The 72,089-nt window shown below is 45.5% G+C and overlaps 1 pseudogene; it reads right to left on the reverse strand.

Annotated features, from left to right (window-relative positions):
- Window positions 1–25,558: 25,558 nt before the first annotated feature.
- Window positions 25,559–38,805, reverse strand: LOC146175143 (uncharacterized; annotated as a pseudogene).
- Between the last annotated feature and the right edge of the window lie 33,284 nt (window positions 38,806–72,089).

Below are 72,089 nucleotides of genomic sequence, written 5' to 3' on the forward strand. Positions count from 1 at the left end.
CTCAGGTGCGTTTTACATATATAATTGAAAACAACTAGCATTCTAGGTAAGGTAGGATTGAAAGAGATGGAAATTCGCAAAATGACGTAATTTACTACAGCATTACTGCATATGGCTTCCTTAAAATATGTGCTGGATTACTTTAATGTATAGAAATTTTCTATCATAACTATGAATATATGCCAGTTGTAAAAAAGCCTGCATTTTTTCTCATTTTCCTCCTACCACAGTGGTAGAGCAAAACACGTTACCAAAACAAAAATCTTTCACTCGCATTTCGAGTTCTATGTCTGCATTTCGTGTTACCTTGTGTGCGCTTTTTCAGTCCCCTCGAGACACACTGCGCGTTCGATTCGCACAGAAGGATGCTCTGGGGTCCTCCATAATTGTTTTTGGTATCAGCTACTCCCAGTCACATTTGTTACGTGGAAACGGTTTAGCCGAAAATTGCCCTCCTAGAGAAATATTTCTGATGGAATACATTGAGTTGGCCGAATGCGTTTAAAAGTTCCCGTTTCCTTTCATTTCAACATAGGGTAACTACACAGAAGGGTCGTCTGTAAATACCTTTGCCTTCTAAGTTCTAAAAAGGGATCCCTCTATAAGTAAAGTATGCTCAGTTAGATCTTCTTGCTTTATTGAGCGAACTCGTCTTTTTGAACCAAGCTCTTTCGTGTGCTGCTTGTATAGCGCTCACCGCTAATCTTTTTTTTTCTACAATTTGTAGGTCATCTCTCATAACCTTTAAAGCGAAATGAATTATCACACCCAAAGTTTTGCAGCAGTTATGGCGGGTGGAGCCAGGCTGCTCTCCTTCCCACGTGTGGCGGGCGGAGCAGCTCTGCATCTCCTTCGCAAATGTGGCGTGTGTTGCTGGCGGCTTACGCTTCCGCTTCCAATTCTTCTGCTGCCTCTCCTCTTATCGCTCACCTGCGTCTTCTTCACACAGCTGGCAAACTTCATACCGGTACATACCTTCACGTATATGCATTTCCTGATACAATGCCACACAAACTTCCAGACCCTTGCCTACCGCTTCCCTCCTCAGTCCCCGCTGCGCAACTGCGCTCGGCACGTTCGTTTCATCTAGAAGCGGCTTTGGTGTCCTTAGGGTCTGCAGACAGCCTTGGATCAGTTAAACCAGATGGCATTGTGCTTAACCATGTTTAATCGAGCTTCTGCTCTGTAATCTATGGTGTCTATATTAGAAAACTGTCCATAGCTACACAACGTAACCAAACATAACAAAGCATGAGCCGTCCATAAGCATGCTCAACCGAGCTACGCCGCAGCAGTTTTTTAATTTCATGTAGACTATTGCTGAAAGGAAGAAAAAGATAAGAAAAAGCGCACGCAAGACATCAAATAAAACAAAATATAAATAAAGTGTGTCTATGTGGTAGACTTTGTGACTGTCATGCTTGGAAAAGGGTTGTGTTGTACTGGAACGATTGTGCTACTAATTGCTTGGCATAGAAGAAATGTGGGAGATGTACTTTGGTGCAGAATTTGGTGCCTGGATGATGTTTGTCTTCGACTGGGATTAATGCGCTACTATCTGCTTGGCAAAGAAGATGTGTTTGAAGAAGATGGTGTAGCTAAGTAGTGAAGAGGAAGTGTGTGTTCAGTTCCATATTACAGTTGGTAGTGTGCTCCTGTTTTGGGCTTTCTTCTCATGTGATTGTGTTTGTGGCTCCACTTTTCTGGGTACTTTGCCTTTTACCAAGGCTTTTACTAGACGGGATTTTAGTTATTTAGTACATTATTCTATAGCGCTATAATTTCGCACATAAAAAACTATTCCGACACAGTTAAGAATTATATGAAGGGAATACGTTCCAAGTCTTTACAGCTAGCTTACAACGGTTGTCCTGCGTGTTTCTATAATCACCAAGCTGCAGTATTATGCACCTTTTTGAAGTGTCATGCAGTCAGCGAGATCCACTGAGAATGTTTTTCGGCAGGCTACTTTGCTGAAATCCCGCAGCTTTTTGTCAATATTGAGCGGAGACCAAGCGCCATACGCCAAGAAGGTAAGAAATGTGATCACGTATTCAGAGTTTAGGCTGGGCGACGCTAAGTGGGGCATGTCTCATTTTTCTTCATGCCTCCTTTTACCGCGCCTGATACTAATCACAGGATCACACGGGGAGAAGGAATCGAAATTGCAAGAAACAGCATCTATCATCCAAGAATATCTAAAGCAGAGGTGCTTGGAGTGCTCATCAAGAAAATCAGAACTGATCAGATTCTGGCGAGGGAAGGGCAACCGCTCTGCTCCCACAGATCTAGGCCACAAGCTCGAGATCCGGCTGCAAGGGGAGACAGTACCCGAAAAGACAACCGGGAGTATCCTGGGGATGTGGCTCCAATCGAATCAAAGGTGTCAACACACACTTCATTTGCTCAAGACCTCGACCCAGCAGGTCGCCCGAATGATAGCACGGGTGACCAGCAAAAAGATGGGGATGAAGGTGCCCGACACACTCAAACTTGTCCGAAGCCTCGTTATTAGCAGAGTAGCGTATGCTCTACCCTATTTCAATATGACCAAAGGAGAGGAAGACAGAGCGGACGCCATCATCAAAATGGCGATCAAGACCGCACTCAAGCTCCCCTGAACACACCGAACCACAAGCTAGCAGCTCTGGGTCTGCACAATACAATACAAGAATTAGCACAAGCCCAAATCAAGTCACAGCTAAACAGACTTCTACAAACGAGGACGGGAAGACGGGTGTTGGAAAGACTGGGAGATAGCACACACCTACAGGCTTATAACAAGACAAGAGAGGTATCGCGGGAAGTCAGAAATTGGTACAGAGTTCGGCCTATACCAAGAAACATGGACCCCCCCCCCCCTACACCCAGGAAGGAGGCAGGCAAGGGCAGATTATTATGAAAAACCATTCGGCCAACAAGGCACGTCAAGGTTCACCGACGCAGCCTTATACGAAACCAACGCAAAGAGGGCGATAGCCACGGTCACAGACTGCAAAGGCCGGGATGTAGTTAGCGCCTCGATCCAAAACTGTACAGTCACGGAGGCAGAGGAAGTGGCTATCGCACTGGCCATTAGGCAAGGAAGAGAAACGGGAGAGAGAGTCTGACGATACTGTCGGACTGTCAATCCGCGTGCAGAAATTTTCAACGGGGTAAATTGTCTAGGGTAGCGCACCAAATGCTTACTTCCACAAGCGAGCTAACAAAACAATACACTCAAACACTACTGTGGATTCCGGGGCATGCAGGGATCACGGGGAATTTGTACGCAGACAGGGTAGCTCGAGGACATGCAACCTACCGTGCGCCCAACAGTCTCGCAACAGAGGACCTTATTCCGCTTGACCCTGACTACACCACTATACTGCAACACTACAGAGGCTTGCAGAAAGTATATCCGGAGCTGCATAAAAAGCTTAGCAACGAGGAGGCCATAGATCTGAGGCGGCTACAGACGGGCACCTTCATTAATTTACACATATTACACATGATGCATCTCACGACATTCAGAGACGAGTGCCCGTGGTGCGGGAAGACTCCTACCCTGTAACACATAACATGGGAATGCAGCTCACATCAACTTCAAAAAATTGAAAACCCAAATGAAAGACAGTGGGAGGCTTTGCTGGCCAGCTCTGACCCGGAGGCTCAGCTCTACCTGATCACAAGAGCTCGTAAACTGGCGAAAGCCAGTGGTGCCCTGGACTGGGGGCGCTAACCGCTCGTCAGCCTCGGTTGAAGAGGCGAAGAAAAAGATCCCCGCGCAGTTAATAAAGTTCACTCACTCACTCATACTAATGCTGCCCGGTTTACTATCGAGAGATTGTGCCCTCGCCATAACTATAAAGAGACTGCTGTTGACTAAACACTTCGATAGCGCGTGTGCGCTGCAGCATAGGACAGTAAAATTTAAAACTGTGTACAGGGGAGGGCAATTTTTTCTAGTATCAGCAAAACACGCACTTCTATTGAGACCAGTATTAGCGCCAAAGACAATGAAACCAAATAATTTTCAAGCGTGAGGAACAGTCAGCCATTGGCGTGATCTAGGATGTTATAAGATTACAAGCACTATAGCACTTCAAATTGTAGCAGTATTATATACGGGGCCCATAGCAAGCGAGAAGTTTGCTTTGCAAGAAGTATGATCCAGAAAGTTCGCGTTGCTGAAATGCACCGTCAAAGTAAGTAGCAATGAATAAGAAAAGAAAAATATCATGTAGTCTGGTGGAAGTCACACCTTCGGCAAGGTCTGTCATAGTCTTCTTTAGTTTTGAAATCCCCACACCGAAATATGTGCGCTGGCACTTGCCGGGTAATACTGTGGTACTACTTACTTCCAGCCAATAGTAATACAATTCGATGTCGTTATAACAATGTCGGATGATTGGCATCTGGTATCTTTAAAAACATGAACATTAGGCGTAATTGCTGGTACAATGTCAAATAAGCCTATGTATCCGACAAAGGCTGACTGATCGAGGTAACTTATACAAGCGAGATATGATCCGGGGCTCATGCGGAATTTTATCAATGCGGGAGAGCTGCACCTGAACGGCCGCTGGCTAGGTTCCTCAAAACACGCGAGTATTTGACTCATGCGTAGCAGAAGTATTTTGCGTTAAGCATGCAAAGTTCCTTAAGGCCCAAGTTGTATGCAGTTTGGTTCTCATTGGAAATGTTAACCGTCAGCGCAGAAATCAAGGCAAGGAATTCCGGTAGCAAATAGAAGTTTGTCTTGGACTAGCAAAACAAACCCAGTGAACTTTCACTTCGATAGCAATGCTAGTCACTGCGGCATGCAGGTCAAATCAAAAGTAAATTGTAGTGACGTTATTTCCTATTGAAGCCGCTTCGAGGTTGCACGGATTTTAATGCCTGTGTACCAAACTACGTGTGCGCCTGGTAGCCTGTCGCGTACATACGAATATGATTTGGGAACGGGCACTCGAGAAATGTTATCAAGCCGCGCCCTTTATGAGTGAATGGACATCGGACAGTGCGTTGTAAAACGCGTGAGGCCCAATTTTCACCGGCAGATCCTGTATCCTGCCTCATCGCTTCTTTACCCACTGTGCGCTGAGGCTATGTCTGTGCAAGAGTTCAAAGCTTTTGATAAGGTATGGTGTGGTCAACGCTATACAGTGGCTTGACCGCTGGGCGTATAGACAACGTCATACGACGATTATGGGGCTACGTATCGCAAACGCTAACGCTCCATCCATGCTCACGCTGAAGCCTACCGAACCGGAACAGCAGTGCTGACTTCAACGAATTCCGCAACTGACAATACGCTACAGTATTTACACCATGTAGAAACAGACGAGTAAATGAATACTCTATTCACTACATTATAGACATACGTGAACACTGCACTTTCATTAGGCAGTACCAAATACAGCATTCCTGTGCCGAGTTTGCTTTTTCTCCGAGTAATCTGAAAGACTATATGCGGCACCTGATACGCCAGCAAGAAGTGATCCAGTCTCTCCCGCAGCAATCTGCTGTTAACTCCCTTGCTGTCGTGGAGGAGGTTCTTCCGAAGACTCTTTTTGACCGTTTGAACTGCCCTTTCGGCTGCCCCGCTGAGCTCCGGATGGTATAGCGGCTGTACGTGCGTCGCATGTCACATGCTTCGAGGAAGTCCTGGAATTGCTGCGATGAAAACTGAGGGCTATTATCAGAAACCAGTTGTTCATTGAATCCGTAAGCAGCAAATAGACTTCGCAGGCACTCCATGGTCTTTGCGGCGGTAGTTGAGGACATAGGGAATACTTCGAGCCACTTTGAAAATGAGTCGACCACAGGAGAAATTTCGTTTTTTCAAACTCAAAAAAAAAAAAAAAATCCACATGTACTCGCTGCCAGCAGCGGGTGGGAAACGGCCATGGCTCGAGTGGAGCATGGGTATCAGTATTTTGCATTGCTTGGCAAATGCTGCAGCTTTTTAGTTTTTTTTTCGATGTGCAATTCTAACCCTGGCCACCATAGCAGGCTGCGTGCGAGAATCTTCATGCGTGACTCCCCAGGGTGTTCCTCATGCAACAGTCCTAACACAGTCCTGCAATTTTGTGGGCACAATAACTCTGTTCCCCTCCGTGACGCAACCTGCTTCGAGAGATAACTCCAAGCGTTTGCTATAGTACGGCACAAGTTCGGCGTGTTGCACTTGTGCTGGCCATCTTTCCGGAGTATATCGGTACACCTTGCTGAGCGTGCAGTCATACTTGCTCGCTTTAGCAATGTCGTTGGCCGTCAGTGGCGTAGTTTGGAAAACGACTAGGGTATATGTCTCATCTACATTGGTGCCCCCTGCAACAGGCAGCCTGGAGAGCGAATCTACGACTTGAATTTGAGATCCTTGCCGATATCTCAAGTCGTAACAATAAGAATTCAAGATTAAAGCCTATCTTTGAATTTTCAGCCACCGCCAGAGATGGAACAGGCTTCTGCGACTAAGATGCCTAGCAATGGTTGAGGATCCGTGAACAACTTGAATTTTCGCCCATATAGGTAGCGAGGAAACTTTTTTGACGCCGAAGATTACCTCCAGCGCTTCTCGCTCGACGTAGGCGTAGACTCGTTCCGTTTGCGATAACGTCCTGGAGGCAAAAGCAACAGATTTTTTCCATGCCATTTGAAAGTATGTGAAAAATAACTGCGCCGATCCCATACTGTGACGCATCATAACCCTATAGGAAAGGATTGCTTTGGATCGTAGTACCATAGTACCGGACTGGTCGTGAGCAAGTTTATTTTCCTGAAACGCTTGAACACACTTGTCTGTCCATTACCAACGTTTTCTTTTCTTCAGAAGCTCATACAGAGGGACAGAAACTGTTGCCAAGTTTGACAGATACTTTGAGTAAAAGGTTATCATTCAAGGAGTGATTTCAGCTCAGTACTATTGGTGGGCTCAGGTGCTTCAGATATTGCCATTACTTTCAACTTTAGTGGCTTGATTCCTTTCGTTGAAGTTTTGTGACCCAGGTAGCGGACTTCACTGCAAAAGAACTTGCATGTTTCCATGCGCAGTGTAACATTTTGATCCTGTAATCGTCTCAATACTTCTAGCTTTTGGCGACATTCATTGATACTCGAACTGCCAATGATGACATCAATTTAACATCCTACTTGGGGAATATCTTTGGGAATGCCGTCAATGAGCGACTTGAATATGCCAGGAACACTTGCGAAGCCGTAAGGCAGTCGCTGAAATTGGCAGATACCTTGGTGTGTGTTTATAGTTAAAACGGCCTTCGAGTCTTCGTCAAGTTTCACTTGCTGGTTGAGGCAGCCAGGTCTAGCAAGCAGAATACCCTTGAGCCTGCCAACGTTGCGAACACATTTTCTGGCACAGGGATAGGGTAATGCTCAGTCAACAGTACGAGGTTTACTGTAACCTTGTAGTGATCACAGAGCTGTACCTTTACTCCTCCATTCTTTGGTACTACTACCAAAGGTGTCGCCCAATCGCTTGAAGTGACCCGTTTTAATACGTCGGTCTGTTTCAAGAAGTCAAGTTCCTCGAACACAGCTTGTCTCCAAGCAAAAGGTACTGGACGGCACCATTTGCAGCGAAAACACGACTTCGAATTTCTTCTTTAGCTCAAGTACGGCATCATCTTGATTCAAAGCTTTAACTTCTTGCCAGTTCATTTTACGCTTACTGAGCCAAATGCGACGCAGTAGACACGGCAACTCTTTTCCACCATCTTCTACCACCAGCACCGGCATAACCTCAGTTTAATTACCGTGCTCGACTTGCACGTTTGCCGATCCTACGACCGGCACCAGTTCCCCTGTGCATGTCCTTAAAGGAACGGCAGCTTCCTCCACTGTCAAGTGTGGAAACTCGCGCCGGAAAACCGATTTTGGCATGACGGTGACTGGCGTCCCTGAGTCAATTTGCATTCTTACGGCCTGGCCTTCCACCTTAACAGCGACATAGAATGCAGAAGTACTCGTTGTCATACTGTATAATTGCTGCTTATCCTCCGACTCATCTGCGGGACTATCAATTGCGTTCAGTGTCTTCGTTCTGACCGCCTGCGGTCTGCACATTAATTTCAAGTGACCCTGCTCGTCGCAGTATGGCACGTGTACTTGCGATACCGGCACCTTTCGATTGCATGCCTTTTCCCGCACCGGAAGTATTCTATGAGTTCCCCCTTTTTTCTACTCTATTTCATCACTCGGTGACCTTGGTCCAGCTGATCACCTTCTAGCCTCGGTTGCGTTTGCAATATACCTTGGTGCTGTTCTAACTTTATTTGCAGAGTCTGGATGGAGGCTAGTTCACGATTTTGAGCCATTTTATACGACTCTTCGAATGTCAGCTTTTCAGGTGCAAACAGCTCGCGCTGAGTGTCAACGCAACGCAGCCCGACGACTAGCCTGTCTCTAAGCGCTTTTTCCAGGAATTCGCCGAACTCACAGCTTCTGGCCAAGTTTTTTAGCTGAACCATAAATTCAGCTACCGCCTCCTGATCGAGTTGTACTCTACGGTTAAATCTGCACCTTTCCGCGATAACGGCCTTTCGGGGACTGTAGTGGCTCTTTAGAAGGATAGTGACCTCGTCATACGTTTTGCTGGCTGGAGAGTGAGGTATCTAAAAGTTCTTCCATACTTCATACACTCGAGGACCTACGACTGTCAGAAACAGAGCTAGTTTCTTGCCTACAGCCACGTCGTTTGCCTGCACGTAAAGCTCAAATCGTTCCAGGTAGGACATGAAGCTTCCGCTTCCTTGGTCCAGAAATCAAATTTTCTCACCTTCGACATTGCAGCGCCGGTCAGGAAATCGCAATCTTCAGTAGCAATAGTCGAAACAAGTGAACATCCGCATAGATCCCATCCTCGTCTACAGTAAATGTAGTCGCGGCGGCAGCCGAGCTGGCCGTACTCGAAGAAACAGCAGAGACCAGGTACAGGTTAAGGAATGCCGTTAATTCGTCTTTGACCCGCTTATATAGCCAGCGTGGTTGCTTATCCGCTCCTGCTATCAGTTCGCAAGTGGCGCCTCATGAACAAGCGCTATCACAGTTCTAGCAATGCGAATGCATGCATTTCGAGGAATTAAGTGGTATGTCACATGATTCAATGGTCGTTCTCACCGATATGACATCAGATTCTGGAAACGTGGCAGTGTCCATCTTTATTTTAAAAAGCAGCCGATTTATCTAAGAAATCGTGTTCTTTTCTTAGGCATAGGAGCCACTGGAGCATTCAGATAAGCATAAAAAAGATGAAACTTTCCGTCTATATTGTTAGCATGTTAGCTGTTAGGTTTAAAACTACTACAACAAAGAAGAGTTTACTGCTAAGCGTGGGACTTCTCTTGAGAGCGCTCAGCATTTGTCATTGCATTGAATAGGGTCGTTCCTTCACAACTGACCCAGGCTGTGGACTCGACCTTTTTCAATTTTATTGGGGTAAACAATTTTGCCAGGTCAAGTCATCATGAATGACGGTTTCACAGCTTAATTTTCGCGAAAACAATTATTCATGCCATCGCCGTCTTCTCAAGTTCGCAAGCAATAGCGAATACTCGTAGCAGATAAAAAACTCTAAAAAAGTAAAAATTTGAACGCATACCTATGAAACTTTTTTCACAGAACTATTTCATGTCGTGCTCTCCTGCATGAAACTTGCTTCATTTATGATTAAATAAAATATACGAAAATAATACTCAGAAATGAACATCTGAAAATTTTGGTCTCAATGCACCTTCATGCAGTAGTCATTTAAAATTTTTTTTATGTTCCTAACAAGTCAATGAATATAATTAAATTATTGCAGAAGTCAACAAACCGTGCGTGAGGAAAGGAACTGATTATAAGAAAAAATGCGCTCATTATTAGAAAATTGCACCCAAGCGCAGCATGCGCCTGCGCTTGTGTGCGAAGTTTCTGAGAAAGCTGAGAAAGCTATATGGCTTTCCTTCTAGACATAAGGCTGTGCATGGATGGACGTTAATGAGTGAATAGTCGAAAACCACTAGGGCGCAAACAAGACAACACAAGAAAGAAAAGCACATCTCATGCGCGCACTACCTACAGTTTATAAAAGAAATAGGGTTCTATTCAAACCCTAGACCGCGCATGTGCGGAAACCTTAGTCCATCTCAAACCTGACGGTATCAGGAACCAGCAGATGACATGACTAGACATATATGACTAAACACTTAAAACAAAGGTAATTGAAAATAGACGAAACAAAATTTATTATTCGCATTCAGTCAGTCGTAGCAAAAGCAGTGTCATGTATTCAAATAAAAAACACTGGATACCTTTAAGTATCTTGGGAACATTTATTTGCAGCATTACAATTATTATTTTTGTTCGTTTTAAATTATGCAACTAAAACATTTGTAACTACCAACAAGGCGGGCCATTTTTTGTGTTGCATATATTTTGTTTAAACAAGGCCGGGTGCCCGTCTATGTCCTCTTCTCCCCCGTGTCTTTTTTAGCGCAATTCCTTTGTTTAAGTATATATATGTACGACCGACTCGCCCAACAACTTGCTCTCTTAAATTACGTTTGTTCTGGAGTGGGCCCTTTCTTTTCCGTTTCTCCGTCAAGCTGTAAAGTACCTACTTTGATAAGCTCCATTGTGTCTGCGACCTGCCGTGCCCAATTTTTTGGCTATTAAAAAAAAAGAATTGCGCCTGTTCCTGTACCCTTCTCCTCCGTGTCTTTTTTAGCGCAATTTCTTTAAGTATGTACGACCGACTAGCCCAACAACGTGCTCTCTTAAATTACGTTTATTCTGGATTGTGCCTTTCTTTTGTGTTTCTCCGTCAAGCTGTAAAGTACCTACTTTGATAAGCTCCATAGTGTCTGCGACCTGCCGTGCCCAATTTTTTGGCTATTAAAAAAAAATACTTTCGCCTGTTTATGTCCTCTTCTCCCTGTCTTTTTTAGCGCAATTTTTTTGTTTAAGTATGCACGACCGACTCGCCCAACAACGTGCTCTCTTAAATTACGTTTCTTCTGGAGTGGGCCTTTCTTTTCTGTTTCTCCGTCAAGCTGTAAATTACCTACTTTGATAAGCTACATTGTGTCTGCGACCTGCCGTGCCCAATTTTTCGGCTATTAAAAAAAAGACTTTCGCCTGTTTATGTCCTCTTCTCCTCTGTGTCGTTTTTAGCGCAATTTCTTTGTTTAAGTATGCACGACCGACTCGCCCAACAACGTGCTCTCTTAAATTACGTTTCTTCTGGAGTGGGCCTTTCTATTGTGTTTCTCCGTCAAGCTGTAAAGTACCTACTTTGATAAGCTCCATAGTGTCTGCGACCTGCGATGCCCAATTTTTTGACTATTAAAAAAAAATACTTTCGCCTGTTCATGTCATCTTCTCCTCTGTGTCGTTTTTAGCGCAATTTCTTTAAGTATGCACGACCGACTCGCCCAACAACGTGCTCTCTTAAATTACGTTTCTTCTGGAGTGGGCCTTTCTATTGTGTTTCTCCGTCAAGCTGTAAAGTACCTACTTTGATAAGCTCCATAGTGTCTGCGACCTGCCATGCCCAATTTTTTGACTATTAAAAAAAAATACTTTCGCCTGTTCATGTCATCTTCTCCTCTGTGTCGTTTTTAGCGCAATTTCTTTAAGTATGCACGACCGACTCCCCCAACAACGTGCTCTCTTAAATTACGTTTCTTCTGGAGTGGGCCTTTCTTTTCTGTTTCTCCGTCAAGCTGTAAATTACCTACTTTGATAAGCTACATTGTGTCTGCGACCTGCCGTGCCCAATTTTTCGGCTATTAAAAAAAAAGACTTTCGCCTGTTTATGTCCTCTTCTCCTCTGTGTCGTTTTTAGCGCAATTTCTTTGTTTAAGTATGCACGACCGACTCGCCCAACAACGTGCTCTCTTAAATTACGTTTCTTCTGGAGTGGGCCTTTCTATTGTGTTTCTCCGTCAAGCTGTAAAGTACCTACTTTGATAAGCTCCATAGTGTCTGCGACCTGCCATGCCCAATTTTTTGACTATTAAAAAAAAATACTTTCGCCTGTTCATGTCATCTTCTCCTCTGTGTCGTTTTTAGCGCAATTTCTTTAAGTATGCACGACCGACTCGCCCAACAACGTGCTCTCTTAAATTACGTTTCTTCTGGAGTGGGCCTTTCTATTGTGTTTCTCCGTCAAGCTGTAAAGTACCTACTTTGATAAGCTCCATAGTGTCTGCGACCTGCCATGCCCAATTTTTTGACTATTAAAAAAAAATACTTTCGCCTGTTCATGTCATCTTCTCCTCTGTGTCGTTTTTAGCGCAATTTCTTTAAGTATGCACGACCGACTCCCCCAACAACGTGCTCTCTTAAATTACGTTTCTTCTGGAGTGGGCCTTTCTTTTCTGTTTCTCCGTCAAGCTGTAAAGTACCTACTTTGATAAGCTCCATTGTGTCTGCGACCTGCCGTGCCCAATTTTTCGGCTATTAAAAAAAAAGACTTTCGCCTGTTTATGTCCTCTTCTCCTCTGTGTCGTTTTTAGCGCAATTTCTTTGTTTAAGTATGCACGACCGACTCGCCCAACAACGTGCTCTCTTAAATTACGTTTCTTCTGGAGTGGGCCTTTCTATTGTGTTTCTCCGTCAAGCTGTAAAGTACCTACTTTGATAAGCTCCATAGCGTCTGCGACCTGCCATGCCCAATTTTTTGACTATTAAAAAAAAATACTTTCGCCTGTTCATGTCATCTTCTCCTCTGTGTCGTTTTTAGCGCAATTTCTTTAAGTATGCACGACCGACTCGCCCAACAACGTGCTCTCTTAAATTACGTTTCTTCTGGAGTGGGCCTTTCTTTTCTGTTTCTCCGTCAAGCTGTAAATTACCTACTTTGATAAGCTACATTGTGTCTGCGACCTGCCGTGCCCAATTTTTCGGCTATTAAAAAAAAAGACTTTCGCCTGTTTATGTCCTCTTCTCCTCTGTGTCGTTTTTAGCGCAATTTCTTTGTTTAAGTATGCACGACCGACTCGCCCAACAACGTGCTCTCTTAAATTACGTTTCTTCTGGAGTGGGCCTTTCTTTTGTGTTTTTCCGTCAAGCTGTAAAGTACCTACTTTGATAAGCTCCATAGTGTCTGCGACCTGCCATGCCCAATTTTTTGACTATTAAAAAAAATACTTTCGCCTGTTCATGTCATCTTCTCCTCTGTGTCGTTTTTAGCGCAATTTCTTTAAGTATGCACGACCGACTCGCCCAACAACGTGCTCTCTTAAATTACGTTTCTTCTGGAGTGGGCCTTTCTTTTGTGTTTTTCCGTCAAGCTGTAAGGTACCTACTTTGATAAGCTCCATAGTGTCTGCGACCTGCCATGCCCAATTTTTTGACTATTAAAAAAAAATACTTTCGCCTGTTCATGTCATCTTCTTCTCTGTGTCGTTTTTAGCGCAATTTCTTTGTTTAAGTATGCACGACCGACTCGCCCAACAACGTGCTCTCTTAAATTACGTTTCTTCTGGAGTGGCCCTTTCTTTTGTGTTTCTCCGTCAAGCTGTAAAGTACCTACTTTGATAAGCTCCATTGTATCTGCGACCTGCTGTGCCCAATTTTGTTTGGCTATAAAAAAAAGAATTGCGCCTGTTCATGTCCTCGTCTCCCCCGTGTCTTTTTTAGCGCAATTTCTTTGTTTAAGTATGTATGACCGACTCGCCCAACAATGTTCTCTCTTATCTTAAATTACGTTTCTTCTGGATTGGGCCCTTTCTTTTGTGTTTCTCCGTCAAGCTGTAAAGTACCTACTTTGATAAGCTCCATTGTGTCTGCGACCTGCCCTGCCCAATTTATTGGCTATTAAAAAAAAAATTCTTTCGCCTGTTTATGTCCTCTTCTCCGTGTCTTTTTTAGCGCAATTTCTTTGTTTAAGTATGTACGACCGACTCGCCCAACAACGTGCTCTCTTAAATTACGTTTCTTCTGGAGTGGGCCTTTCTTTTCTGTTTCTCCGTCAAGCTGTAAAGTACCTACTTTGATAAGCTCGATTGTGTCTGCGACCTGCCGTGCCCAATTTTTTGGCTATTAAAAAAAATACTTTCGCCTGTTTATGTCCTCTTCTCCGTGTCTTTTTTACCGCAATTTCTTTGTTTGTACGACCGACTCGCCCAAAAACGTGCTCTCTTAAATTACGTTTCTTCTGGATTGGGCCCTTTCTTTTGTGTTTCTCCGTCAAGCTGTAAAGTACCTACTTTGATAAGCTCCATAGTGTCTGCGACCTGCCATGCCCAATTTTTTGACTATTAAAAAAAAATACTTTCGCCTGTTCATGTCATCTTCTCCTCTGTGTCGTTTTTAGCGCAATTTCTTTGTTTAAGTATGCACGACCGACTCGCCCAACAACGTGCTCTCTTAAATTACGTTTCTTCTGGAGTGGGCCTTTCTTTTCTGTTTCTCCGTCAAGCTGCAAATTACCTACTTTGATAAGCTACATTGTGTCTGCGACCTGCCGTGCCCAATTTTTTGGCTATTAAAAAAAAAAGACTTTCGCCTGTTTATGTCCTCTTCTCCGTGTCTTTTTTAGCGCAATTTCTTTGTTTACATATGCATGTACGACCGACTCACTCAACAATGTGCTCTCTTAAATTACGTTTCTTCTGGAGTGGGCCCTTTCTTTTCTGTTTCTCCGTCAAGCTGTAAAGTACCTACTTTGATAATATCCATTGTGTCTGCTACCTGCTGTGCCCAATTTAGTGGCTATTAAAAAAAAGAATTGCGCCTGTTCATGTCCTCTTCTCCTCCGTGTCTTTTTTAGCGCAATTTCTTTGTTTAAGTATGTACGACCGACTCGCCCAACAATGTGCTCTCTTAAATTACGTTTCTTCTGGAGTGGGCCCTTTCTTTTGTGTTTCGCCGTCAAGCTGTAAAGTACCTACTTTGATAAGCTCCATTGTATCTGCGACCTGCCGTGCCCAATTTTGTTTGGCTATAAAAAAAAGAATTGCGCCTGTTCATGTCCTCGTCTCCCCCGTGTCTTTTTTAGCGCAATTTCTTTGTTTAAGTATGTATGACCGACTCGCCCAACAACGTTCTCTCTTATCTTAAATTAGGTTTCTTCTGGAGTGGGCCCTTTCTTTTCTGTTTCTCCGTCAAGCTGTAAAGTACCTACTTTGATAAGCTCCATTGTGTCTGCGACCTGCGGTGCCCAATTTTTTGGCTATTAAAAAAAAAAGAATTGCGCCTGTTCCTGTCCTCTTCTCCTCCGTGTCTTTTTTAGCGCAATTTCTTTGTTTAAGTATGTACGACCGACTCGCCCAACAACGTTCTCTCTTATCTTAAATTACGTTTCTCATGGATTGGGCCCTTTCTTTTGTGTTTCTCCGTCAAGCTGTAAAGTACCTACTTTGATAAGCTCCATAGTGTCTGCGACCTGCCATGCCCAATGTTTTGGCTATTAAAAAAATACTTTCGCCTGTTTATGTCCTCTTCTCCGTGTATTTTTTAGCGCAATTTCTTTGTTTAAGTATGTACGACCGACTCGCCCAACAACGTGCTCTCTTAAGTTACGTTTCTCCTGGATTGGGACCTTTCTTTTGTGTTTCTCCGTCAAGCTGTAAAGTACCTACTTTGATAAGCTCCATAGTGTCTGCGACCTGCCCTGCCCAATTTTTTGGCTATTAAAAAAAAGAATTGCTCTTGTTCATGTCATCTTCTCCTCTGTGTCGTTTTTAGCGCAATTTCTTTGTTTACGTATGCATGTACGACCGACTCACCCAACAACGTGCTCTCTTAAATTACGTTTCTTCTGGAGTGGGCCCTTTCTTTTCTGTTTCTCTGTCAAGCTGTAAAGTACCTACTTTGATAAGCTTCATTGTGTCTGCGACCTGCCCTGCCCAATTTATTGGCTATTAAAAAAAAAATTCTTTCGCCTGTTTATGTCCTCTTCTCCGTGTCTTTTTTAGCGCAATTTCTTTGTTTAAGTATGTACGACCGACTCGCCCAACAACGTGCTCTCTTAAATTACGTTTCTTCTGGAGTGGGCCTTTCTTTTCTGTTTCTCCGTCAAGCTGTAAAGTACCTACTTTGATAAGCTCCATTGTGTCTGCGACCTGCCGTGCCCAATTTTTTGGCTATTAAAAAAAATACTTTCGCCTGTTTATGTCCTCTTCTCCGTGTCTTTTTTACCGCAATTTCTTTGTTTGTACGACCGACTCGCCCAAAAACGTGCTCTCTTAAATTACGTTTCTTCTGGATTGGGCCCTTTCTTTTGTGTTTCTCCGTCAAGCTGTAAAGTACCTACTTTGATAAGCTCCATAGTGTCTGCGACCTGCCATGCCCAATTTTTTGACTATTAAAAAAAAATACTTTCGCCTGTTCATGTCATCTTCTCCTCTATGTCGTTTTTAGCGCAATTTCTTTGTTTAAGTATGCACGACCGACTCGCCCAACAACGTGCTCTCTTAAATTACGTTTCTTCTGGAGTGGGCCTTTCTTTTCTGTTTCTCCGTCAAGCTGCAAATTACCTACTTTGATAAGCTACATTGTGTCTGCGACCTGCCGTGCCCAATTTTTTGGCTATTAAAAAAAAAAGACTTTCGCCTGTTTATGTCCTCTTCTCCGTGTCTTTTTTAGCGCAATTTCTTTGTTTACATATGCATGTACGACCGACTCACTCAACAACGTGCTCTCTTAAATTACGTTTCTTCTGGAGTGGGCCCTTTCTTTTCTGTTTCTCTGTCAAGCTGTAAAGTACCTACTTTGATAATATCCATTGTGTCTGCTACCTGCTGTGCCCAATTTAGTGGCTATTAAAAAAAAGAATTGCGCCTGTTCATGTCCTCTTCTCCTCCGTGTCTTTTTTAGCGCAATTTCTTTGTTTAAGTATGTACGACCGACTCGCCCAACAATGTGCTCTCTTAAATTACGTTTCTTCTGGAGTGGGCCCTTTCTTTTGTGTTTCGCCGTCAAGCTGTAAAGTACCTACTTTGATAAGCTCCATTGTATCTGCGACCTGCCGTGCCCAATTTTGTTTGGCTATAAAAAAAAGAATTGCGCCTGTTCATGTCCTCGTCTCCCCCGTGTCTTTTTTAGCGCAATTTCTTTGTTTAAGTATGTATGACCGACTCGCCCAACAACGTTCTCTCTTATCTTAAATTACGTTTCTTCTGGAGTGGGCCCTTTCTTTTCTGTTTCTCCGTCAAGCTGTAAAGTACCTACTTTGATAAGCTCCATTGTGTCTGCGACCTGCGGTGCCCAATTTTTTGGCTATTAAAAAAAAAAGAATTGCGCCTGTTCCTGTCCTCTTCTCCCCCGTGTCTTTTTTAGCGCAATTCCTTTGTTTAAGTATATATATGTACGACCGACTCGCCCAACAACTTGCTCTCTTAAATTACGTTTGTTCTGGAGTGGGCCCTTTCTTTTCCGTTTCTCCGTCAAGCTGTAAAGTACCTACTTTGATAAGCTCCATTGTGTCTGCGACCTGCCGTGCCCAATTTTTTGGCTATTAAAAAAAAAGAATTGCGCCTGTTCCTGTACCCTTCTCCTCCGTGTCTTTTTTAGCGCAATTTCTTTAGGTATGTACGACCGACTAGCCCAACAACGTGCTCTCTTAAATTACGTTTATTCTGGATTGTGCCTTTCTTTTGTGTTTCTCCGTCAAGCTGTAAAGTACCTACTTTGATAAGCTCCATAGTGTCTGCGACCTGCCGTGCCCAATTTTTTGGCTATTAAAAAAAAATACTTTCGCCTGTTTATGTCCTCTTCTCCCTGTCTTTTTTAGCGCAATTTCTTTGTTTAAGTATGCACGACCGACTCGCCCAACAACGTGCTCTCTTAAATTACGTTTCTTCTGGAGTGGGCCTTTCTTTTCTGTTTCTCCGTCAAGCTGTAAATTACCTACTTTGATAAGCTACATTGTGTCTGCGACCTGCCGTGCCCAATTTTTCGGCTATTAAAAAAAAAGACTTTCGCCTGTTTATGTCCTCTTCTCCTCTGTGTCGTTTTTAGCGCAATTTCTTTGTTTAAGTATGCACGACCGACTCGCCCAACAACGTGCTCTCTTAAATTACGTTTCTTCTGGAGTGGGCCTTTCTATTGTGTTTCTCCGTCAAGCTGTAAAGTACCTACTTTGATAAGCTCCATAGTGTCTGCGACCTGCGATGCCCAATTTTTTGACTATTAAAAAAAAATACTTTCGCCTGTTCATGTCATCTTCTCCTCTGTGTCGTTTTTAGCGCAATTTCTTTAAGTATGCACGACCGACTCGCCCAACAACGTGCTCTCTTAAATTACGTTTCTTCTGGAGTGGGCCTTTCTATTGTGTTTCTCCGTCAAGCTGTAAAGTACCTACTTTGATAAGCTCCATAGTGTCTGCGACCTGCCATGCCCAATTTTTTGACTATTAAAAAAAAATACTTTCGCCTGTTCATGTCATCTTCTCCTCTGTGTCGTTTTTAGCGCAATTTCTTTAAGTATGCACGACCGACTCCCCCAACAACGTGCTCTCTTAAATTACGTTTCTTCTGGAGTGGGCCTTTCTTTTCTGTTTCTCCGTCAAGCTGTAAATTACCTACTTTGATAAGCTACATTGTGTCTGCGACCTGCCGTGCCCAATTTTTCGGCTATTAAAAAAAAAGACTTTCGCCTGTTTATGTCCTCTTCTCCTCTGTGTCGTTTTTAGCGCAATTTCTTTGTTTAAGTATGCACGACCGACTCGCCCAACAACGTGCTCTCTTAAATTACGTTTCTTCTGGAGTGGGCCTTTCTATTGTGTTTCTCCGTCAAGCTGTAAAGTACCTACTTTGATAAGCTCCATAGTGTCTGCGACCTGCCATGCCCAATTTTTTGACTATTAAAAAAAAATACTTTCGCCTGTTCATGTCATCTTCTCCTCTGTGTCGTTTTTAGCGCAATTTCTTTAAGTATGCACGACCGACTCGCCCAACAACGTGCTCTCTTAAATTACGTTTCTTCTGCAGTGGGCCTTTCTATTGTGTTTCTCCGTCAAGCTGTAAAGTACCTACTTTGATAAGCTCCATAGTGTCTGCGACCTGCCATGCCCAATTTTTTGACTATTAAAAAAAAATACTTTCGCCTGTTCATGTCATCTTCTCCTCTGTGTCGTTTTTAGCGCAATTTCTTTAAGTATGCACGACCGACTCCCCCAACAACGTGCTCTCTTAAATTACGTTTCTTCTGGAGTGGGCCTTTCTTTTCTGTTTCTCCGTCAAGCTGTAAAGTACCTACTTTGATAAGCTCCATTGTGTCTGCGACCTGCCGTGCCCAATTTTTCGGCTATTAAAAAAAAAGACTTTCGCCTGTTTATGTCCTCTTCTCCTCTGTGTCGTTTTTAGCGCAATTTCTTTGTTTAAGTATGCACGACCGACTCGCCCAACAACGTGCTCTCTTAAATTACGTTTCTTCTGGAGTGGGCCTTTCTATTGTGTTTCTCTGTCAAGCTGTAAAGTACCTACTTTGATAAGCTCCATAGCGTCTGCGACCTGCCATGCCCAATTTTTTGACTATTAAAAAAAAATACTTTCGCCTGTTCATGTCATCTTCTCCTCTGTGTCGTTTTTAGCGCAATTTCTTTAAGTATGCACGACCGACTCGCCCAACAACGTGCTCTCTTAAATTACGTTTCTTCTGGAGTGGGCCTTTCTTTTCTGTTTCTCCGTCAAGCTGTAAATTACCTACTTTGATAAGCTACATTGTGTCTGCGACCTGCCGTGCCCAATTTTTCGGCTATTAAAAAAAAAGACTTTCGCCTGTTTATGTCCTCTTCTCCTCTGTGTCGTTTTTAGCGCAATTTCTTTGTTTAAGTATGCACGACCGACTCGCCCAACAACGTGCTCTCTTAAATTACGTTTCTTCTGGAGTGGGCCTTTCTTTTGTGTTTTTCCGTCAAGCTGTAAAGTACCTACTTTGATAAGCTCCATAGTGTCTGCGACCTGCCATGCCCAATTTTTTGACTATTAAAAAAAATACTTTCGCCTGTTCATGTCATCTTCTCCTCTGTGTCGTTTTTAGCGCAATTTCTTTAAGTATGCACGACCGACTCGCCCAACAACGTGCTCTCTTAAATTACGTTTCTTCTGGAGTGGGCCTTTCTTTTGTGTTTTTCCGTCAAGCTGTAAGGTACCTACTTTGATAAGCTCCATAGTGTCTGCGACCTGCCATGCCCAATTTTTTGACTATTAAAAAAAAATACTTTCGCCTGTTCATGTCATCTTCTTCTCTGTGTCGTTTTTAGCGCAATTTCTTTGTTTAAGTATGCACGACCGACTCGCCCAACAACGTGCTCTCTTAAATTACGTTTCTTCTGGAGTGGCCCTTTCTTTTGTGTTTCTCCGTCAAGCTGTAAAGTACCTACTTTGATAAGCTCCATTGTATCTGCGACCTGCTGTGCCCAATTTTGTTTGGCTATAAAAAAAAGAATTGCGCCTGTTCATGTCCTCGTCTCCCCCGTGTCTTTTTTAGCGCAATTTCTTTGTTTAAGTATGTATGACCGACTCGCCCAACAATGTTCTCTCTTATCTTAAATTACGTTTCTTCTGGATTGGGCCCTTTCTTTTGTGTTTCTCCGTCAAGCTGTAAAGTACCTACTTTGATAAGCTCCATTGTGTCTGCGACCTGCCCTGCCCAATTTATTGGCTATTAAAAAAAAATTCTTTCGCCTGTTTATGTCCTCTTCTCCGTGTCTTTTTTAGCGCAATTTCTTTGTTTAAGTATGTACGACCGACTCGCCCAACAACGTGCTCTCTTAAATTACGTTTCTTCTGGAGTGGGCCTTTCTTTTCTGTTTCTCCGTCAAGCTGTAAAGTACCTACTTTGATAAGCTCGATTGTGTCTGCGACCTGCCGTGCCCAATTTTTTGGCTATTAAAAAAAATACTTTCGCCTGTTTATGTCCTCTTCTCCGTGTCTTTTTTACCGCAATTTCTTTGTTTGTACGACCGACTCGCCCAAAAACGTGCTCTCTTAAATTACGTTTCTTCTGGATTGGGCCCTTTCTTTTGTGTTTCTCCGTCAAGCTGTAAAGTACCTACTTTGATAAGCTCCATAGTGTCTGCGACCTGCCATGCCCAATTTTTTGACTATTAAAAAAAAATACTTTCGCCTGTTCATGTCATCTTCTCCTCTGTGTCGTTTTTAGCGCAATTTCTTTGTTTAAGTATGCACGACCGACTCGCCCAACAACGTGCTCTCTTAAATTACGTTTCTTCTGGAGTGGGCCTTTCTTTTCTGTTTCTCCGTCAAGCTGCAAATTACCTACTTTGATAAGCTACATTGTGTCTGCGACCTGCCGTGCCCAATTTTTTGGCTATTAAAAAAAAAAGACTTTCGCCTGTTTATGTCCTCTTCTCCGTGTCTTTTTTAGCGCAATTTCTTTGTTTACATATGCATGTACGACCGACTCACTCAACAATGTGCTCTCTTAAATTACGTTTCTTCTGGAGTGGGCCCTTTCTTTTCTGTTTCTCCGTCAAGCTGTAAAGTACCTACTTTGATAATATCCATTGTGTCTGCTACCTGCTGTGCCCAATTTAGTGGCTATTAAAAAAAAGAATTGCGCCTGTTCATGTCCTCTTCTCCTCCGTGTCTTTTTTAGCGCAATTTCTTTGTTTAAGTATGTACGACCGACTCGCCCAACAATGTGCTCTCTTAAATTACGTTTCTTCTGGAGTGGGCCCTTTCTTTTGTGTTTCGCCGTCAAGCTGTAAAGTACCTACTTTGATAAGCTCCATTGTATCTGCGACCTGCCGTGCCCAATTTTGTTTGGCTATAAAAAAAAGAATTGCGCCTGTTCATGTCCTCGTCTCCCCCGTGTCTTTTTTAGCGCAATTTCTTTGTTTAAGTATGTATGACCGACTCGCCCAACAATGTTCTCTCTTATCTTAAATTAGGTTTCTTCTGGAGTGGGCCCTTTCTTTTCTGTTTCTCCGTCAAGCTGTAAAGTACCTACTTTGATAAGCTCCATTGTGTCTGCGACCTGCGGTGCCCAATTTTTTGGCTATTAAAAAAAAAAGAATTGCGCCTGTTCCTGTCCTCTTCTCCTCCGTGTCTTTTTTAGCGCAATTTCTTTGTTTAAGTATGTACGACCGACTCGCCCAACAACGTTCTCTCTTATCTTAAATTACGTTTCTCATGGATTGGGCCCTTTCTTTTGTGTTTCTCCGTCAAGCTGTAAAGTACCTACTTTGATAAGCTCCATAGTGTCTGCGACCTGCCATGCCCAATGTTTTGGCTATTAAAAAAATACTTTCGCCTGTTTATGTCCTCTTCTCCGTGTATTTTTTAGCGCAATTTCTTTGTTTAAGTATGTACGACCGACTCGCCCAACAACGTGCTCTCTTAAGTTACGTTTCTCCTGGATTGGGACCTTTCTTTTGTGTTTCTCCGTCAAGCTGTAAAGTACCTACTTTGATAAGCTCCATAGTGTCTGCGACCTGCCCTGCCCAATTTTTTGGCTATTAAAAAAAAGAATTGCTCTTGTTCATGTCATCTTCTCCTCTGTGTCGTTTTTAGCGCAATTTCTTTGTTTACGTATGCATGTACGACCGACTCACCCAACAACGTGCTCTCTTAAATTACGTTTCTTCTGGAGTGGGCCCTTTCTTTTCTGTTTCTCTGTCAAGCTGTAAAGTACCTACTTTGATAAGCTTCATTGTGTCTGCGACCTGCCCTGCCCAATTTATTGGCTATTAAAAAAAAAATTCTTTCGCCTGTTTATGTCCTCTTCTCCGTGTCTTTTTTAGCGCAATTTCTTTGTTTAAGTATGTACGACCGACTCGCCCAACAACGTGCTCTCTTAAATTACGTTTCTTCTGGAGTGGGCCTTTCTTTTCTGTTTCTCCGTCAAGCTGTAAAGTACCTACTTTGATAAGCTCCATTGTGTCTGCGACCTGCCGTGCCCAATTTTTTGGCTATTAAAAAAAATACTTTCGCCTGTTTATGTCCTCTTCTCCGTGTCTTTTTTACCGCAATTTCTTTGTTTGTACGACCGACTCGCCCAAAAACGTGCTCTCTTAAATTACGTTTCTTCTGGATTGGGCCCTTTCTTTTGTGTTTCTCCGTCAAGCTGTAAAGTACCTACTTTGATAAGCTCCATAGTGTCTGCGACCTGCCATGCCCAATTTTTTGACTATTAAAAAAAAATACTTTCGCCTGTTCATGTCATCTTCTCCTCTATGTCGTTTTTAGCGCAATTTCTTTGTTTAAGTATGCACGACCGACTCGCCCAACAACGTGCTCTCTTAAATTACGTTTCTTCTGGAGTGGGCCTTTCTTTTCTGTTTCTCCGTCAAGCTGCAAATTACCTACTTTGATAAGCTACATTGTGTCTGCGACCTGCCGTGCCCAATTTTTTGGCTATTAAAAAAAAAAGACTTTCGCCTGTTTATGTCCTCTTCTCCGTGTCTTTTTTAGCGCAATTTCTTTGTTTACATATGCATGTACGACCGACTCACTCAACAACGTGCTCTCTTAAATTACGTTTCTTCTGGAGTGGGCCCTTTCTTTTCTGTTTCTCTGTCAAGCTGTAAAGTACCTACTTTGATAATATCCATTGTGTCTGCTACCTGCTGTGCCCAATTTAGTGGCTATTAAAAAAAAGAATTGCGCCTGTTCATGTCCTCTTCTCCTCCGTGTCTTTTTTAGCGCAATTTCTTTGTTTAAGTATGTACGACCGACTCGCCCAACAATGTGCTCTCTTAAATTACGTTTCTTCTGGAGTGGGCCCTTTCTTTTGTGTTTCGCCGTCAAGCTGTAAAGTACCTACTTTGATAAGCTCCATTGTATCTGCGACCTGCCGTGCCCAATTTTGTTTGGCTATAAAAAAAAGAATTGCGCCTGTTCATGTCCTCGTCTCCCCCGTGTCTTTTTTAGCGCAATTTCTTTGTTTAAGTATGTATGACCGACTCGCCCAACAACGTTCTCTCTTATCTTAAATTACGTTTCTTCTGGAGTGGGCCCTTTCTTTTCTGTTTCTCCGTCAAGCTGTAAAGTACCTACTTTGATAAGCTCCATTGTGTCTGCGACCTGCGGTGCCCAATTTTTTGGCTATTAAAAAAAAAAGAATTGCGCCTGTTCCTGTCCTCTTCTCCTCCGTGTCTTTTTTAGCGCAATTTCTTTGTTTAAGTATGTACGACCGACTCGCCCAACAACGTTCTCTCTTATCTTAAATTACGTTTCTCATGGATTGGGCCCTTTCTTTTGTGTTTCTCCGTCAAGCTGTAAAGTACCTACTTTGATAAGCTCCATAGTGTCTGCGACCTGCCATGCCCAATGTTTTGGCTATTAAAAAAATACTTTCGCCTGTTTATGTCCTCTTCTCCGTGTATTTTTTAGCGCAATTTCTTTGTTTAAGTATGTACGACCGACTCGCCCAACAACGTGCTCTCTTAAGTTACGTTTCTCCTGGATTGGGACCTTTCTTTTGTGTTTCTCCGTCAAGCTGTAAAGTACCTACTTTGATAAGCTCCATAGTGTCTGCGACCTGCCCTGCCCAATTTTTTGGCTATTAAAAAAAAGAATTGCTCTTGTTCATGTCATCTTCTCCTCTGTGTCGTTTTTAGCGCAATTTCTTTGTTTACGTATGCATGTACGACCGACTCACCCAACAACGTGCTCTCTTAAATTACGTTTCTTCTGGAGTGGGCCCTTTCTTTTCTGTTTCTCTGTCAAGCTGTAAAGTACCTACTTTGATAAGCTTCATTGTGTCTGCTACCTGCCGTGCCCAATTTTGTGGCTATTAAAAAAAAGAATTGCGCCTGTTCATGTCCTCTTCTCCTCTGTGTCTTTTTTAGCGCAATTTCTTTGTTTAAGTATGTACGACCGACTCGCCCAAAACGTGCTCTCTTAAATTACGTTTCTTCTGGAGTGGGCCCTTTCTTTTGTGTTTCTCCGTCAAGCTGTAAAGTACCTACTTTGATAAGCTCCATTGTATCTGCGACCTGCCGTGCCCAATTTTGTTTGGCAATAAAAAAAAAATTGCGCCTGTTCATGTCCTCGTCTCCCCCGTGTCTTTTTTAGCGCAATTTCTTTAAGTATGTACGACCGACTCGCCCAACAACGTTCTCTCTTATCTTAAATTACGTTTCTTCTGGAGTGGGCCCTTTCTTTTCTGTTTCTCCGTCAAGCTGTTAAGTACCTACTTTGATAAGCTCCATTGTATCTGCGACCTGCCGTGCCCAATTTCGTTTGGCTATAAAAAAAATAATTGCGCCTGTTCATGTCCTCGTCTCCTCCGTGTCTTTTTTAGCGCTATTTCTTTGTTTAAGTATGTACCACCGACTCGCCCAACAACGTGCTCTCTTAAATTACGTTTCTTGTGGAGTGGGCCCTTTCTTTTGTGTTTCTCCGTCAAGCTGCAAAGTACCTACTTTGATAAGCTCCATTGTGTCTGCGACCTGCCGTGCCCAATATTTTGGAAGGGAAAATGTTTGGGCGTGTTGGTTCATCCTCAATGCAGCGAAGCGCTCAAAACCACAAAGGACGAGGAGGGAACAGGACAATAGCGCACTTTCAACAAATGTTTATTGCGGTTGCGGAGCATATATATATAAACTCTTCAGAATCACAAAGAAAGAAGGAAAAACATCTGCACGTGCCGCCTAAGCTAAGAAATCCAGCTCAGTATTTGATAGAGCCACCGACGGTTTGCTGACGCAATCCCCTGAACGTGCTATCTGCGATGCTTCCACAATCTCCCTAGTTAGGCTGGTACGGTGGCGATACAAAGCAATAGTTTTGTCGAACAAAGGCTGGCAAGGTGTCTCGCTGTCACACTTTTTGCAATGGGCAGCCAGCTGTCCGTCATTGGCAATATTGCGGACATTTTTAGAGTGCTCTTGCAGCCGAACGTTCAGACATCTTCCAGTTTGGCCGATGTAGTGTCTACCACACGAAAGCGGGATCTTATACACAACATCCTTCTGGCAAGATACCCCTATGTTTGACATTGCATGCTGGTTTTTGCGTTCGTGTGGGACAACTTAACCTACAAAGGCTCATCAGCTTCTTTGGTGCCGAAAACAAAACTTTTACTCCGGATCGCTGCCCAACTTTCTTCAGATTGTGCAAAAAACCATGCACGTACGGAATGACAGCTACCTTCTCTTTATCCTGTCTTTCTTTTCCATTTTCTGCTGTCTGCACGTTACGCAGGCTCGCCTCTGATTTCCGTTTGCGATTCAGGGCCTCCGCTACAGAAACTATCACGTGCCTGGGGTAACCTGCCGCCTCCAATCGAGCCACCTGTGAGCTAAGACTCTCATCAACGGTGTGATGGCATGACTTTCTAATAGCACTCGACAAGAAGGAGAGCACGATATTCCTCTTGACCAGCTTGGAATGCGACGAACTATACGGTAGGGGAGGCTTGTTGGCCCTTGGCTCATACACCCAACACGCGTGATCTTTAAAAAACAATCGTAAATCCAAAAACCTAATGCTGTTCTGCTCAGGCAATTCGGTAGTGAATGTGAGTGGTTTAAAACATGCATGAAAAGATGCTAAAATCCGCGAGACAATAGGGTCTCCGAGATCAATAAATTATTCCGAATGACTGCTGTCAAACGTGTCAATAAAAACAGTAGTATCCAACAAAATTAAAAAATCATCAGCATAACGAAACACTTTTAAAATCTTAAGATCATCAAGCCGCTCAAAAAGAGCCTTGCCACAACGAGCCAAAAATCATTCACTTAAAATCGATGCGATACAAGAACCGATGCATACGCCCTGCTTTTGCAGGTAAATGCTTTTGTCAAAGGTAACAAAAGTAGACGTCAGGTAACAAGATAAAAGCTCTAAAACACCACTTACACTTACACCACAGTCGTTCTGAAAGTCTACCGCGCCGCACTCCTCAATTACTGCCTCCACGCAGGACAACAGACCATCGTGTGGCAATGAATAAAACAAATCTTTTATATCCACTGAAAAAGCTGTTAGAGAGTTGTTGTCGCATGACCTAAGGTAATCTATTATTACAGCAGAGTCCCTCGCCGCAAACGGGTCGTCCACGTCGAGCCTTTTAAGACTCACTTGCAAGATGAACGATGAACCAACACGCCCAAACATTTTCCCTTCTGAAGTGCATTTCTAGTACCTTGGGCCTTTCTACTCTTCGTTCTCTGGATTCATGTTCCCTGGTTTCACTTGCTGCCAACGCTGAGGTCCAAGCTCGTGCTTTTTCCTTCTGTATCCGATCCAGGATCCTCCCTCCCGCCGTTAGAGCCCTGCTTGTTGGCTTTCCTCCGTCGTTTAATCATGTTGGACGGCTGTGCAAGATTTTCCGGGCTGAATGGCGGAGGCAGGCTCGGTTCTATCGTGACTACTTGTTCTCATGTATCTTCAGCGACGGTAACCTCGGACGAGCTCGATGGAAATGGCGCCAGGTGTCAAGGTTGCTCAACCTGGCCACGGAAACCTTCTGGCTCCGTGTATTGGAGGGCCTCCGCCTTCTGGTGCCTCGCAAGGTATCGGCATGTGGTCAAGGCATTCACACGTTAGGGGACGTCGTCGTCCCGGATGACGTCTCAAGGACTCTGCCGCTCGGCCACAAGTTCGCCGTACCACCAAGGCAAGACGCCGCAGGACTTCTCACCAGTGTCCGGGAAGTGGCAAGGAGGGCGACGTTGGACGAGAGTGCAACCTGTGTATCCCAAGGGTTGAAGGTGGTTGCAAGGTGCAGACAGGAGCGACCTGACATGCGGCTGGAGCACGCGGCTACGTCTCTCAAGGAACTTGGTCTCTGTGTTCTGCCTGCTGACAAGGAAGGCGGATTTGCTGTGCTCAGGCAAGAGCTGTTCAGTAGTAAAGCGTCGGAAGCAGTGCTATCTGTATTTAAGCCACACCGGAATGTTTCTTTGAGAAGAGTGAAGTCGCGTGCTAAGAAGCTGTGCGAACAGCTCAACCTGTTAAGCGTCGTTAAGAAGATTGAGAGCAGCGATTATGACTCTCTTCAAATGTTTTTCTCAGCTAAGACTCATAAAGTGGAATGCCCTTTTCGCGTGATCGTGTCCGAATCGGGTACGTGGCAGAAGTGTGTTGCTGACTTCTTGCAAGTGAGTCTTAAAAGGCTCGACGTGGACGACCCGTTTGCGGCGAGGGACTCTGCTGTAATAATAGATTACCTTAGGTCATGCGACAACAACTCTCTAACAGCTTTTTCAGTGGATATAAAAGATTTGTTTTATTCATTGCCATACGATGGTCTGTTGTCCTGCGTCGAGGCAGTAATTGACGAGTACGGCGCGGTAGACTTTCAGAACGACTGTGGTGTAAGTGTGAGTGGTTTTTTAGAGCTTTTATCTTGTTACCTGACGTCTAATTTTGTTACCTTTGACAAAAGCATTTACCTGCAAAAGCAGGGTGTTTGCATCGGTTCTTGTATCGCACCGATTTTAAGTAAATTATTTTTGGTTCGTTGTGACAAGGCACTTTTTGAGCGGTTGATGATCTTAAGATTTTAAAAGTGCCTCGTTATGTTGATGATTTTTTAATTTTGTTGAATACTTCTGTTTTTATTGACCCGTTTGACAGCAGTCATTCGGAAGAGTTTATTGCTCTCGGAGACCCTATTGTCTCGCTGATTTTAGCATCTTTTCATGCATGTTTTAAACCACTCACATTCACCACCGAATTGCCTGAGCAAAACAGCATTAGGTTTTTGGATTTACGATTGTTTTTTAAAGATCACGCGTGTTGGGTGTATGAGCCAAGGGCCAACAAGCCTCCCCTACCGTATAGTTTGTCGCATTCCAAGCTGGTCAAGAGGAATACCATGCTCTCCTTCTTGTCGAGTGCTATTAGAAAGTCATGCCATCACACTGTTGATGAGAGTCTTAGCTCACAGGTGGCTCGATTGGAGGCGGCAGGTTACCCCAGGCACGTGATAGTTTCTGTAGCGGAGGCCCTGAATCGCAAACGGAAATCAGAGGCGAGCCTGCGTAACGTGCAGACAGCAGAAAATAGAAAAGAAAGACAGGATAAAGAGAAGGTAGCTGTCATTCCGTACGTGCATAGTTTTTCGCACAATCTGAAGAAAGTTGGGCCGCGATCCGGAGTAAAAGTTTTGTTTTCGGCGCCAAAGAAGCTGATGAGCCTTTGTAGGTTAAGTTGTCCCACACGAACGCAAAAATCAGCATGCAATTTTAAACATAGGGATCCCTTGGTATCTTGCCAGAAGGATGTTGTGTATAAGATCCCGCTTTCGTGTGGTAGACACTACATCGGCCAAACTGGAAGATGTCTGAACGTTTGGCTGCAAGAGCACTCTAAAAAGGTCCGCAATATTGTCATAGACGGACAGCTAGCTGCCCATTGCAAAAAGTGTGACAGCGAGACACCTTGCCAGCCTTTGTTCGACAAAACGTTTGCTTTGTATCGCCACCGTACCAGCCTAACTAGGGAGATTGTGGAAGCATCGCAGATAGCACGTTCAGGGGATTGCGTCAGCAAACCGTCGGTGGCTCTATCAAATACTGAGCTGGATTTCTTAGCTTAGGCGGCACGTGCAGATGTTTTTCCTTCTTTCTTTGTGATTCTGAAGTGTATATATATATGCTCCGCAACCGCAATAAACATTTGTTGAAAGTGCGCTATTGTCCTGTTCCCTCCTCGTCCTTTGTGATTTTGAGCGCTTCGCTGTATTCCCAATTTTTTGCCTAATAAAAAAAAAGAATTGCGCCTGTTCATGTCCTCTTCTCCTCCGTGTTTTTTTAGCGCAATTTCTTTGTTTAAGTATGTAATACCTACTCGCCCAACAACGTGCTCTCTTAGATTACGTTTCTTCTGGAGTGGGCCCTTTCTTTTCTGTTTCTACGTCAAGCTGTAAAGTATCTACTTTGATAAGCTCCACTGTGTCTGCGACCTGCCGTGCCCAATTTTTTTAATATTAAAAAAAAGAATTGCGCCTGTTCATGTCCTCTTCACCTCCGTGTCTTTTTTAGCGCAATTTCTTTGTTTACGTATGTACGACCGACTCGCCCAACAACGTGCTCTCTTAAATTACGTTGAATTGAATGCGTAGCAGGGGGCGGCAGAAAGTTAGGCCGGCGGATGAGGTTAATAAGTTTGCAGGGGTCCCGTGGATGCAGCTAGAACAGGACATAATTATTTGGAGGAATATGGGAGAAGTCTTCGCCCTGCAGCGGGTGTAGTCAGGCTGAGGATGAAGATGATGAGGATGAGTATCATATCCCCAGCTGCCCTTTATGTTTACTTTTCGTCTCTCCAGTTTGTACATGCGAATGAAAGAAGCCTACCGTCACACAGTTTTCCAACATGTCTTTGAGGTTGTCAGAATGCGTGTCATGTGTCACGAACGAGCTGGCGAACGGCAAGCAGAAAAAACCTTATATGCCTTTCATCGCCCTGTTTTCACTGTATATACCACGTAATATTATAACGTTTGTAGATCTGCAGTTAATTTATGAAGCTTAAAACTATAAAAAAATAAGTTGTGATTTAACTCTGGGTAACCCTATTTAAATTGAGATAGCAACGGCGCAAGCTTCTTTGCCTGCTACATTATTCCCCTATCACGCCCTATCAGTGTAACGTGCTACATTTTTGGGGACACTTAAGCTCATCCTTTAGGTGTATGATGCGAGAGCGTAAGCTACCAGCCTCATAAATGAGAAGGGTTCAACGCTGCTGAACCGAATATGGAGCGCAAACATTAGCTGCCGGTGACCGAGCGTTCTTCTTCTGCGTGGCTGTTCAAGGTAAAATGTGGATCTTCTCTGGAATACGTGATGGGGCGAAACCTTGCGTAGCATTGCTATCGCAATAAAACGTGACACAACCAAGAGACTACAAAGTGCGGACCTTAAATCAAGACAAGACAAGACATGTTCAAGTAAGACAATTTTGGAAGGATCATCTCGCCTCAAGAATAGGGATAAATATACTGCGTATTCTCTTTACGCGAAAGAGGTACTGTGTCACCATTTACACTGAAATTTCATTTTGTGTATTTCTTGATATTTTCGTTCTCTTTATTTACTCAAAATGCAGTACAGGCCACAGCCTGCAGCGTAGACTAAGGGGTGTAACAATATACTTAAACATATTAAACGTAACAAAATTTATACACCAACGAAATACGCTGCAGCGAAATGAAATAAGAGCGGAAAAACGTCCAGGAAATAAAGATCATAAGATCAAAAGTAAATGCGCGACTATACAATGCAAAAACAGAAATGTAAACTGATAAGTAAAGTAAATCAGCGCTACTTCTGAACGGAATCAGCCGTAAGCCATACCGCTGTGCAGTTCTGACAAATACTATCGCAGTGAGTAATGGTTAGACAACTTGTCTCGAAATGTGTCATAATGAGTTATAAAAAAGACTGCGTAGACATCATTTTACAGCTACAATATCTCCGCGAGCGTTATGAACATGGTAAAAAGGTGCAAATTCGCAGGGAAAACAGAAAAAGAGGACCAGCCGCCCAATACTTAGCCACTTCACGCTTCACCGTCCACTGCTGCGGGTGATCGAGCGTTCTTACTTTCTTTTTCTTCTTGCTCAGCCAACACGTAAAGCCCCGCTTTCACCAAGTCGTATGAACGTGCCTTAGTGGCCTATAGCGGTAGAGTGAAAGCCAGGGTAATAGCAGGCTGATTCTGACATAACCGTCCCACGTGAAACGAGATCCCATGGTAGCAGCTCCCGCCAGCCTTCATAAGCCCCGCTTTAACCAAGCTGTGGGTAAGACGTGGCTACCGGCAGCACTACGCTTAAGGCTCGAACCTAGAGTAGTATTGCTTTCGCAATAAAACACGTTCCTAAATCACTGCTAATCAAACGTCTTAAAAATGACGCCCATTTTAATTCAAAAACCCCGAAGTTGTGCTGATACAATCGTTTTTTCTTCTCGGTTTCAGAAGCCTTCGTTATCTCTCTGGCTGATTTGTTCACATGCACCTGAACTATCGTGGTTCTTTCCAAGAGGGTTGGGTTCCGTAAGTAATTTCAGTCGCGACACTGTATGCCGCAAAGGCAATGAAAAATATACGGAAAAAATGACCTTTTTATGCTCTCTACATGGGGACTCTATGAGCGGTGTATGGTGTATGTATACTTGTGCGCAGCAATAAAGGTTTGTTGAGTTTAGCGCATTTTAGTGTCTCGTCTCTTGCTTGTGTTCGATTTTGCGCTGCGTCATTGTAGGCACCATATAGCAACTCGACCTGAAAGTGGTTCTCATTTTGTGCCATTCCGTGGCAAGCGCTAGCAGCATGTGTCCTGTTAGTTTTTTCTCATCTACATTGTGCAGTATTTGAGAAAGGACATGAAAGGTTGTAGAGAGTTCGCCCCTCAAAGCCCCTCCAGGGGTCCTCGCGATTGCGAACCAAGAGTTCTTTTGAGGCGTGTACATAAATTCACTGTGCGAGCGTAACCTTCAGTACCAGCAACGGATTAATACATGAAAAACTCAATTTAGGCCCCCTTGCGATTTTGTTTACTCCAATCGCATCTTACAGACCTATCAAGGTTTGTATAAGGTTCAGACCACGCGATTTACTCTAACAGCTTCCCGCCATAGAAACGTCATATTTTTAATCGTACTTAAACATATGAATTGTTCATTATGAGCTTTTTGTACAGCTTTAAATTGCTGTTTCAGAGGTTCACGCCTTTTTGGGGATCATTAACATCTTTTACCAGTCGGAATGTCGCTCTCGTGCTTACATCCGAATATTTAGCGCCGAAATTATCCATTCGGTGCCTAAAGTCTACAATTAAAGCCTAAATGTGGCGCTTAACAATGCCGCCTTTTCTAAGCAGCATCTTCTGGTAAATGTTTTGTGGTCTCGCTGTGTTTGGTGACGTAGTCTCGTGTGCAGCAGACCGCCGGCCGCAGAGTTGCGTTGAGGCCGAAGCAATGAAACAATATATTCAAGAATTTCAGATGGAAGGAGTTATTTAGGATAGTTCCAGTTTCGATGTTTTACTACAACGACATCTCTACTTACCATGCGCTTCTGATTATTCGGCTTCAGAGAGCCCAATAAGAAACGTACAGAGGGACGTGTAGAAGAACATACTGTCTCGATCCTTGTGCCTGATCCAGCGATTATTGGTTCTCTTTTTATATATGGCATGTATGGATTTATTACAACGCTTGTATTTCATAAAGTATTTCGGAACGAAAATTTTAATAAACACGAACGTCTGAAACTACGTCATTCTAGCGGGATCGCTTTGGGTGTCCAAATGTAGTTTGTAACAAATATTGGCGAAGTTGGGAGCATAAGCTCGCCTTGTGGAATTCTGGGCAGTTTGCGAACTGCCGCTTAAAATCCCTGGATCTTGACCTGATGCTCCGGCTTCCACCTCGCTTACCCAGACAGAAAGAAACTGCTGTGCCGCCTGTGGACGGTGTAGCATTCACAAACTCTGATTTTTTTTGTAATAGGTATGACAGAAAGCTCTAAATGAGCAAACTACGGGTGCGACGAGACTATAGGCCAAAGTTTTTGTCAGTGCCCCATATATAGTGCGGAAAGAGAGTGTCTCTGCCGTACGCTGGAGCGTCTAGATGGACGCCCAGTGACTGAAATCAAGATTCTAGGTCACTGGCCGCGGCATTCATCGGGGGCGAAGGTCCCAGGCAGCGCTCTGCTTCATGAAAAGCACAGGTCTCATCTATAGGCTGTGATTCTCAGTTATGATACGTTATATTGTCACATCCTAGCCAAAGGACGGGACGATGACAGCAACCGCAGGTCAGCAGGGCGGCAGTAGGAACCAGTTCGACGGTGGGGATACCCAGAACACCGAAAAGATCGCCCGCATCACCGTCTTCTTCTTTCACGAAACGCTCGCACTTCCTCTTCTTCGGCTACATTGCCTCCCTCCGAAAACAAGCATCGTCCCGATGCTAAACACAAAATGAATTAACCGCCGCGCAGAAGCATACACAGTCTCGGAACATTTGCTAGTGGAAGGAAGGGTTATCGGTGATCACGGGTAATACGGCTTAAGCCGCACTACGTGCACAATGTCAGGACTCGAGGAACGGCGTGACGACAGTTGCGTTACCCAGGGCAGCACCTCGTAATTAAGTTCGCCGACACTACAGACAACTCTGTACGGCCCGAAATACCGCTTCATGAGTTTTTCTGAAAGCCCTCGACGGCGAACCGGTGTCCAAACCCACACCTTGTCTCCGGGACGGAAATTGACGTCACTGCTCCGGAGGTTGCAGTGACGAGCATCGGTACGCGGTTGCTGTCGTATGTGGAGTCTGGCCAGTTGCCGAGCCTCCTCCACGCGTTCGCATCATCAGCTACGTCACCTGGCGGTACGTGAGGCAGCATAGCGTCAAGCATGGTGGTGACTTGCCTTCCATGCACCAGCTGAAGGGGGACATACGGGTGGTCTCCTGGACTACGGTATAATAGGCGAACGTAACATAGGGCAGTACCTCATCCCAGTTCCGATGGTCGACGTCCACGTACATGGCGATCATATCGGCTATAGTTTTGTTGAGCCTCTTCGTCAGTCCATTAGTTTGCGGATAATAAGCTGTGGTTCTGCGGTGGCTGGTGCAGCTTAGGCGCAAGATCTCCTGAATGAGTTGCGCCACAAACGCGGCGCCACGGTTAGTAATCAGCACCGCTGGGGCACCGCACCGGACGGAGGACAATGCTCTGGATGAAAAATTTGGCTGCCTCAGCAGCCGTTCCCGACGGAAGTGCGCGGGACTCCGCGTAGCGCGTTAGTCAGTCGCAATGATAATGTACTTGTTGCCTGATTGAGACGTCGGATATGGGCCCAAAAATCCATTCCAATCGTATGAAACGGAGCACTCGGTGGCTCGATTGGCTGAAGAAGACCCGCGGGTCGCGTAGGAGGTGTTTTTTGTCTTTGGCACTCGCGAGAGGTCCTTGTATATTGATGCACGTACTTTGCGAGTTTCGGCCAGTAATATTTTTCTCGAATACGCGAAAGCATTCTATGTATCCTAGATGACCAGCGGTAGGATCGTCGTGGCACGCTTCAGTGACCTCACTGCGCAGCTCTTCCGATATGACAAGAAGCCGCGATCTCTGGCTGTTGTCGAAATTCTTCTTGTACAAGACGCCATTCCGGATCTTAAAATGCAGGAAGAATACGCAGGAAATCCCGAGGTACCGTATCTTCGTCTCCTGCGAGATGCACCATCAGTTGGCGAAGCTGTGGATCATGTCATTGCCGATCTGTCATATCGTCAGGATTCAAGGCCCCAAAGAAGCAGTCTTCCTCATCATCTGTGCCTCCCGGCGATGGACCCACGGGTGCCCGAGACAAGCTGTCAGCATCATGATGCTTTCTTCCGGATTTATGCATGATCGTGACTTCGTACTTCTGTAGCCGAAGGCTCCACCTTGCTAGCCGGTCCGCGGGATCCTTAAGAATGGCCAGCCAGCAGAGCGAATGGTGGTCGGTGACCACACGAAACGGGCGGCCGTACAAATAAGGCCGAAACTTGGTCATGGCCCAGAGGACGGCAAGGCACTCTTTTTCAATGGTCAAGTAATTGCCTTCTGCCTTGGAAACAGTTCGGCTTGCGTACGCAATAATCCGCTCATCGTCATTCTGGAATAGTACAAGCACTGCCCCTTGTCTTTCGCTGCTGGCGTCCGTGTGGAGTTCAGTATCGGCATTTTGATCGAAGTGGCCTAATAAGGGGGTGACAAAAGGGCTTGCTTTAGTTGCCCGAATGCCAACTCTTGCTCTGCATTCCACATAAAGTCAACGCTGTCTTTCGTAAGGTGGATTAGCGCCGCTGCAATCTGGGCGAAATTGCGAACGAAACATCTGAAGTAAGCGCAGAGACCAAGAAAGCTTCTGGCAGTTTTCTTGTCCGACTGTGATGGGAAAGACGCCATGGCCGCTGTTTTCTCGGGATATGGTTTCACGCCTCGTGGATGACTATATGTCCGAGAACCTTCAGCCCACCATATGCGAACCGGCATTTGGAAGGCTCGAGTGTGAGTCCGGCGTTCTTTATAGCACGAAGGACCGCATTGAGGCGCTCAAGATGGTCAGCGAAGGGGCTTGAAAAGTTAACAACGTCATCCAGTTAAACTAGACACGTCTGACACTTCAGTTCGGCGAGCACAGTGTCCATGACGCGTTTAAATGTCACGGGCACTCTACATAAGCCAAACGGCATCACCTTGAACTCATAAAGGCCATGCGGTGTTATAAACTCGGTCTTCCCTCGGTCTCGTTTATCCACTTCGGTCTGCCAGTAGCCACTTTTGAAGTCAATAGACGAAAAATAGCGGTCGTGACGGAGCCGATCGTGTGTGTCGTCGATCCGGGGCAGTGGATATACATTCTTTTTCATCACCTTGTTGAGCCACCTGTAGTCCACACAGAACCGAAGCATCCCGTCTTTTTTCTTTGCCAACACAACAGGTGCGACCCACGGACTGTTTGAAGGCTGGATGACATCGTCATGTAGCATTCACCGCACTTGTTCATGTATTGCTTCTTTTTCTTTCTTATAAACACGATACGGTAGTTGGCGAATCGGGTGGGACGCGCCGTCGACAATAATTCTGTTTCACGACGGGCGTCTGGCGAACTCTGGATGTCGTTGAAAAACACCCGCATTAACGATACAAAAGTTCTAGTAATTCGCTTGCCTGGGACGACTGAAGGTTGTTTTCGATGTTCAGTTGCAAATGTTTTTCCTCGTACTGTTCAGGGCTATTACCCCTCTCAGGCAACACAACAGTCTCGCGAGCGTCGCATATCTCTTCTATATGGGATATACCTGCCCCTTTTGTCACATGCTGCGGCTCGTTCCTAAAGTTCGTCACGAAGATGCTGGCACGTCCTTCCTGAACATGGCGTATTCCTCTCGCAACACCAGTTCCCTTCGAAAGCAACATTTGTACATTTCCTTCCAGGAGGCCTTCGATACATGCGGAGGTCTTGGCTGCAACAGGTAGAAGTACTGTCGAGAGCGGTGGCGAGTTCACATGCTCGGCATCAAATTTACGCGCAACTGGTGTGGCTCTACGAAGTCTCGGCAATGAAGAATGGGTTCGGGGGATGAACTTATTCTGCGCTACATCGATGACTGCGCCATATTCACGGAGGAAGTTCATTCCGCGAATAACGACCTTGGAGCAATTCTCTAAGATAAAAAATTTGCCGGGGCACGTCTCACCGTGAATTTCGACGCGGGCGGTGCATTTTCCAACAGGCATTATGAGGTGACCTCCTGCGGTTCGTATCGGAGGCCCATCTCACTGGGTGGTCACCTTGCGAAGTAGGCGACATAACTTTCAGCTGAATACCGAGTAATCGGCGCCAGTGTCAACGAGTGCAGTGACCGTATGACCGTCGATTATAACGCTTACATTACTAGAGGCCACAAAACCGTTTTCGTTTCCATGTGTGCCCTTGTCGGTGGTGTCAGATGTTAATGTACATGGAGGCCTTTTGACTCGGCCGAATTCGGAAACGCCATCTCCAGGCGTCGCCGTACTCAGTTTTCCCGACGAGGATCAGGAGACAAGCTCTGACGATGAGATCCGTGAGGAGGCGTGGGAGGGCAGCGTGGCGAGTGCGAGCGGGATACACGGTCACCAGTGTGCATCGGTGATGAAGGGCGTGGCAGATATTCACGGTCACCGGTTCGTACCGGCGACGAAGTGCGCCGAAGATACTCCTGGATGTCTCGGGGTTGTTCACCGTAACGAGGTAGCCGGTCGCTCCGGCTGAATCCTCGCAGGCCGAGATCTCGGTATGGGCAGCAGCGGTACATGTGGTCAGGTTCACCTCATATATTATGCTGAGGCATGCAAAAGGAAAGAAAAATAAAGAGCCTCTGCCCGTTCCACAAAGTGTAACAGTGGGAACACAACGGTCGGCTGTCTGCAGTTCTCCAGATGTCGGCTTTTCGTCGTCTCCGCGGCTCCGAGTATATATCATGCTGCGCCAGGAATTCACGGCGTCGAGGCCCAGAATCCGTAACCTGTTGGTTCTGGGGAGGTACGGGCGGAGGCCGACGGAGAACGGCAGCATACCTTTCAGTCGGCTGTTGTTCTGCAGCAGCAACCATTGGGCCAGTAGAGAGGGCTTCCAGTGTGAGCGCCTGTCGCACTTCTTCACGAACGGCCGTAGCTATGGATGCTGGGGAAGGCTGCTCAGGAGCCGGGAAAAACCTGAGCTTTTCGCGCACGACTTCGCGAATGATTTCGCGGATGTCGGTGAGGCCAGCGCCACTAGGTCCAGAGGAGGCAAAGCTCGAGATGTTGGGGTAGGTTCCCAGTCGCTGGTAGTGGTTTGTTCGCGTGGCCAATACGCGCTCAATATTATTCGCTTCGGCCAAAAAACTGGCTACTGTAATAGGTGGATCGCGTATACGTCCGCCGAAGATCTCGTTTCGGACGCCCCGCATCAAGGCGCGCACTTTTTTTCCTCCATAGCCTGTGGGTCCGCGCGAGCACTTAGGCGCAGTACGTCCTCTACAAAGCTTCTCACACTTTCGGCCGGGCCCCGAATTTGAGCTTGGAAGAGATCTTCGGCGTGCTGTCGTCGGTGCTGGTTTGCAAACGTGCGCACCAATTCGCTCTTGCAGAGCTCCCAAGAGGTCAACGAGGCCTCATGGTTCTTGAATCAGTACCGTGCCGTTGTCTCTAGAGAGAAGTAGATATTCTGAAGGCACTGATTGGCGGTCCACCCGTTGTAGCGCGCAACCTGCTCGTAATGTTGAACCCAATCTTCAACGTCGTCCAGGCCATCGCCACGAAATGGGGTGACAGTCCTTGCAGTCACCGGCACGTAGATGATCCGCGCAGCAGCCGCACTGCCGGTTTGCTGCGGGTAGAAGGCCATGGTGACGTTTGTCCTGGCAGTCTTCCCCTCGGGCAATAGTCCGAATTCCGGAGCTTAGCCTTGTCGACGTCGACTGGCGCGGGTTTCAGGTGCTGTAGCAGACTCTAAGAAAATTCGGCGGCCTGGATTTAAGACCGGGCTCGAATTACGAGTAGAGCTACGCTGCAGGGGTTTCGTACAAAGCACCTCCACCAAGTGTCACGTCCTAGCCAAAGGACGGGACGATGACAGCGACCGCAGGTCAGCAGAGCGGCAGTAGGAACCAGTTTGGCGGCCGGGATACCCAGAACACCGAAAAGATCGCCCGCATCAGCTTCTGCTTTCACGGAACGCTCGCACTTCCTCTTCTTCGGCTACAATATGACTGTGTTGCCATGTGATGTGACGTGATATGGTATTATTATAACTATATTGACTTCAACAATCCTTCTCTTACCCAGCAGTTTTATATCCACTCGCTCCTTTCCCCGGGTGTAGGGTAGCAAACCGGTTTCTTTTACCGGTTAACCTCCTTGCATTTCCTCCTCGTCTTCCTTGGCGAAGTTATGGTTTCTTGGTTTCTTTCTAAATTTATGATTGTGGTCCCAACTAAGCAAGTGAACGTGTACCCATCTATAGGCCAACAATGACGGATACGCTTCTGTTATCGGTTTGATGAAAACTAACGAGAACACTAGATGAGACGCTAGTACTATCAAGACAGTTTAGAGGCATGCGTGCTAACGTCTCACCCTTTGCACCTAGATGGAAAAGAGCACATGAGTAAGGGTAACCTCAGGGCTATTGCCTAAAATTATCAAAATTTATTCTTATGAGCAAACCAAAGCTATGGTTATAAGGGAAGTAGAAGCTGAAATATTGCAACCAGCATTGCGAGGGGGCCGAAGAAAAGTCTAGCGGGTTGTCCCATTTGAAATATTTATTCGCATAAAGATTAAAGTTATAACATAACCAGTTGGAAGCTTCTATAAAAATCAAGAGCTCATGTTGCCGCAAATCATTGAAATCTTTATTTGTTCCTTATTCGACAGCTGCCGGCATGCGGCCTCATTACCCCGATTCTCGCACTGGGTTTAATTGTATAGTCTTTGTTTCTCCATTCTCTCTGTCGCCAGACGCAGCTTTATTGGTTTCTTTGCAGCGCATAATGTGCCGAGATGTGTCTCGAAGATTCCTGTCAACCGCATACGTTTCCGCAATGTTCCAGGTTGTGCTGGTCACTATTTGTGGCTTATCGAGATGTTTCTTCGCCACCTTTAAAATGAGCGTTGACAGACGCGATGGGTATACTCATTTTGACGACCAGAGAGCACGTTTGTTGCTCCAGCTGCTGAGGTTTGTTCAGTTCTTTTGCGGGCACACGTCAGCCCAATAAAGAGTTCGTTCCAGGGCGATTACGCCTGTGTTCTCAGTTGGCGTTTACGACCTTGTCACCGCCACGTGACATATGATGGCGGTGCTGCCCTCGTGTTCTGGCTTACCGCTTCGAGCCAAGACCACAGCCCTGTTCCTGTCACCCTGGCGGAGCAGTGAATAGGCCACCAAACTAGACTTCAAGTGTTTCGAACCGAATCCAGTCTTCTGTCGGACACCGTTCGACTCTGGAGAAGGAGGAGAAGGAGGAGGAGGAAGATGAGGAGGAAAGGCAGGGAGGTTAACCAGTAAAAGCAACCTCTTTTCTAATCTGCACTGGGGGAAGGGGATGAGTGGATATAAAAGTTGTGATAGAGGGATAGTTGCAGATAGTACAGTCACATAACAGACATGCTGCATCACATCACATCACAGTAATATAATAGCAAACTCATAGTTTTTCGATTAGGCCTGTACTTTTCATAAAGCGGAGCAGTGCCTGGGAGGCCTTCACCGCAGACGATCGCCGTGGCCAGGGACCTAAAATCTTAATTAATGGGCGTCCATCTAGATGCTCCCGCGTACGGCACAGACACTGCCTTTCCTCACTCTATATCAGGCACTCACAAAGAATGTAGCCTATAGACTCGTCTCATCCACAGTTTGTACGTGCAGGGCTGTTTGCCATGCCTATCATAAAAGAACATCCGTTTTAAAATGCTACACTAACCCATAGGCGGCACAGCAAAGTTTCTTCGCGTCGGGATAGGCCAGGTGGAAGGCGGAGCTTCAGGTCATGGTCCAGGGATTTTAAGCGGCAGTTCGCAAACTGGCCAGAATTCCACCAGGAGAGTGCGTGTTCCCGCACAAGTGCGCGAAGCCTGCCCGCTGCGTCTGCTCTGGAAAAGGGAATAAACACACAATCGCCGTCTTGATGGGCTGTTTGTGCTACCTCGTCCGCCCGAAGATTGCCCGCTATGCCGCTGTGTCCTGGAAGCCATTGGAGGAGGATGTCATGTCCTTCATTTATTGCACAGTGATGAATTTGTTGCATTTCCGCAAGGATTTGTTCATGGGCTCCACGGCGAAGAGCCGCTTTTAAGGCTTGCAGGGCTGCTTCTGAATGTGTGAAACTAGACCCCCGCTGGGGGCTCTGCTGACTGATATGCCTAATAGCGACGAGAAGAGCGGTTAGCTCTGTACCTGTTGAAAAAATCTGGTAAATTGTTCTAATTTTTTTTTCTGTATTAATTGAGGGTATGACCATGGAGAATGAAGAACTCACGGCATTCACTGAACCATCGAGGTAGGCAAGCAAGCGATTTGCATGGTGCTCATGGAACTATTCAAGAGTGATTTGTTTTAGTTCTGTCGGCGATAGCTCGACCTTCTTCCTGATGCCGGGTATTGAAAGAAGCACGTGTGTTTATGCAGGCTCCATAGTAGAGAGGACGGTTTAGATGCGGGTCTCAACTGGGGCGGCAATATAGCGCGACGCGCATCGACTATCTCTGTAATCGATGTACGCGGCCTGGTAATAGGAAGACTGGCCAATTGATGACAAGGAACTCGAGTGACATGTCGGAAATGTTCCCTCAGGACGTCAGCTGTTAGGTGGGTAGTAATGGGATGCTCCTGTGCAATTAAAACGGTAGCAGCCGTAGAGGCACATTTCGGCAATCCCAGGCAGGTTCGCAGAGCTTGAACTTGTGCGCTCTGTAGAATTCATAAGTTGGTTTTGTTGATATTTCCAAGTGCAGGTAAGCTGTACCGATGAAAAAATTATACATAATGCTCGGTATAGTTGAAGCATCGACCGCACGGACGCTCCCCATGACTTTCCCCCAATAAAGGAAGTACGTGAGTAATTGCTTTCTGCCTCTTTTTGATCAATGAAATATGGGGAGACCACGAAAGATTTCTGTCGATGATAACTCCCAGAAAGCGAAGGCTTCTTTCTTAGGGTATTGTTTTACCATCAATGCGTACCGTGTAAGGTGACATGTTCTTGCGTGTAAATGCCACTAGCAAACACTTTTCAGTTGCTACCCATTTTTCGACCACATTTTTCGTGACCGGTTCGCCAAATGGCCGTTAGGTGGCTCTCGCTAACTCATACTTTTGTCATCAACTTCTAGAGGCCTAACAATTAAAATATTACGCCTTTGTAAACACTACTGAATATTTTAGCATTATTTAGGAGCTAATGGGTTCGCAAGTAGTAACAATTACTACTTGTAACTGTTTCTTTTATTTCAATATATCTTATGCAGCGCTAAACGTACAGCGGTACAATTGTGATCTAAACTGCAAAGCTACAAATTGCGCGCTTCAAGCGGTATAATATTGTTACGGCGGTTTCGACCTTTCTCCGATCAGCTGAATTTTGATCCCACTGTGGCAGACAGAGTGCATTACCCGTTTAAAATGTGTAAACATTTGTGATACTCTGAGTGCAACGTCGCAAGCGACAACCGATGCAACCCGTCTTGCCTTCGGAACACCAAGAAGATTCATGGCGTGTGACAAACTGTGTCCGTGCGCTTGTGTGTGTCGTGTCAAATGAAGCTATGGTCCTGTGTATACATATATATATATATATATATATATATATATATATATATATATATATATATATATATATATATATATATATATATATATATATATATATATGTATACACAGGACCATAGCTTCATTTGACACGACACACACAAGCGCCGCAGCCGTGGCCTAGTGGTTAGAGCGCCCGTCTCGGCTGCGGGAGGTGGTCAGTTCGAAACCCACCGCCGGACACCCACCGGTAAAAATGGGTACAAGCGTCCCCCGGCCTGGTGCTCGGCTTTTACAGGGGTGTGCGTTTGGGAGAAGCTCCGTAAACCCCGCTGCGCGCCCCTCCTCCGCAGTGGGCCCAAACCCAGTTTCGAACCTCGCAGCCTGCAAAGGTGGTTCTGTTTGTCTTGCAAAGGAAGGTACTTCCTTTGACCCTCACCTGAAGTGCTCCCTTAGAGCCTCAGCTGCAGCAGTCCTAAAAAAGGGCCACATAATGGGCTGTTGCCGCGCAAGGCGGACTTATTGTTGTCCGATGGCGGAACGAATCACTGCCACATCGGCGCAACTATTTGGGCCGTGACCCCTTTTCCCAAGCATTTCACCCCAGAAGAGCCGAGCACCAGGCCGGGGGATAGCTTGTACCCATTTTATAGCGTGTCAAATGAAGCTATGGTCCTGTGTATACATATATATATATATATATATATATATATATATATATATATATATATATATATATATATATATATATATATAATATGGATTTTAGTAAAAAATCGACTTTATTGCGCCAAAACATTGAACAGAAGTAAACAGAACAGATTCCATATCTCAACACACTGTACGCCAGTGCATGTGCTATTGTTTTCCTTACGTAAATTGGGCATAGTGCTTTAATAGAATAAAGCAGGCAGGCTATTTTGCGGAGCCTTTCACAAACGTTAGCCAAGTTAGTGTTCCAGGACATGTTAGAATCGAAATGAACACCGAGATAATTGACACTTCAGAGGTATGAAATAGGAGAGCAAGAGCAATTGTTACACAGAGGAGAATGAAGAAACACTGGAGTGATGAGAGGAATAGATTTCAGCGGATCGTGAAAACATACTTATTTAGTTTTATTTTGGTTAATAGAAATTAAGTTATTACGGTACCAACTGATAACATTTGTAGTGTCAGTTTGTAATTCAGCCACGGCTTGATGGTAATTAGTATGACGAGATACTAAAAGCGTGTCATCTGCGTATTGAAACAACCGACAGTGAAAAATTGCTTGACTGAGATCGTTAACGTACAAGTTGAATAAAAGGGGAGCTAAAATCGACCCCTGGGGAACTCCAGCGCTCAACTATATAGGTTTGCTTTTAATATTTCCGAGAACTACTACTTGGATTCGACCGTGCAAATAATTCTCAAGGAAAGTCAGGAAAGGCCCTCTGAAGCCATAGCTATGAAGTTTACGAAGTAAAATTTTATGGGTTATGGAGTCAAAAGCTTTTGATACATCTAGAAATAATGCACAAGCGAATGCACTAATTCCAAGAGTACTAATTAGGTAATCGGTTAATTCTTCTAATGCTAATCTAGTGCCACATCCACAAATATATCCGTACTGATTAGGCGACAGTATGTTGTGCGCATCAATGAAGCTCTGCATTACGTGAAAAATATGCTTTTCAAGTATAGGAGCAATGCACTAAAGTATCGAAATTGGCCTGTAGTTTATGACAACATCGACCTGATCACTTTTGAAGAGAGGAACTACAAGCGCTTCCTTGAGGCCAGGTGGAATTTCTTGCGTGGTTATAATGTTATTTATAATAGCCAAAAGAACATTCTTCAGGTTCTCGAAATTTCTGCGAAGAACGTCCACAGACACAAAATCTAATCCAACCGACTTGTGCTGTTTTAGGTTAAATAAAATATAGCGAATATCACCCTCGGTGCACTCAGGCAGGAAGGCAGACTCAATTACCGATTGTGGCATACAATAACTAGCCGCATTACCGGACAAACTTGCTGCAGTAGACGCGAAAAAAGAATTAAATTGGTCTGCTAACGTTATAGATGGTGGACCGAAATTCTTCGCAATAGTTTGGTATGCGCCTTTCCGGGGACGACCCCTTAATTCGTTAACCACGGACCAAGCCTTGGACGGGTCATTTCTAAATTCAGAAAATTTACCTTGGAAGTGCTTTCGCTTGGCACCCCTAAGCACAGCAGTGACTTTATTGCGAGCCATCTTATAAGCTTCACGAAGATACTATTAGATGAGCGACGACGAAGCACCCAGGCTAGTTCTTTTTCAGGTATCGCGGTTAGATGATCGGCCTCAAGCATGCGACGCGAAAATCATCTGTGTTTGTAGACAATCCGTGTTGCAGCATGCGAGCGCACGTGTCGTACGATCGGCCACAAGCATGCCATTCATTACCAAGACGACGCGAGGAATCCCCGTGTTTCTACGTGCCTGTTGCGTGTCGTGTACGAGGCCAAGTGCGTCACTCAATCGTAAATCGAAGTGAGAAAAGCCGGTGTTTGTAGATTGGCACGCCCCAATTGTATGTGAGGAAAGCTCAGTGAAGCGAAAACTGATCCATTTCGAAGCTTTACTAGAGTGGCTGTCTCGTCTGGAAGAAAGTGCATGAAGCTGTGTTTGGAATTTGGGCTTGGAGCGGCCAACATCGCACCTATGGTTAAAAAAAAAGCACCTACTGTTGCGTTTGAAGTTCTGTACTGGAGGCAGTGTACGTAATTGTTGATAAGTACATATCTATTGGTGTAGAATTAGTTGACGGAAGTAGTTGAAGGTGAAAAAAAGAGTTCAGAATCAAAACGATTCCTTTAATGCTTCATTGGTTTGTAATGTTCGTGTATTGAACTCTGTGCCCAGGGCGACAGCAGAAAGTGTGCATGATGGGCAATGAAGACCAAACCGCTGACTGTTTAGGCCACACTTATGTGTGAATCCAACTTGGAAATTGAGCCTTAAGCGCTTACTAAAATCTGAAATATTGTGAAAGCTGTTTTTCATGGTGGCAAACATATTTGACAAGTCTGGCCATCGACTGCATGCTTGCTGGCAGCTTTGGGAAAGACAAAAACACTGGAGTGCATTGCGAGAGTATCATTGGGAAACTAAGTTGGGCCAAACTACTGACAGCTGCTGATATTAACCACTTGTAGTTACCCAAGCTTACCGATTTCACAATGTTTGCAAAAGTGGAGCTATTCGTTAACTTGCGGTGCAGGATGAAAAAAAAGCAAGCACTTGGTTGTGAATGCAAAAATAAATTTCGAAACCGTAGTATGCCATTAGTTCAATCATTTGTCTTATGCTTTCTTACACAATTGCCACTTGCACTGTTTCTCCTATTTCTTGAAGTTCAGTTTAGAAAACCATTGGCAGCTTGGTACCGCAGGCATTAATAATACCACATTATAGTCTGCTTTTAAATTACCTCGTAATTCTGCTATACAGGTAGATGATGCCTCTAGGGTGTTGAAATCACAAATCTGTGATTTACATCTCCTTAACTTGAAATATGGCCTGATCAAACTCAATCGTTTCGCATGCCGGTTGACCCTTTTCTTTGCTTCAGAGTCACTATATTATTGATATTATTAATACTATAGTATTAGGACATTTGCACGGTCATGCCGTTCACACTACCGAGGCAAGAATAGAAAATCTACTTCATAGAATAGAACTGTGAGGCTGCAATTATGCTAATCTTAATGTAAAGGACAGGGAAACCAAAATATAATGAACACAGGTTGCCTTGCTCATTTTTGAATTTTTTGTCTCCTTCGCTCTATATGATTACTATGATCAGTGAAGTGCGCAGTATAAAGTGAAGCTTTGTATTATTGCCAGATTCAAGGCGTGATTGCAGGGTTTCGAACAGAAATGAGAGTTCCTCTTTGCTACACTTAGCTCTCTCTGTGTTCAGTAAAATAACTTGATTGCATGGTTTGTTGTCTTTTCGTCAAAGGCCCTCTTGATTGCAATTCAAGTTATCCAGCGAAATTGTTTGATAAGCTTTTAAGCACATACTTTAATTCAGCATATGGCTGCATTCTCACTCTTATTCTGTTTAGATTAGAGATGAGAACAAGTCAGTGGCGGAGGGCTTTTTCGGTGCTCTAATGCTTTCAACGAACGTTGAGTACAACCGCATGCATCTGCCTTTTGTACTGTGCCTTATCTAGGTTTGGTGAAATGTAGAAAATGTTAGCCAATTCAGCATACATTATCAAGCACTATTAGTTATTTCTGATAGAATTCCTCTTGAGGCGGTATTTTCTCGTTAGTTGGTTAGTTGGTCGCCTACTGCTGATAGTCCGACTTCAATGCCTGCCTGCTGCCCGTGGAAAAGACAGGCAGCTGTCAGAACACCCTATGACCGGCGTTCAGCGCCGCTGGCGCAACCCGTTAACCTCGGCTCTCCGTTCCCCCCCCCCCATTACCTTCATCAACCGGATCGCCACCACCATCAGCATGCCCCGATATAAGGACGAACACACTCGTCGCATCCTTCAGTGGGCTTGGCAGCGCGAACAGATTGACACCTGCTAATATGCCTCCCGTGCTTCTTGTGCAGGTAACAAACAATGTTTCCTTACTTGCTCCTAAGACAGGTTACCGCGGCTTGTTGCGCTGCCGAGCCCACGCTGCTGTTTAGATATCGCCTATGACTGTACCCATATTCTTCTATGTTTTCTTACCGTGTTTGGTGACATTGAAGAAAACCCTGGACCTAACACCCGTTCTGCGTCCACAGAAGCGTCGTCAGAAATACTGACTGCTTTAGAAGAAATCAGAACTGGTCAAACCACCCTTATTGGCGAGAAGAAAGCTATAAACACAAAATTGGTTCATTATGACATAAACTTTGCTGAAATAAAAAAACGTATCGCTAAAATTGAAGAAAACTGCGCCTCTTTAGTGGCTATCAAGGCAGAAGTTGGTATTTTGAGGACGCTTGTTGACGACCATGTGAAACAGATAGCCGTCCTAACAGCCAGATTGGATAGTACTGAGGGTCGGTCTCGCCGTTCCAACCTTATAATTTTCAACGTTAAAGATAGCGCCCGGGAGTCGTGGCATGACTCTGAAAAGAATGTTATTAAGCTTTGCCAAGAAAATCTCGGCGTTTCTGTCCAACCAGTCGATATTGAGCACACACATAGGCTCGGACGCTACCAGGCAAACAAAGATAGGACAATAATAGTAAAGTTTTCTGGTTTCAAAACAAAAGACGCTATCATGTCGAATGCCAAAAAACTTTAAGGTTCTCCATACTCGATATCGGAAGACTAGTCATCCAAAACACGTTTGGCCCGCAAACACTTCCTCGAATTTTCGAAAACTCAACCCAAAATATCTAAGCTGCGCTACAACAAGCTCACTGTAGATAATTGCACATACATGTTCGATCACCCATCGCAGACAGTTGTCCCATTCCAACCACAACATCACACCCCTATCCCACATTCACCATAGCTGGACGCTACACAAAGCTCGAAGTCTCAAACTAATGCCGTCGCTTTCCTCTACACTAATATCCGTAGCATTTTAACAAAACTGAATCCCTTACAGAGCCTTATCTACACAACAGATAGTAAAATTGTTTTCCTAACTGAAACATGGTTGAATCCTTCAGTCTCTAACGCCGAACCGTCCCCTACTTTCCCCAACTATCACATTTTTTGACATGATCTTGCAGACAGGCGAGGCGGCAGCTTTTTATCGCCACTCATGAAAGCCTGCTCTGCTGCCCAATAAATATTAGCTCAAGTTTGGAGCTATTATTCGTTCATTCCCAAGCCACTAACCCATCTATGATAATCGGCTGTGGTTACCGCCCCTCAGATGCGGACGCTTCATTTGTAACGGAATTCCACAACATGCTTCATTCCATAACCGAATCACACCCAAACACACCCTTACTCATACTCGGTGACTTTAACTTTCCTTCAATAACGTGGAACAGTCTCGGGTTGACATTACTTAAGCAGAATGTCGAGAGCGCCTTCCTTAACACGTGTCTCACATTTGGTTTATCGCAACTCGTTACCATTCCTACCAGACAAAATAGCCACTCGTCTTACGTCCTCGACCTCTTGCTTATTTCACATCCTCCTAATGTTTCACCCCTCACGCATCTATCAGGCCTCAGCGACCACTCTGTAATTCACGGCACTTATACCCTGACACCGCACGCTCAAAAAGCAACGAAAACATTAACGCTCTATGATAAAGGCGACTTTGATACCATAAACAGCAAACTAACGGAATTTAGTCATTCTTTCCTTGCTAATTTCCCGTATCGCACTATTGAAATGAAATTATCCACCTATACATTCCTACAAAAACAGTCATCATGCGATCGTCATCCCCTTGGTTCAACCAAACATTAAAACGACTGCTGAATAAAGAGAAAAGGATCTTCCATTATGCAAAACGCACCAACAGTTCCTGCGCATGGCAACAGTACCATTATGCGGAAAAAAGTTTACTTATCATGCCGCTAACGCAAAAAAAATCCTTTACGCAACCCTAGACAGTTTTGGAAAGCGATAAGTCCTAAGCCACTCAACTCATTATCACTTTGTGACAACCTAGGTTCACCCATATCACAAAATCTTGTGAGCGAATCATTCAATCATGTCTTTTCTGCGAACTTCACTAATGAACTCGATGACTGCATGCCTCACTATCCACTTTAGATTACCCACCTATGCCAGACATACAATTCGAGCCTAACGGAATAAAATTGCTAATCGAATCTCTAAAACTGTCATCATCAGCCGGAATCGATAGCATCAACGCTAAAGTATTTCACAATACTAAACATACTGTCGCCATCATTCTTTCCCACATTTTCCAGCAATCACTCGAACACAATACCATACCTCATGACTGGAAAGTGGGAAAAATTATTCCAGTGCATAAAAAAAAGGCTCACATTCGTCCCCTAAAAATTATCGCCATATTTCTTTAACCAGTGTTCCCTCCAAACTAATAGAGCATGTAATTCACTCACACATAATGAAATTCCTGCAGTCTGTCAACTTCTTCCATCGCAGTCAGCAGGGATTTTTAAAAATCCTATCCTGCTCTACCCAACCAGCATTATTCACTAACGACATCAGCTCTAACTTACACACTAACACACCAGTGGATGCGCTGTTTTTAGATTTTGAAAAGGCTTTTGACAAAGTTACCCACCGAAGACTACTTCATAAGCTTTCACGACTAATCTCAAACCCACTAGTTGTTGAATGGCTGCAAAAAGTTTTTGACTAATCGCCAACAGTTCGTATCGGCCAATAACCGCGCATCTTCCTTGTCCTCAGTCAGTTCTGGCATACCGCAAGGTACTGTTTTAAGACCCTTACTATTTTTAATATACATTAATGATATTCCTAATAACTTGTCTTCTACCATTCGTTTGTTCGCCGACGACTGCGTCATTTACAGAAAAATAACAAACAGCATGGACTCATTTAAACTTCAGTGTGATTTGAAACTTGTTGAAACATGGTGCACTAATTGGTTAATGGAAAACCACTCTAGTCTCATTTCATCATCGTGCATCCTATCACACTGTAAACTGTACTTTATGTGGTGACAAAATATTGCATGCAACTAAATATAAATACCTGGGAATTTCATTTACTCAAGATCTTACCTGGACATCTCATATAAATAACATCACTAACGAAGCTAACCATGTTCTAGGTTATCTTAGGCGAACACTACGACTTGCTCCCACTCACGTTAAACTGTCCGCTTATTTAACCTTAGTCCGCCCCAAACTAGAATATGCTTGCTCGATCTGGGACCCACACCAATCAAACCTTACAAAAACACTCGAATCCGTCCAAAACAGAGCGGTAAGATTTGCCTTATCAGATTATTCTTATCACACAAGTGTTTCATCACTAAAAGACAAAGCTAACCTTGGAAACTTAGAATCCTGCCGTAAAACCACCAGGCTCTGTCTTTTCCACAAATTTTTTCACTCACCCCTGTGAACCCTTACGGAAATTCCATATCTGCTCCAGATATGGAACATATGCTGCCAGATACAAATATATAAGGCAGCAAATAAGACTTTATCTGGGCCATATAATGTCAAATATGTGCAAAATGTTGCCCTTATAAGGCTCAGATTTGGCCATATCATGCGACATATAATCCATATCTGAACGGGTAACGGGACCTTATATGGCTTGATCAGGAGCATATATGGTATCCTCGCGACCTTATGTGGCCTGATAAAGGGCATATATGGCATCGTCATGAACTTATATGGACAGACCAGGGCCATATGCCTGGCGTCAACAGGACTTTATATAACCTCATCGGGGCCTTAATTATGTAGGCGCCATAGTGACTGTATATTAGCAATATATGGCCTTCGTCTACCTTCTGCAAATATTCACTATTGGAATCATGTGGTCGAGCTTCAATTTTTCTGCACTCAGCATGGCCTGCATGCTTAGTGTTAATTGTATCCAATTTAGAAAATAGCTACGACTCCTAATATTTCGAATATTCTGCAAATTTTGCTGCACTATAATTATTATACCATGTGCTCCTCAATCTAGGCGGGCGCTGGGTTATGGCTACATGCTCCTCTTTCCGCCTACTAACTCGCATTTTCATTTAAAATGCGGCGGCAGTCCGGTGCACAAAAGCACGGTCGGTTAAGTTGAGCGATTCAAAATATCAAGAAAATGATGGCAGTTAAGTATATGGCCCCTTCCGCGCTGTCTAGACGGTGACTCACCCTCAGAGACAGCTGGCGGTTGCTGCATCGAGGGCCTCACTGGCTAGACAGTGACTCCTCCTCTCCCACGTTCACCTCTTCCCTCTCAGACAGCGGCGGCCCCTGCGTCGCGGGCTCGCATTTCATCTCTCCTCCTCGCTGCCACGCTCTAATTCGCGTAGGCCGCGTAGGCCGCGAGCTCTCCGTTTTGTGTGTGTTTGCTTTTTTCCCCTCCCCCTTTCAACTCGGTGTGCCTAAGCACTTGGCGTCTCGTTCCTTTTCGGTGGCAGACATCGGAGTTCGGTGCGGCTGGCGGGCGTGCTGCATGTTGTGTATGCTCGTGTGTGTGTGCCAGCGCCTGATGGCTATTAGCTGTGTGCATGTAACAAAAATACGACAGCAGACCTGCAAGAGCTTCAGTCTAACGGTCGGCACAGAGGAAATTACTGTGTCCCACTGCGGGTGGAAGCTGCCTCCCCAGCCTTGGCAGCGAACCTAATGGTCGATTGAGCTTTTCGGACCTTCTGCCCTGGATGGCCCCGGCCAAATCTTCACCATTGTGTCTGATCGCACCCTCATCGTGCCGCCTCATCTTCACGCCCGATCACCAAACCGTGAGCGTGAGACTTCTTGTCAGGAAATAGCACTTGCCAGCCTACGGATATTGTTCACTTTATTATTTTGATAGAAAATTAGTTATCCAATCAGAAAATTGGATGGTAATTGCCAGTATGTGATATTTTTCCGTACATTCCGTTGCTAATTTGTCTTTCGCTCCAGCAATCTTAACAAGTTTCAGTGGGTGGATAGGGTCCTTCGTTGTTTATTATTATTATTTGCACTACCTAAGTAGCTTCAGATGACAGCTCTGATCCAAAGAGCCAGAACACACGTGGCTGATTGTTAGCATAATGCATAGCGCATATGACATCGATGAATATGAAAGCTTTACAAGTGTGATAATATTTCAGGTTCCTCCGTTCCAGGATGCATTTTGCCTTCATGGTTAGTCTTTTTCTTGTGGACATTTTATACTTTCAGTAACTCTTGGAGAGCCATCATAAAGCACCATTGAAGGAACAGAAATTAGTTGTGCTATTTTCTTTGATTGACATCGTTTCACTAGGTCACAGTGAAGCTCTGGAATGAAGACCCCACTTACAGGCGGAAGCAACTTCTTTTGTTTTTCCATCTCCTTCAGATAGCTGCGTTTATTTTTGATGTTCAGTAAACTGTGACATGGTCGCTCATCATACTTGTTTTGATAACATTGCTTAAAACACTTATCTATGGGCAAGCAAATGAAATGATGTTCTTGCAATCAATTTTTTATGAGATGAGTTCTTCAGTAACTCCAAGAATTTCTTAGGCATGATTTTCATGAGTGTTGTGGCCATGATGCATCCACTTTTCACCAATGATACGTAATCAGATGGTTTTGAGATAGCTTACAAACAGTACTTTCTATTTTTGTATATGAACTGTGTTAAATTGCATTCAAAGCAAAATTAGATGTTGCTTTACTCACGTTTCAGAATTATTGAGCAACTTATATAGTTATAAACCCGCGAAAACTATACAAAGTGTGCCCCAAGTATAGATTGCTGCGGTAAGCTTCTCATCATGAGCACCAGCATTTATTGTAGTCTGAATATTATATGATTGAAAATGTATTTGTTTTTCTCAATGTCTTCATATAGATCTTGTGAACATGAAAATAGCATTCAGCATTTTATGCTGCCTGCCATAATGCTTACCGAATAAATCATATTTGCACCTCTAATACTCGTTGCCAACTCTGGAAGAAAACAAAATTTCAAAGGTGATTCTGGCTTACATATTTTCAATAGCCTAAGATTCTTTGAGAAATACTTGTTTTTGACAACCATGTTTCTTTCTGTTCTGAAAACCCGAAACATATTTTTCTTTTTACCTATACTCGTATACCTACCTCTTTTAGAGCGGGCAAGTAGAACTACACAGTTCAGTGTCTTTGCCTTGTTTGAAGACAGCATAAAGGTGCTTTGAAAAATGCTGACACTGTTTACATACTCAGCATATGGCTTAGATTTTTTTTGCTTTCATTTTCCATATCTCAATCATTATTTACTTTTGGGATAGTACACTGGGCGTTAAGCAGTTTCTTGGGACTGGCTTATCTCATTACTTTTTTTTGTCAGCTGATATGGCACATGCACCAGCCATCTGATCATCATCATCATCATCATCATCATCATCATCATCATCAGCCTGTATATACCCACTGCAGCGCGAAGGCCTCTCCCATATTTCTCCACTTAACCCGGTTCTGTGCTAGCTGCATCCACTTTACCCCAGCGAACTTCTTAATCTCATCCGCCCACCTAACTTTCTGCCGCCCCCTGCTACGCTTTCCTTCCCTTGGAATGCAGTTTGTTACCCTCAGCGACCATCGGTTATCCTCTCTTCGCACTACATGTCCTGCCCATGTCCATTTCCTCTTCTTAATTTCTACTAGAATGTCAGTAACTTGAGTTATTTCTCAGACCCACTCTGCACGCTTTCTATTTCTTAATGTTAAGCCTACCATTTTTCGTTCCATAGCCCTCTGGGTTGTCCTCAACTTAAGTAGAGCTCTCTTGGTTAGCCTCAACGTTTCAGCCCCATAGGTGAGTACAGGCAAGATAGGTGAGTACAGCCATCTCGTTGCAGCTAATCCCAAAATAAATCCTATGAGTACAAAAGATTTTGTATGGCTGTTCAATCATTTAAAATGTCCCTATGGAAGGTGTTACAGGATTTTGCTGGAATGTAGTGCTCAAATTAAGTGTACTCTCAGAGAGGCTCTGTATGAATTGTGCTGTTTTTGAGACTTCTGAGGAGGGTCAGCATAACATTCACAAGGAGAAAGAGAGCGGCAGTGCATGCGTTGTTGATTTTCCCTAATTTAATGTTATGTGCCACTTCCATTTATATACAGCTAGCTCAAGCATGGAGCTTGTTCCGCTATGTTGAAACGCCCCTACTGGACATACCTTTGAGCCTCTGCACTTGGAGCTATTGCGGAGGCTCGCCGATATGTACATTATGCCATAGTGTATATATATTTATCTTCATTTTTACATACTCTGTCCTTTCTCCCTATCGCTCAACTCTGATTTCGTCTACTGCTTCCTCACTACACCTTGGTTTCTACCGCCCCAATTCAGGTGCGGTAGATATCAGATAGCAGATACCGGGGCTGGCAAACACATTTTCCTTCCTTTTGGATATATAATAAACTAATTACATACAACTGCTACTGCACATGCGCTAGAAAATTGCTTTTCCAGCCGTAATAGGTACCTCTGACAAAATTTGCATTGCATTCATTTTGATAACAGAGGCTGACTATACTGCTCTTCCTAAGCAAATATCATGTCTTTGTACATGAGCAAGGCGTGTAGCTGGGTTTACATTTTTCTTTCCATCGCGATGCCCCAGTTTTCTCGTCGCGGCACTGCCATCATTTCCTAGCACGATCGAGCGCATACCCCTTGATTTGTGTCAAAATGCGCATAAGCTCCACCTTGTCGCGGTGCTGCAGCGTAGCAGCTTGCGGGATGCGAAATTGCGTGGAATTCTTGCAATTCGCATACACATAAAACCTGCGGCAATGGCTGCATGAGCGAAGGCTCTTCGGCTTACTTTCACCTCAACTGAGCAGTAATAAACTCTATATAAGAAATTTTGCGTGAAAACAAAGCTGTGGGCTGGAGCTTCAAGTTTTCCCCAGTTTTAGAGCGATGTTTACCTGGAAATGGATATTTCATGTTTGTGGCTAACCGCGGCCGTATACAGATTCGCTCAACAGCTCTTGTCCTCGCGGATGAACGGTCGTTGAATATGGGCGTCAACAAAAATAGCGCAGGGACAGGACAAGGAACAAGCAAGTACACACACGTGTGCTCGTGTGTGTTCTTTAGCGCTCGCGTGTGTTCTTGCTTGTTCCTGGTCCTGTCTCTGCGCTATTTTTGTTGACATGTGTTGCCAAGCCCAAAGTACCACCTTAATAGAATACGGGCGGCGTGCGATTATACAAGCACGCTGTACAGGACGATGATCATAGGCACTGCCGCTGCCGTTTGCGTACAAGCAGGGGTGCACACCCACCACGCACAACCGGCCAGTGCAGACACCAACCTGCTTAGTTTGTGGGAAAGCAGAAGAAGCATGAAAAACCAGGGAGCTCCTCGTCACGATCGCGACTTCCGGTGTAGCATCCGATGTACATTCGAATCTAGCCCTGCACGCTCGCTTGTGGAAATAAGACGAGCAGCATAGCTGGTTTATTTGTGGAACGCACGTGTATTTCGGACCTTCAGCCCCGTGCACTTTATCGCTCAAGAATCGACTCTATACGTCGGACATATCTATATACCTCGTTTTACCACACTGCCATGGTGCGCTAAGCACGAGATGAGCCAGCCAAGTTGGCCGCCTTTCTTCAATACCACCCACCTTGCCTCTTCCGTCCCGAACCATAACGACCATAACGAAACTCCACTACAATTCGCATCCACCACCGAACCAAAGTCACGCACCATTTACACCATTTTGCTACCATCGCCACCAGGGCACCACCAAGACAGCTTTATGGTGGTTAGAGGGGAAAATGGTGGGCATCCTTGTTTATTGGTGTTCATGGTGTGTGCAGTATGGTGGTCTAGAATGACCGCCATAAAGCATCCTCACCGTTGACAACATAAAACGACCATGGCCACCATTTTACCACTCTAATCACCATAAACCCACCACAAAACGATGGTGGTTTTATGGTGCTTCATGGTGATTGTACGTTGGGATTTTCGATAATTAAAGTTTCTCATGTTGCGTAAGGCATACCAATGTCTGATTAGATGCCATAATTTGTGCAAGAAAAAAAGCTTTATATTTCCGTGTTTACACGTCAGTATGGCCGGTTGAAGGAGTGAAATTGGAAACCTTAATAAGACCTGCAACACTGAATAGCGGTCCCAGAAAAGCACGCAAATTTTTATGCCGGCTGGATTCATTCCTGATTGAATTTGTAGTGTACCTCACAGTTAAGTTGAAGAAAACATCTCGAGCTATTTGGTTCATCACAAAGCAAAACAGCGCAAACTTCACAACGGACAGAGAAGGGCAGCGCCTGTGTCTCGTCTGCCCTTCTCTGTCCGTTGTGAAGTTTGCGCTGTTTTGCACAGTTAAGTGTTGGGATTTATCGCATATATATGCTGAGCCCACCACATTCAAGATAATTTTGCTGCTTTGGATGCCCACCATGATGGACCTAATGCTTTTCTTTATTTTGTGGATATACTGCTGCTGCTTGCATAATTTACAGGATAATCATCGCGGATTCGGTGAAATATATGATTTTTCAAACAGTTTCCTTTCATCCGCGACATCAGTTTCCCTTTTGTCAAGGTTTCAAACAAAAAATATCATAAATTTCTTCATCAGGGCTTTCATGATCAAAGGAAAATATCTCTATACATATATACTACATATTTGATATCATTTGTTTAGAAGAAGAAAGAAAAACATTTCAAAGTATTGAGTATTTATGTCGAAGGCTGACTTACTTGCAAACGTAATATGTAAATATGTACCCATATAAGGTAGTTACTCCTCTCCTGGAGGCCTGCGTGCCATACCAAAGAGGATTGAAATCATTATACGTAGCTGAACTGAACTGTGGGAGCTGGACTGGGATACGATGCATGATGTTGAAAATGGCCGTGGAGCTATCCTGATCCCGACCACTTCCATTCATTCAAATTCCCCTCATATTCTACATAACCTGGGTGTGCTGAATTAAGTATAAATCTCTAAGTAATCCCTATGACCACGACTGGGTCAACTTCATTGTGCTGGCTGTGAAGGCGCTGAGGTGCAGCATAGAACTCAGAACTCATGTTCGTGTAATAATTACTTCAATATGTATATTTTAACGACTGTAATAACGCTGCAGGGTAGCAGTTGCTGTAGTGTGTTCGGGCTGAATAATTTTACTTTGCAAGTGATACCAGGGAAGAAAATCTCATAAATATATTTTCGCCATCCTTTCGTTGGGATTGCTGCCAGTACAGTGGACCAGCTGCCCCCTTAACAGGTTCCTTTTCCGTAGTTTCGATATTGCTCATCTTTCTGCATCTGAAAGAAAGCACCAAATTTGTATATCAATAAATTAAACTAACCATTTTTCTTTTATTGCGATAGCAATACTGCGCCAGGTTTGGGCCGGTCGCAGTGTCCCGAAAAAGGCCACGTTTGACCTTGAACAGCCGCGGAGGAGAAGAAAAAAGAAGAAGAAAAAGAAGAATGCTCGGTCATCAGCAGCTAATGCTTTAACTCCACATTCGCTTCAGCAGCACTGAACCCTTCTCATTGTGGGCTGGTAGCTTAAGATCTCGCGTCATACTCGTAAGCAGTGAGCTTAAGTGTTCTCAATAATGTAGCACCTACACTGATGGGGCGTCATAAGGGAATAATGTAGCAGGCAAAAGAAGGTTCCGCCCTTGCTATGTTAATTCAACTAGGGTTTACTAGAGTTAAATCGCAACTAGTTTCCTTTCTGAAAACATGTATGCTAAATGCGATAACAGGTGTGGGCGGGTTTTATGTTGAATGCTCACTCAGTTGTCTACACAGTGATTGTGAATAGTCAGAGAAATATTCATTGAGCGGGTAGCAAAGTTTACGTCGGTGTATGCGAAAGGTCTGCTAAAAGTTATTGGAGCGCTTGTGCCATACCCTTCAAGCGTCTTCCATTATTTTGTTCGTAGGCCCATGCTTAAGGATTAAGACAGTTCATGTGGAAAAATCAGTGAGGTACTGAGAAATTCACCAAAACAAGGGAATAAACGTAGCTCAAGAAAGGACACAGAAAGACGACACAAGCGAGGCTAACATTCCGTATCAATATCTGGTGAGCGACCTCGTGTTTAGCGTTGCAGAAATCGAAATGCCGTGCGCTGGCCAATCAGAGCGATATGAAGGCGTGACACCAATCAGAATTGCCACACTGTGAGGTCACACATAAAGGGACTACCGCTTAAATGGATACGTCATACAACTAATAAATACCAAATGCTGCTAATATCACTCGAACTACGCGGAGAAATTCGCGGAGAGGTTTCCTGAGCTATATCGACAAAACTCGTAAATTGACCATCTTGGGCAGCCATAACCCATACTTTGGTTCTCGCGAACATAAGAACTGAGCTAAAATACTGGAACATGCAAACTGCCAGCTGTTCCTTTGTAAGTTGTCGTCCTCGACAGCCTACAACTTTCCACTGAGTATTAGCGTTACAAGGTACCACATTAAGTAATTTAGGCTATATCAATCATATGAAAATATTGTGAAACATAATGTGGTACCTGTTTATAAAGGGGACACGTGTATAAAACAATTGCTTAATTATTCCCGCAAATACCCAATAGAAGAACGTGGGCTAAAACTACCCATCAATTATCTACAGCGGACCCCTATGGGAGTAATGTGGGCAAACCCAAGACGGGCTTGCAGCTGTATATCCCGCATCGGTCCCTTCTCATAACTTGTAGGGCTGACGAAACGAAAATAAACCTCATCCAGAGCAGCTGCGCAAATCTATCCAAAGTTTAACCATCGGGAAAAATGGGCGTGAAGTACACATTTGGCATATTTGACTCCATGGGGCCCATAGGGATGTTTGGCGGCAGCCCCCTTTAGGCGCATATTGGCCCCTGTTGCAGCACCCATATCCAGCTCACCGGGGCTGGCCTAGTTTGCCCATATAGGACCTACCAGGGTGGCTACTTTATAGCCTACTTGTGCTGCAGGGATTATTTACATTCATATAATGCTAATATGCGCGGTCTTAGCAACCTAGTTTGGAAATATAACGGCAAGAATTTCAATTTTTACACGTTTCATTTCTACTCCCTAGCAATAGATACATGGAGAGAAAATGGAATATAAAGGCAGGGAGGTTAATCAGGCGATGTCCAGTAGGCTACCCTACACGTGGGGATAGGAACAAAGTGAGAAAAATGAAACAAAGAGGGCCAAGGAAAGGCAGCTTACACATGCTCAGAGATCTATAAGAGCGTACCCATAAAGTCTTGAACTCAACCGCGAATCCTTTAAAAACTTAAGGAGTGCCTTCAGTGATTTAATTTGTATTGAAGAAGTCATCCAAGGGCCTATAATGTTAGCTTCCCTAAGAGAGCGAGAGTCGAAGTGGCAGAGTGAAGCAGCCAGGATGGCACGATCACACTCAAACTGAGGGCAGTCAAAGTATATGCACAAACGATTCTACTCACCCGCACTGCTCACACGTTGGAGAGTCTGCCGTTCCTATCAGATGGTAATAGGCGTTTGTAAACACCACGCCTATGCACAGACGACACAGCAGTGTAGAGTCACAGCGGGGGAGGCCGAATGGTAAATGCAGTTGAAGTAATTGGTCAAAGCGGCGCGAGCTTGACATCCAGTCTTCAGGCCTAGACCATGATAGTCTTGTTACGTTTCGGGCGATCACTTGAAGGTACCTTGCTACGTCAGCTGTTGTCAAGGTGGAGGATACCAGAAGACGATATCCTCCACCTCACAGGTTGTTAAACAGGGAGCAGTCAATGTCTTGGCGGCAGCTACAAACGAATTCTTATCCACGCCTCTCTTTATACAGCAAGATACATCAGACCATATACATGGACACATGTCCCTGATGTGGACAGAAACCGACCATTTATCATATCACATGGGCCTGCCAGAAAATAGATGCAGTGACGATAATTCACAACGCCACGCCGGAGCAGTGAGAGGCGTCGCTATCCAGTTTGGAGTCGAAAGACAAGCTTTGGCTGATTGAACGTGCCAGCAGGGCAGCAAAGGTCACAAGAGTCCTGGACTGAGGACCAAACCATGGGAGCTCTACGTTATTATTTTCATTTTTTGCGTTATATGAAGTTTTCTCTCTCTCTCTTGACAATTTTGGTTGTACCGTGAGCCGATCGAGCAGCATCAACAACTAAGTTGTTGCCAATAATTCCACTATGGACTGGTATCCAACCCATTGTAATGCCTGGTTGGGCAGATGTCGAACCTCCTCCGCAGGTTGCTCATGGCCGCCATGGCTCAAGACCGATTGAAGACATTTTGGGGAAGGTTTGAAATCACAGAATATCACTCATTTTTAGAAGATTTTCGGTCATGTACTTTACAACAGCACGAATTGCGGCCAGCTCTACTCCAGTTGAGGTATATACGAAAATAAATGGTAAATGTTTGCTTGTCTCACAGGAGCGGCGACAGCAAATGCAGAACTAGTAGAGGTTACCGAGTCATAAGTATAGACGTGAATACGGTCCCAACAGTCATTGTGTAGCATAAACAGTGTCAGTTGCTGAAGGGCTGATGTTTGTAAGTTTTATTTCTTCGATATCCACAGAATAGCAAGGCGCTCACATTGGGCTACAGATACCACCGTAACGACGGAGGTTTTGGTTGGTTGGTTGGTTGGGAACTTTGGGATATTCACGGGGGGTGGGGGGGGGGGGGGGAACCGGACACGGGTTATGCCGGCCTAATGTCGCGGCGGCACTCTTGGTGTCCGGGGGAGGGGGAAGTGGGATGTGGGGAGGGGTGGGGGGAGGGATCGTCTTGTCGTCTTGGCCCGCACCAAGCTAACAGCCCGGTGAACGTCGGCAGGTCGGTACTACGGTGCGCAGCCTCCGATGCAGCAGCGCTTGCGGGTGTTCGAGGCGAAGCCTGGTACTACGCCTCTGCTAGGCACAGGAAGGACTGCTGGTGACAGCAGGACGCCACGGCGATTGGGGAAACCGCCGCAGCAGGAGGGGATCGCGATAGACTGCTGCGAAGGCAGCAGCGCGGCGGGTGGCGCTGAGGAGACCGTCCGTAGACAGCGCGCCGAGACCCGCGAGCAGGGAGCCCACGGGGAGCTGTCCCGGAGTATCCGGGTAGCAGCAGGAGGGGGTGCCAGAATTCAGGGAAACACGTGGTCCATGGCGGCGAGGTGGAGCCGCCTCGGTGCACACCAGTGGTGCTGCGAGGACGGCGGGTGGCTTGCACGTGGCAAGCGTGCTGGCTTGGCAAGAAGCTCGAGCGCAGCGAGGACTGCGGCATCACAAAGATGTCAGCAGGGAGTCACCGCGACGACGAGGTCGGGCGGCAACTGGGGAGGCCGCCGGGAACTGCTGCAGCAGCAGCAGCGCGGCAGGTAGGTCGCCAGGATCCACAGCAACACGTGGTCCGTGGCGATGGGGGAGGCAGGGTTCTCGCGTCACCAGGGTGCAGCGAGAGTTAGCCAGGGTGTGTCCCAGGTCCGAGGAGCTGCAGGAAGCCGCGGGCGGTTCTGCAGGCTGCTGTCCATGAAGTAGAGGGGGGGGGGGCGCCGCCGCCGCAGGAAACGACGGCGGCCCCGAGAAAATCCTTTTTCGAGGAGTAGGGCGCCGCGGCCGCCCAAGCGGCCCGCCGAGCTAGGCCCTTAGGAGAGGTAGCGGGTGGCCGCTGACGCGGCTGACTGCTGGGGAGACCTCCTAGTAGAAGGAACTCGCCGGCGCTGGGGAGCGCGCGACGAGCGAGGACGTACGCCTGCCGCTACGGACGGTAGCGGGCGCAGGCGAAGGTGCTCGGCGGCAGCGAAGCTGGCGCGACGGAGCGAGGCGCGACGATATCGCGGGAGGCGAGCAGGGACACATCCGCACACCTCGAAGGCCTGAACGGGAATCCAGGATTTGCTGCCGGAGTGAACTGTTAGGGGATGGAAGGCTGGTGAGTTGGAAAATTTGAAAACTTTTGAAAATGCACAATGCGGTCTCTGCAGAGGTATCTGCGCAAAGTGATGCTGTGGAACCTTTGAAATACGTCGTAGGTGCTTTCGCAGTCCAGAGCAATTATCATTGAAAGCGGGTGGTCTTTGGCGAGCGCAATACTTCCCAGTGTTGATGCGCTCTCAGGGAGGCCCAGGCATGTGCGAAGGGCCTAGCCCTGTAGTGCATCAAGGGCACACAAATTAGTGTTGTAATGTGTTCGAAAGTACCGGCGTACTGTACCACAGGAATTCCAAAAATAGTTCTCTGAACAACTGCAGCATTGATTTTAGCCACGAGCCCCATGATATTCAGCCAGGAAAGCGGAGCAAGTGAGCGATGTTTTAGCTTTTTTTTTCATTAGGGTGCAATGCGGACTCCATGATAGATTGCGATCTTTTACAATCTCTAAGAAACGATGAGGTTTCCATAACAAAAGTTATGACCGTCGATGCATACCGGATATTGAATTAGATTTGTGTGAAAATGCCACTAGCGCGCAAGTTTTCAGGGAAACACTGAGACTATGCTTCTGAAGATAAGGGGAAGTTCGTGTTGCTGCCCATTGTAGTCTTGCAGGTACCTGGAGACGAGGCACAGAGGCAAAAATGTATGTATCATCGGCGTACATTGATATCTTCACGGTGGAAGGAAGGTTCTCTTGAAAGGTAATGAGAGTTAGAATAAGCAAAGTAGTGTGGAGCACACAACTTGGGACACATCGCGGTGGGTATAATACGCTGGAGTGGACCCACCTTGATAGTTTATAAAAATGATCTTGTCAGATAACTCTCTATCCACGCGGACATCGGACCACCGATGTCCAGTTTCCAGCGCTTCCAAGATGGTTTCATGTGCAACGTTGTCGTAGGCACCATTGATATCAAGAAAGAGTGCCACGGACAGACGTTTCAGTCATTTTTCTTGAAAACTATGGGCACGAGGTCAACGACGTTGTAAATAAAGGAGCGATCACACTGAAAGCCGGCCATTGCTTTCGGGTATATTGTGCCGTGCTTGAGGTACCCCTCAAGGCGCATCAAAACTATTATTTCCATGACCTTTCCCACGCAACTGGCCACCCCTCTTGGCCTGTAGGATGTGAGCTCGAGCGGAGAATTCCCTTGTTTTACTAGGGGTGTCAACCGACTACATTTCCATTCCTTTGAAACACCACCGTCGAGACAAGAATGGTTATAATGTTTGAGGAGCGTTTCTCGCGCGTCGTTGCTAAGATGGGACAGCGCAGTGTATGTGATTCCATCTGGCCCTGGTGAAAACGAACGCCTGCATCTTGCAAAAGCAGAGTCGAGTTCCTCGCAAGAAAAAACCACATTCATTGTGGAGTTCCGTGAGGCAGGAGGGACAAGCTGGGAAACGAGGTATTCGTTGCACCTGTAATTTTCATACAGAAGTCAGCTGCTACCTCAATCTGTTCACGATCTTGATAAACCGCCAAAGCACAAAATGGCTGCCTTTTCTGTAATGACATACGAAGGCCCCGCACAATCCATCAGACGAGGGACATGCGCTTTCGGGGATGAAATTGCTGGCGCAACGACTTCTAGCGCTGATCCGCTAGTGTAAACATTATTCGCCTGATTTTTTTCCTGCATACGTTTAGCCGCTCTCATATATGTTAAGCACTGATTCGTCTGTATCGTCTTTCTGCTAGCCGCCGAAGAGCACGTAAGCATTCTAATTTCATGTCAAAGTCACTGCGTATTTTTAATGACGAGATGTGATAACTAGGAGCAGTCAGAGCTTTTTTTATAGTTTTCCTCAAATCTGTCAGCGAAGGCTTCTTTGCATGCCGCCTCCATATGCTTTTGAAATACTTTCCAATCGATATGCATGTGCTTAGCTGGAGCAGCCGAACTAAGTCCACTTATTTTGAAGTAAGTAGGAATGTGGCCACTGCCATGGGTTTCAACATCACAAAACCATTGAACAGACAGGGGCAAGGACCGAGAAAATCATGTGAGGTTCAGGCAACTGCTCTACGAATAGCCAGGTACGGAAGTCGGACTGCCTTCATTCAAGGACACATTCTTTCCTTTGGCATTAATTCTTAAGTGGTCAGTGTTAAAATCTTCAGTACTGATCGAATAAGCCCGGTTTGACTCCATAATGGTATTCAGCCTTTCTAAGTCCAATTGTGAGAAGGCGAGATACATATCCTGCAGTCTGAATTGTAACGTTTTTGCCTTCATAATGAAAAATGCGTACTGATTTTCTAATTGAGGTGGGACTCGGCAACAAACGAATGTCAAAGCCGACTATATGCACTAGGATTTTGCAGCGCTCTCCCCACAAAGAGTAAAAAAAGATTCATAACCGGAGAGCATGAGCTTTAGTAAAGTTATGATGCCAGATGACCAATGTCAGAAAGCGTTAGGTGAAGAAATATTGCCAAAAACTTGACATTCGAGACTTCACGCCTCTTGCGTTCCAATGAAACAGCGCGACGCCTCTGACTTCCACACGAAACGCGGGAAGTTTGGCAGCCATTGTAGGTTAAAGATCCTGAAGAGCTGGACTGAGAGAGTCCAGCACCATTAAGACGCTTCGAGACAGTTGGGGATTGAAGAGCCTGTACTAGAGCTCGAATGGCGTTGACCACCGTCCTCAAGACCACAAGGATTTGGCGATCTTGTTCCGGGAGCCAGTCTTTAGTGATGGGAGCTTATGTTGTAACGCTTCGGGAGGATTTAATGGTGGAAGTGCAGGCCAAGAATCCGATCCTGACGCCACCTGGTCTAGCTTGTTTTCATTGTCGATAGTGCGTGGACGGGTCACACTGAGACGAAGTGAAACCGAAGATGGAGGGGGGTGAAGAGCAGGCGCCAGCTGCGCGTTTGCGCGGCTGTCATTGGCAGAAGCCTTTCTGAAACTTCTCTTGCATCTGGCACGTCTGCGAATAACTGCAGCGGCTGCGCGGTGGGTTGAATTGTCTCGGGCAATTTGTTTAGGACAGCCCGTTTATGTTTAATCCACGGGCAATCTCGAGATGAAGCGTCATGGGGACCGTTGCAATTTGAACACCTCAAAACCTGTGCGGTACATGACTCAGTGTCATACCGTTCGGCACAACGGGAGCACACCCTCGCGTTCTTGCAGACTCCACAAACATGGCCCAGTTTTGTACTTTTCTGACATTGCCGGGGCTTTGGTATGAATGGCCGTACAGCATGACGAAAGTGGCTTACATTCACGTGGGCGGCAAACTGTCGCCTTTGAAGATGATTGCCAGACAGTGAAAATTTCCAAGAAGCAACACTGGAAGAATCACGGTACTTTCTTTTACGGGCTCCACGATTATAGGCATATCTTCTTTCGGATTGCCTCGTCAACGTCATAGATGACGGCGGAACAAGGCTCATCATACAGCGGGAGCCCCCTCATGTTGTCCGATGGATGTACAGGCAGGATGAGAACTTTGTGCTTGGCCATTTGTCTTCACCGTGGACTCACTTGATTACGAAGCGGCTCTTAATAATCGTTTTTGCTGCTCCGGCTAAGGTATGTCTCAAATTACCCCTCACTACTGTCCCCACTGGAGTACAGTATGGTATCCTCGCTGTCAGGGCCACTCGTAAGACTGCACCGCTTCCCTTCCACAAAGAAGTCGAGAAGGAAGCCACTAGTCTATACGGATGCACAGGAGGATCCAGGTCCATCACCGTATGAAGAGGGACGGCTTTGCCCGGTGGAGTTGCGGCTGCAGGAATTCGATTACATAATTGTCTATAAATCTGGGAGAAGACGTAAATCGCCGACACGTCACGTGCTACTATAGAGAAAGGTGATGACGGGATACAGATGAAAGTCGTTTCCTTGGTGTGGTTGGTGACACACAATTGATGGCACGACAGAAAGCATAGGACGAACTCCGACCTGCTATTGACCACCTGGAGGGTCGTATTGCCGACGCGCCCCGCCATCTTTCCAGATATCTCTCATTGTTTTATTTGAGTAATTGTGTTGCGTTCAAACACAACTCAAATACCAGAACTCGGCCCTATCTCCTCGTTGTTCCTTCAGATCTGCATGACAACATCCTTCCCGCTTGTCACGACGAACCAGCCGCCGGAAATTTCAGTTTCTCCCTCGAGTTCGTGAAGTCTACTACTGGCCAAAACTTGATGCCACTGTTCACCAGTACGTCAGGTTCTGCCGCCAGTGCCAACGCAGTAAGTCACCATTACTCAAGCCTGCAGGTTTGCTGCAGCGAATTACACCACCTGATACTCCCTTCGACCAAGTCGGTATCGATCTTCTGGGCCCCTTTCCTAATTCGGCAGCAGATAACAAACGGGTGATATTGCAACCCACTATTTAACGAGGTATGCGGAAACAAACGCGGTGGAACAGAGCACTTCTTCCGAGGCCGCCAATTTGTTCTTGCATCAAATCGTCTTTAGGCATGGTGCCCCATGGCATGTGATTACTGACCGGGGCGCAGCGCTCACGGCACAGCTTATTCGAGATGTGTCCGGACTCAGCCACACAAGCCACCACAAGACTATCGCATGTCACCCTCAAAGCAGTGGGCTGACGGAAAGAATAAATAGGACTATCGCTGATGTGATCTCCAGGTATGTGGACACGCAACACAAGAACTGGGATGAGATCCTTCCTTGAGTGACATACGCGTATAACACCGCCATGCGAGAAACGACTCGGTTCACTCCGTTTCGTCTCATCTACGGAAGAGACGTCCAACCGATATTGGACGCCATGATACCATGCACTTGTAAAGACAAGACTTTGGTGTTGGAAGCTGAACTATTCTCTCAACACGCTGAGGAACCGCGCCAACTTGCTCGCCTCAAAATTCAAAATCAGCAGTCTGTGGATGCGCACCGGTACAACCTTCGACACCGGCACGTCAGTTCAGCATCTGGGGAACAACTTTGGGTTTGGATCCCAGTGAGACGCCCGGGAGTGTCGGAAAAATAGATGTGCCGATACTTCCGTCGCTACAGAATACTGCTCCGTGTAACGAACCTCATGTATGAAGTGGTTCCCGATGGTATTAGCCAACCTAGCCGTCGCCAATCTCGCTCCGATGTTGTGCACATCGCTCGACTGAAACCCTACTTTACTCAATGATGTGCGCTGCGATGTCGTGGCAATGCAGCTATGTGTGTGCCGTGGTGTGACTAAGTGCGTTTATCACCTTGTACTGCCACATCTCACGATTGCATGATTTTGTTCTTTTTGGAAGAGGGAGAATACTGCCACCTAGCCTTCCGGCTTGTAGAGAAAGAACCGCTCGCGCAGTTGGGAGCTATCAGCGCTGACCACAGGGCTGTCTCTGTCAACTGAGCCGTGTCTGTTTTAGATATTTTTGACAATATGTAGTAGGAAAAGTACATTTTTTAATACTTGTCAGTTTTAGTCGTTGGGATGCGAAGAGGCATTTTTTTTCTTTTAGGGAGAGGCCGGCTGTGCGGATGGGATTTAGCACAGCCGTCAAGCGCTTCCGATATTGCTCGTACGTCGCAGAGGAAACAAAACCTCGTCCACGCAGACGATGCATGACTGGCATTTTAATCCAGCTAGAACAGTGTCCGTCATTCTTTGAAAGGTGGCGGGAGCGGATCACAAGCCGGTGGGAGCACCTTACATTAGTAGAGTCCGAGAGGATTAATGAACGTATTCTTCTCGCGATCAAGTTCGTCAAATTGAGCCTGCAAATACCCACTGCGTAGCTCAAGCGATGAAAAGTATCGAACGTAGCGCAGTCGGTCGAACTTCGAGGTAACGGTTAGACGCCGTCTTTCGTAATTTTCTTGAGCTGTTTGTAGTCGACTCAGAATCTTAGCGTTCGTCCTTTTTAGCGACCACCAAGTAGCGACGACCATGAGCTAATGGACGGATGTATCAAATCATCGCGGAGAATTCCATAAAACTGCGCCCGAATAGACTCTCGTTCCTTCGCCGAAACTTGGTAGGGGCATTGGCTGATATGGTGTTCGGTGGGATCAAATATATTGCCATGCTTTGCTACTGACATCTCTTAACTCTTGAAGTGACACCCAAGGAGTCATGGTAAGAGTCAAGAATTGCTTGAAGGTGGCGTTTCTGGTCAAGAGGCAATTCAGGATTGACTTCAGTTTGAACTGTATGCCCAGTTATCTCGAGACAATTCTTGTTGACCAGCAATATCGCGCAATGGGCGTAGTGTTCGCACACATTATCAAAACAAGCGACAGCTGTACCTTCTGCTAAAAAGGCAGTTTTCAGCGCTAGGGTTTTATGAGAAGTTCAGCTCGCTCGTAACTCAACGCAAAGACTCACCGAGGGGCGCAAACTCCTGAACCTAGCAATAACTTCCTGTTCGTTTTCACGATGCCTTGAAGGGCGGGATCCTGTCTCATTGCACTGTAGCAAACAAGTAGGTGCGCGAAGGTTAAGAGACGTGGTAACCGCAGAGTCGGAAAACGGGCCACCATGGTGCGCAGTAGTAAATAAATGGCGCCGTGAGTAGAAAAAGCCATCATGATGTTATGGAGGTCGATGATTGTGCCATTTGCCTGTAGAAAATCAAGACCGAGGATCAGATCCTTGTAGCCCTCTGCTAGCACAGCGAAGCGACCAATGAAAGTTAAGCGGCGCATCTGTACTCGAGCGACGCACACTCCGAGCGGCATCACTGCATGCCCTCCGACTGTCCTTATCTGCGCTGCGTTCCAGGTAGCCAGGACTTTGCGTATAAAGGTCGCATGACCACGACATCTTAACTAAAAAGTCAGCAGCGGTATTTGTAAGGGCAGTTGTGTGGTGGTTGTCAACGACTATTGGTATCACAGCGAAAAGATGCTCACCGTCTAAAAAGTGCTCCGTACCATTGCGTCGTTGTGCTGGTGGGTCGCTTGCAGCGCCGATTTGCGGCGTAGGAGGAAACCTTCTGTGATCTTTGGAAGGTGGCAAGGCTGCTGGCCGATGAGGAGAGTCGGTGGTCGGATGGTTTGACCGAATCGGCGAGCGGAACATGTTGGTCGTTATGCTGACTGGCGGCGGCTCTACCTTGGAGGGTCGCCAACCTCAGTTTTCTGGGTGCGGACTTGCAGACTGCCTAAAGGAACATTGACGGCTGGATGAACAGAACTGTCGTGGGGACATTGACCTGGACTGATGTGGCCTTAGGCGCAGGTGGGAGGTTGTCTCCGAGGTGCTGTTCGGTATTCCGAGGCTGTTCACCATAGCGGGACCGGGCATCATAGTGAGAATCCGCGCAAGCCTATCCGACGGTACTAGTAGTAGCTCAGTAATTGACAGGCTTCGCCATAGTATATGCGCCAGCGTAGTTTTCTTGGCGATCACCACGCGCGTCCTTTACTAACGGACGGTCTAGCATCAGGCACACAAGTCGAAACTGGATATCGGGGTGCAGAACGAGCGGGAGGTGCAGGGCTGCGCGGTGCCAGTGTTGCTGGCGCAAGAGTACGCTACGCATCACTGTAGGTCTCAATATACAGCGCAGACGGCTGGAGGAGTGCCATTGAAGTCACTGCTTGCCCGAGCTCTCCACGCACAACATCCGGGGTATCTCCAACAAGCGGGTGCTGCGCGAGAGAGGAGAGCTTGTGGAGCTCTTCGCGCACAGTACTTCGCATAAGTCCACGGATGCTTCACTCTTGTTTCCGGATGTCGGTAAGTAGAAGTCTACAGCAGTGATTTTCGCAGGGCGAACAAAATGCGCAAATTGCTGCTGTAGGGCTTCTCCACGCTTGTCGGGACCCTCGAAAATCAGTCCCAGTACATGGAGGGTCACGTGCAAGGCTACTGAACCCCTGCCTATTGACTCCTCGCAAAAGATGGCGCACCTTCTTTGAAACCGACATTGAGAGATCCACGTGATTGAAAAGCCGACCGATTTCTTCCACTAATATGGCGACGCCCTTATTAGGCTGCTCCGTTCAGCGATCTCTTTTCTCGCATCGTTCCCAAACACTGCCAGCAGCTGCCGCCGGAAACCTTCCCAGGTGGTGATGATAGCCTTGTGGCTTTCGAACCTCATCTTTGTGGCGTCTTTATGTGCAAAATAAATATTTCGCAGCTTGCGCTCCTCGTCCCACGCTTTGAACGCAGCGACCCAGTCATAGCTGGTCAGCCACTTCGACTGAGAGTTGTACGGTGGGTCCATGTGTGCTCTACTCTATTTACTTTCAGAAATTTCTCAAACTCAGCGGCATGAAATTGCGGCCTGTTAGCATTACAACTTCAACACATAGGCCGTTTATAGCAAACATGGATCTAACTACTTTAATGGTCCTAGCGGCTGTCTTCGCTGTACACACCGTCACTTTCAACCACTTCAACACATAAACCGTGGGCAGCAAACATGGATCTAACTACTTCAATGGTCCTAGCGGCTGTCGTCACTGTACACACCTTCACTTTAAACCACTTGCTATACAGATCAACTCACGACAGAATCATTTTTCTTCTCTTCCTTCTAGGCGAAATCCAGATGAGCCCTGGCCAAAGGTTTTGATTTTGTTGGTTGGGGTTAAATTTCTAAAGCGTCTCAGGCTATGAGAGATGCCGTAGTCGAGGTTTCTGGAAATTTCAACCTTCTGGGGTTGATGGGCACTGACATCGCACAGCACACGGGTGCTGTGGGTACGGCGCTCGACGTCTGTGCCCAAGTGCTCGGGATAGAATCGCGGCTGCGGTGGGCTCCATTCGATGAAGGTGAAAAGCCAAGCGCGCGTATGCCTTGCGAAAGCAGTGAACCAGAGGTGGTCTAAAGTTCCATAGTCCTCCATTACGGCGTGTCTCATAATATTAGTTGCTTAGGTACATCAAAGACTATACATCAAACAAAACCATCCTTAAAAAGTACAGCTATATCGCAGAGATGGCGCGAGCCGCGACCTATTCAAAACCTTGTACATCTATCGTCTTCACAGCATTGGGGTTTAATGACAGAGCAGAAAAAACACACTGCAAACTTTAATCGCGACGAAATAACATAACGGAGGTTATCTGATGGGCTGTTAAAATCAAGGCAGGCGGAAAATTGCACCCTGCGCTAAATAACAAATGGCGTGATCATGAGTTGAGAAGTATGTCGTCATAAGGTTGAAGAGAACGAGAAGGCAATGTGAACTGGGCTCAGTAAAGCTATCGAGGTGAGCACAGAAACGAAGCTTAAGCCCTCTCCAGATTTTGTTTTACCTTTGAACCAGTTATCATGGTGTGTTCAAGGCGCTTTCCATGCTGCGAGGTACGTACAGTCCTCTGCAAACGCTCATGAATAATTATTTTATCCAAATAATCACACAGCTTTAATAGAACGATATGTAAAACACAGAACGGTTTCAGTTCCTCGGAACGAGAAATTGGCCAATCATGCCACATCGTATAGCCAAATGTAGTTAGCAGCCAAACTCGCGCTGTTTCGCATTCATTATCTCTAGGCCGTCGAAAGAAGCTCGTCAAGTGTAGAGAAATAAAATATTTATTCAGCCTGCTCCGATGTTAACGGCACAATACGTCTTCAAAAGGTATGGAGAATTTTTGTGACGGGACTGACGCTATTTTATTGCTGTAGGGCGAACGGCAATAAACGGTGCAGCAAGCAGTTGCCGGCCGCTGCTTGTACTTTTCGGGCCGAACAGTACGGTTAGCGGTTGATAAGCAGCTCCTTGGCTGTTGCGCCATACAGGTAGTTGTGAAATATTTTCATACCGAAGACATGCTTAGGGCGTCTTTTTGAATATGACAATAATTACGCTCCGCAGGTGACAGTGCCCGGGATG

Source organism: Amblyomma maculatum, chromosome 11, assembly GCF_055883805.1.
Source record: "Amblyomma maculatum isolate TAMU_Amacu chromosome 11, ASM5588380v1, whole genome shotgun sequence".
Lineage (NCBI taxonomy): Eukaryota > Metazoa > Arthropoda > Arachnida > Ixodida > Ixodidae > Amblyomma > Amblyomma maculatum.